The sequence below is a fragment of the Chenopodium quinoa genome, unplaced genomic scaffold, assembly GCF_001683475.1.
Source record: "Chenopodium quinoa cultivar QQ74 unplaced genomic scaffold, ASM168347v1, whole genome shotgun sequence".
Classification (NCBI taxonomy): domain Eukaryota; kingdom Viridiplantae; phylum Streptophyta; class Magnoliopsida; order Caryophyllales; family Amaranthaceae; genus Chenopodium; species Chenopodium quinoa.
Window position 1 is genome coordinate 3,389,239 of NW_018742879.1, and position 57,766 is coordinate 3,447,004.

The 57,766-nt window shown below is 33.3% G+C and overlaps 7 protein-coding genes, 1 long non-coding RNA gene and 1 pseudogene across 13 annotated transcripts in view; 5 read left to right on the plus strand and 4 right to left on the minus strand.

Annotated features, from left to right (window-relative positions):
* LOC110726578 (glutathione S-transferase T2-like) overlaps positions 1 to 367 on the minus strand; it is a 1,032-nt gene extending 665 nt beyond the window's left edge. The window contains exon 1 of the mRNA XM_021906060.1: positions 1 to 367. This exon is cut by the window's left edge and continues 665 nt beyond it. Within this exon, the coding sequence (XP_021761752.1) occupies positions 1 to 367 (367 nt within the window).
* Positions 368 to 2,187: 1,820 nt separating this feature from the next.
* LOC110726579 (LOB domain-containing protein 27-like) lies at positions 2,188 to 3,679 on the plus strand. The gene has a single exon (XM_021906061.1). The coding sequence runs from the start codon at positions 2,945 to 2,947 to the stop codon at positions 3,677 to 3,679; it is 735 nt and encodes a 244-aa protein (XP_021761753.1). The 5' UTR covers positions 2,188 to 2,944.
* A 600-nt stretch (positions 3,680 to 4,279) lies between these two features.
* Positions 4,280 to 17,383, minus strand: LOC110726523 (zinc finger protein BRUTUS-like At1g18910). Of its 3 annotated transcripts, XM_021906003.1 has the most exons (12): positions 16,331 to 17,038; positions 14,995 to 15,213; positions 12,035 to 12,229; positions 11,633 to 11,961; positions 11,308 to 11,539; positions 9,613 to 11,183; positions 8,542 to 8,757; positions 8,330 to 8,467; positions 8,009 to 8,246; positions 7,224 to 7,283; positions 4,843 to 4,914; positions 4,280 to 4,769 (listed from the first exon to the last, which is right to left on the minus strand). In XM_021906003.1, exons 1-12 carry the CDS (start codon positions 16,601 to 16,603, stop codon positions 4,668 to 4,670), a joined length of 3,645 nt encoding a protein of 1,214 aa, XP_021761695.1. In that variant the 5' UTR covers positions 16,604 to 17,038; the 3' UTR covers positions 4,280 to 4,667. The 3 variants fall into 3 exon arrangements, with proteins under 3 accessions (XP_021761695.1, XP_021761697.1, XP_021761696.1); XM_021906005.1 differs by lacking the exons at positions 14,995 to 15,213; positions 16,331 to 17,038 and having other exon boundaries at positions 12,123 to 12,212; XM_021906004.1 differs by lacking the exons at positions 4,280 to 4,769; positions 4,843 to 4,914; positions 7,224 to 7,283 and having other exon boundaries at positions 8,105 to 8,250; positions 16,331 to 17,383.
* Positions 17,384 to 21,474: 4,091 nt separating this feature from the next.
* LOC110726524 (protein NUCLEAR FUSION DEFECTIVE 4-like) lies at positions 21,475 to 25,642 on the minus strand. Its single transcript, XM_021906006.1, has 2 exons — positions 24,916 to 25,642; positions 21,475 to 23,212 (listed from the first exon to the last, which is right to left on the minus strand). The coding sequence occupies exons 1-2, from the start codon at positions 25,378 to 25,380 to the stop codon at positions 22,061 to 22,063; spliced, it is 1,617 nt and encodes a 538-aa protein (XP_021761698.1). The 5' UTR covers positions 25,381 to 25,642; the 3' UTR covers positions 21,475 to 22,060.
* Positions 25,643 to 32,614: 6,972 nt separating this feature from the next.
* LOC110726525 (protein NUCLEAR FUSION DEFECTIVE 4-like) lies at positions 32,615 to 39,613 on the plus strand. Of its 2 annotated transcripts, none has more exons than XM_021906009.1 (2): positions 32,615 to 33,147; positions 38,245 to 39,613. In XM_021906009.1, exons 1-2 carry the CDS (start codon positions 32,689 to 32,691, stop codon positions 39,367 to 39,369), a joined length of 1,584 nt encoding a protein of 527 aa, XP_021761701.1. In that variant the 5' UTR covers positions 32,615 to 32,688; the 3' UTR covers positions 39,370 to 39,613. The 2 variants fall into 2 exon arrangements, with proteins under 2 accessions (XP_021761701.1, XP_021761700.1); XM_021906008.1 differs by lacking the exon at positions 32,615 to 33,147 and adding an exon at positions 33,530 to 37,019.
* Positions 39,614 to 40,625: 1,012 nt separating this feature from the next.
* On the plus strand, positions 40,626 to 43,293 carry LOC110726528 (protein NUCLEAR FUSION DEFECTIVE 4-like). Its single transcript, XM_021906011.1, has 2 exons — positions 40,626 to 41,218; positions 41,853 to 43,293. The coding sequence occupies exons 1-2, from the start codon at positions 40,760 to 40,762 to the stop codon at positions 42,981 to 42,983; spliced, it is 1,590 nt and encodes a 529-aa protein (XP_021761703.1). The 5' UTR covers positions 40,626 to 40,759; the 3' UTR covers positions 42,984 to 43,293.
* A 74-nt stretch (positions 43,294 to 43,367) lies between these two features.
* Positions 43,368 to 45,914, plus strand: LOC110726527 (protein NUCLEAR FUSION DEFECTIVE 4-like). Its single transcript, XM_021906010.1, has 2 exons — positions 43,368 to 44,040; positions 44,780 to 45,914. Exons 1-2 carry the CDS (start codon positions 43,570 to 43,572, stop codon positions 45,896 to 45,898), a joined length of 1,590 nt encoding a protein of 529 aa, XP_021761702.1. The 5' UTR covers positions 43,368 to 43,569; the 3' UTR covers positions 45,899 to 45,914.
* On the minus strand, positions 44,034 to 53,064 carry LOC110726529. 3 transcript variants are annotated; one of them, XR_002512387.1, is made up of 5 exons: positions 52,976 to 53,064; positions 52,025 to 52,548; positions 51,759 to 51,880; positions 49,124 to 49,221; positions 44,034 to 44,248 (listed from the first exon to the last, which is right to left on the minus strand). It is a non-coding gene; the product is annotated as an uncharacterized LOC110726529 (long non-coding RNA). The 3 variants fall into 3 exon arrangements; XR_002512386.1 differs by lacking the exon at positions 44,034 to 44,248 and having other exon boundaries at positions 48,799 to 49,221; XR_002512385.1 differs by lacking the exons at positions 44,034 to 44,248; positions 49,124 to 49,221 and having other exon boundaries at positions 51,550 to 51,880.
* Positions 46,867 to 51,449, plus strand: LOC110726526 (annotated as a pseudogene).
* Positions 53,065 to 57,766: the final 4,702 nt, after the last annotated feature.

The window sequence follows — 57,766 nt, forward strand, 5'->3', positions numbered from 1 at the left end:
TACCCCTCATTTTCAACAAATCTTCTCGTGTTACCCGATCAGTACCTTCTTCGAAACACCTTTGTTTGTATAGTCTAACATTATTATACATTTCTTCAATTTTCCTCCAAAAAACATCCCCCTTTTGGTTAGTGTTAGTTTTTTTATTTTGACTAACCTCAAGCCAAGCCTTCACAAGAACCACTTCTTCAGCTTTTGACCAAAAAATTTTCCTTCCATCTTGATTGCCTCCTTCATTACCTCTTTCATTACCTTCGCCTTCTTCAACTTCTGGTTCATTTTCGTCATCTGATGTATTCGATGTGTATGAACAATCGAAACTCGGAAATGCACCATCACCTTGTGACATAGAAAAATGTTGAGACATGGAAAATGTTGAATCAATTTGAGAGATTTGAATATTTTCAAAAGATGGGATAACATTTGGAGAATTTGAATAATTAGGATTTTGTGGTGGTTGAAAAGGAAACGGAGTGAAAGTACTTGGATTTGAGAAATTGAGATTTTGTGAACCGTAATTCGGAAAATTTTGAAAATTTGTATCTAAATCTGAGTTGAAATCAATTGGAAGATTAGAATAGTAAGGTTGAGGATTTGGATTATTTTGGGGCTGTGATGAGTTATGAGATTTTGTGGATTTTTTTTTTCTGTTAGATTTTGGAATGTTCATCTTAACACAATTTGCCAATAAGAAGAGTAATTTTCACTTAAAAAAAAGTTGTTTCAAAATACTTCAATATTGGGCTCATTTTATAGAGAAAAATAAAATAGAGCCGTTGGTGTATTTTTTTTTTTTCAGAATTGTATTTTAAAAATTATGGCCGTTACAAAAATTACAACGGTTATAAATTCAGAGCAAATCTCAACCATTGATATTTGTATTACGTGTCAAAATCTTAGCCATCCATGTCAACCAAAAAGCAAAAAAAAAATTGCATGACCATATACATAACCGGTTATTTGAATAACCTGGTTATTCAATTGATACCCCAATAATTTCTCTCTCCTCAATATTTTATTAATATTTTCATTTTCTCTCTCTTAATAACCACCCAAATAGTTAATGGCTGTGGGTACTCTTACAACGTTAAAAATTTATCCTTATTTTTTCTTAAAACAAAAAAGGTATGTTGTTGTAATGTTATTTACTTATCTCCCACAACTTCTTTTGTATTGTTTTTTTTTTTGTTTTAAATATATCTTCTTCTTTTTAGAGGGATATTTTTAAATATATCTCCCACAAGTTAATCTACAGCTTTTAATTGACGTTTGGTGATTTTGTTTATTTTAAATTAATTATGAAAAAAATACTTATTTTGTAAAGTTGATACATTAACAAATAAAATATTAAATGTTCCATACTGAACAATTTGATAGATATATAATGATTGAGAGTGTATAGCTTAGTCCAAACATTTTTATCCTTGTTATGTAAGAAACACTAATGTGACAACAATATTAAATAAAATTTACTATCAAAAACATTAAAAGAAAATTTAATGCATGCTTTGAAAATCGATAGCCAGGCAAATTACACCTCTACATTGAGAAAGGAAGGATTTGCCAAATTGGTATTAATTAATAAAGAAATTACTAAAATAGTGTTCACTTGAAAATATTTCTCAAAGTGGCGTTCACGTAGGTTTGGAAATTACAAAGCTAGGAGTTAAAACATGATAGCTAAAAGCCTTGAAACATAATTGAAGAGACAATTTCTTTATAATAAAATCCTAATAAATATGTATACCATCAAATTCTTTATCTTTAATGTTTACAATATCTTAATCTGTGTAGCCTTGAGCCTTAATCAATAATGCTTCTGTATTTTAATAGCAAAATGGATACAATAAGCACTAACGAAAGTATGAATTATGAATACCAAGTAATATATATACGTGTTAAAAAAATTTCTAGCATTTTTGGTATGGATATACCTTTTAAAAAAAAATCTATGTAACATGATACATAATGCATTATTTAGTCGGACGTAAATCATCAAAGGGCACTTATTAATCACCATAGTGTTCTTGAAACCTAGTAACCTACTATATCTAGTTCTACATTGTAATATCAATTTGGAGACTATATTACACTATATTACTAAATAGCTCAAAACATGTCATACTAAGTCAAAAACTCAATCTCTAAACACGACTAATTTTTTAGCACCATTTTTTAATAGGGAGATGATGAACAACCTTCAGGTACGGATGTTTTTTTAAATTAGACTTTAAAATGAATCGATAAAAAAAATTATAGGTTTGAGTTTTCCGAACCTACATGGACACTACTTTGAGAAATATTTTCAAGTGAATACTATTTTAGTAATTTCTTTATTTTTGAACACTAATTCGGCAAATCGTTCTTGAGAAAGAAGAAAAGATATTCATTTTTTTTTTTTTTGAACGGGAAGAAAAGATGATCATGGAAAACAATTTAATCACAATTTTTTTCTTGAAAGATTTTAAAACACGATTTAATGATGATTAAAATGTGACAAAAGTAATGGACTAAGTCAATATTTTCATAAATCTCAACAATAAAGATTGCTTCATATCATTCCTCAAACAAGATAAGAAAACAAGCTACATTTAGAAATAAAAAAGGAAAGAAAAAAAAAAAAGACAAGTTGGACCGAACTAGTAGTACTAGGTTAAACTATTCCTAAAATTTAATCTGTCAACGGTTAAACTTCAAAAATAACCGTGTAGCAAAAAACCGTGATAACTTTAACTAAGTCATTTTATCTCCATCTACTTCGGTTATATAAAGACTGTTTCATATCACACAAAAAATAAAAAATAAATAAACAACAACAAAAAAAAGCAAACATATTATCATTGATTTTGTTTCCAGAAACTCTGTTCCTTGTATTTTTAAACTTTTGTAAGGCCTCAAAAATTCTGTTCAATATCAGAGTTCGTGGAAGAGGGGGTTTGGTGAAATGACCCTTAAGGGTGGCACCAACCAAGCATGCGCTGCGTGCAAATACCAGCGGCGGAAGTGTGCACCGACGTGTGTTCTTGCCCCCTACTTCCCTGCTGATCAACATAAGATGTTTCTGAATGTTCACAAACTCTTCGGAGTTATGAAAATTCAGAAACTACTACATGTGCTACCCCCAAGCACACATGGTGAAGCAATGGCATCCATCATTCACCACGCAGATATACGGGATCGTTATCCGGTGCATGGATGTCTTGGGGTGATTCATGCTTTGCTAAATCAAATTTGGCAGTGTCAGGCAGAGCTTTTTGATGTTCAGTCCATGCTAAAGGTATTCCGCCAGCAACATGAACAGCAGCAACAGGTGCCATCAGATGGTGTTCCGAAGGAAGACTTTAATGGGGCGTCACAATTACAAATGGAGATGGCGAATATGGTGCCAGTTTCCCAGAGTCACTCGTACTCCAGCAGTAGTAGTCCCTGTAATCCTACTTATCTTGACGTCAAAGTTACTTCGGTGAACTCCTTGTGGAACCAACAAGGAGAAGGTAATGATAGTAACAACAGTGAGAATGAGAAAATAATGCCTGCACAGTCAAAGATGGTGGTCACTCCAGAACCACTGGCTGTTCAGAAGGAATCCTTTCAAAATTACGACATGCATCCGTATTTTGACACCATTGATGACAGACAATCATATGTTGATACTAAGGATGCATATGAATCAAGGTAACAACACTCATAGGTTTGGTTATATAACAAATTACATACTGTATAATATATTACGTATAACATTCATCATGTTAATGAGAAAAAATGCTAGAAACATTGCATATAGATTAGGAAAGAACAAATGTATGACAAAATCTATGCCAGCAGATGACAGAACTCTTTTCATTCATACTTTTCCATTCGAAGCTAATATTCTTTGTTGAATGTGTATATGCAGTTCAAAATCAATCAATCAATCATATGCAGTTCAAAATCATCGGCAAAAAAAAACAACGAAGTGCAGCTCGCGTTTTGCTAAGAATGAATTCATAAGAGCTGCTAGAACGAGATTTCAGTCCTACTAATGTCATCTAATGACATTGATAAGCCCAATTTTGATCTGAGAATATTTTTTCAGTCTTTTTCTTCTCTAGTCGGGTGAAATTTTGCAATTCTTTATTCAGTTCACACTTGAGTTATGTTGTGTATGATAAAACTATACTCATTACATTAGCAATAAATTAAATGAAATGAAAGAGTTTATGCTGTTATGAGTCATCTTCCTCCTCCTCATCTAGCATATTAACATATGGTCGCTATTTGTAAGGATATAACGACACAATAGTCATAAATTTTTTGGTAGTCAGCATATAGTAAACCATTCTACATTACTGTCATTCATACAGAAAGAATTTCGTTATTATAGTCGTTGAAGATGATATTATTCATTGGGGATCATCCTAATATCTGATGTCCCATGAACTCTCAATGTACTAAGGAACATAAGAAGTGTACTTACGACGTGTAACTAGATACTTCAAAGAAGCATGACCTATCATTATTTAAACAAGATGTCGCCTATTCTATTTCTTCAAAACTAGACGGCTAGACATATACTCTAATTGTCTAACCAACTGAATGTGTCAAAATTGGTTGAATCATACATAACATACTATTTACAAGGTTATTTATGCATTTACCCATTTTCCGTCTTGTATTTAGGGTAAATGTCATAGAAGCCGAGTGTTGTAAGATCCACAAAATGGACACTTGTGATGAAGCCAGTGGTAGGCAGCAGTTCCTTTCTTCTCACAATCATTGCATAATATGGCCTGGAGATTTTTTAAATCAATTATAATTACAGAAAGTATTAATCCAGATGGATAAGTCAAAGATTGCACCAACCTGAGTCCGGCCTACATACTCCTCTGGTATGTTCTCTTCACCTAAAAGTGCATCCAACATTCCAAATAACACCTGCATAACACCCCCCATTTTTTTAAAAAATGAAAAGAATTTGTACCCTTACATCTTCAAAATCCACTTACATCTTCAGCAAACTTAACTAAATTTTTGACAAATTCAAGTTCCTCAGAAGAGAGAAAAAAAAAAAAAAAATATATTGCTTAGGAGAGATATATACAAAGTGAAATGTTGAGTGTGGCCCAATGTGTTGGTAAAGTGTATGTGCACACACATTCTAAAAGCTTCCAAATAAATCTAGCAAGAAAGGTTAATGCTTGTTCATGATATATTTGAATTAATCTCTCCTCTTTGTTCTTTTGTTATCGTCTACTTTCCGTTTTGATTTTTTTTAGGCCAAAATTGAACTCAGCAGCACCAACTACTATAACTTGGGTGCACCTAATAGCACGACTTTTAGTGGGTATAGCCTACATCATGAACTATAAACTTGGGTGCATGAAATAACATAAATGGCACTGGAGGTGAAATAAAATACAAAAGTATATCGTCTAATCTAAATTATTTCTCCAACCTAAGCCCATATAGTTCATGAAATGACATAGGTCATCAAATGAGAAATAATATAGTAGATTATGTCATTTCATCTATGTCATCTATTGCAACAAATCTATAATTTGTGTTGTGGCTACACCCAAGCACATAGTTCATGGTGTGGGTTGCACCTGCTTAAATCATGTTGTAGGGTAGAACCAAGCTATCGTTGGTGTTGTTAAGACCACTTTTGCATTTTTTTATCTTCCTAATTTTGCTTTTATTCTTTTTATTTATTTATTTATTTTTAAACAGTAAGATACCGGGAGGAGGGGGGGGGGGATCCCCCTCCTATCACAGGAGGGGGGGATGAGGAGTCGGGGAGATGGAGGGACTAACCAAACCTCCACTCCTCACTCCTCGCTTTTATTCTTTTTATAGTAAAGAGAATACTCACTTTTAAATCTCCTTAACCCACCAAATGATCCACATTTTATTATATAATAATACTGATGTCTCTAAAATTTCTCTTCCCTACCCAAAAAGTCAAAAGAAGGACCCATTTTCCACCAATATTTTCAAATTGCTATAGTAAATGAGAAGAAGGGAATACAGGGTTGTATCATGCAAGAGATTACTTGAAGTTGGAAGCAGCTAGAGAAATGACTCTGTGAGCTTTTTAGAACATTATAGCTAGAATAAAGATAAAGGAATTTCCATAATCTTCCAATCATTTCTTCCATCCACTATCTTCAACTAGGGCATTCATTCGCAAGCATGGACATAAGAAGCCATACTCAAACTACAAGTTTTTGAACATAATATTCCTCTTTTGTATACCATCCACCATTCCACCCAATTTACTAATCCACTTTGCACAACTCCTTTATGAGGTTTTATCTTTTAGATAGTGAGTGCTATTATTGTATGATTTAACCCCTAATATTTTAGGGTTCTTGTACTCTCATGTACTATCATATAATGGATTTCCGGGTGCTTGTCATCCATGGGTTTTTTTGCCTCTATTTGAGGAATTTTTAAACGTTAAACAGTGCATAGCCATCAACTTTTTATAAAATCAACTAACAAGGCGTCAAGGCGTTCTTGTGTCCTGATTTTCACAAGGGTATGTTAGCTATATGTTACAATTAAAATATTGATTATACCCCGCATCATACACCAGTGTTATGTTTGTCAACATCGTTGCAAGTCCTTGACAGATCACGAAGCTTATTGAGGGTAAAAATATTGAAGATTTTTTTTTTACCCTTATGTTTTCTCTAGTCTAACTAGCCTGATTTCACTTTTGCACTTTACTTTACCTTCTTAACTGATTTTTGTGCACAACTTTTACAAACAGTTTTGAATGATGGTTCTTGTTAGCCAAATCCTCCTGGGATTGTGGCTTTGTTGGTGTTGTTGAAATTAAGCCCCTCGAAAGCTTCAGTAACCCCATCTTGCAATTATTCCAATTTATTAATCAGAATCATCTTCCTTTTCCCTAATTTCAGTGTTTCTAAGCTATGTTATCGCATAGCAATTACTAGTTTGAGTTGATGCGGACATTAGTTTCCTAACAATTACCTTTTACTCCAAAAGAGAACAAATTTGAAACTAAGATGTGCAGATTAATCATAAATAGCAACAAAAAAACAAAAGATTTATTAAGCATTAAAGCATATCTCAATCAACAAACTGACAGAAATTTCTAGGCTATGATGTTGCAGAAGTGATTAGAAGATTTAGGTTAAAAAAAAAGGTGGAAGTAATCTACTTAAGTTTAAAAGCTAAACAACTAAAGCTATTAATTGTTAAAGAAAATTACAAACCTGCATGTCACCGAGCGACTTGCTGCATACTGGACATGTGTAGCGTGTGCAAGTGTACTCCTGCACACCAGGTGAAATAATTCAGAATTTGTAACGTTGTTTTGGACAAATAAAAGGGTCATGGCGAGTTAACAGATTTTGGTGCCTCACATGAAATATTGAAAAAGTTTACAACTTAGAGGAATGAAAGTGTATAGAAATATGTCACTCTTGCATTTTAACGAAACTCTATAGTGGGGGTTCAACACTTAAACATAACCAGTTCTGTTATAATTATACTGTACCATTAATTTACCAACTTATATGCAAAAATGCAAAAGTTATTCTACATATATTATGCAAATAAAAGAACAAACACTTTATATGTTTTGCGTGAAAAAACAGGTTTTGGCTATTTTACTATGATTTAATTTTTATTCTAACAGACTAAAGGGCAGGCATATTATGTTAATAATGAAAATTCTAAAAACTACTATTCTTTTGTTCAGCTTGAATGTACGAATGAACAATGTGTTTTGTCACTCTCCACTAACCTTTTTGACTTTTCGTTTTTCTTATACACTGGCTAGAGTAGCTACATCAAAATTTTAATCCCGTTTTTTACTTTTGATATGTGCGACTGTGCGTAAGTCTAATAAGAAGTTTATATGAGGAAAAGAGAGTATCAATTTATCATAAATTTGATAAATTTATTGTTGGCATTCAAATTAAAGTATTCTTAATGAGTGTCCTTTTAAAAAATCATCTAAAATGTCAAAAGGAGCACAAAGGAGGCTTTTCAATACCTCAAAGCATGACGAGTGCATCAAATGACCACACGCAAGGGCTTTTACTGGATCACTTGAAGTAAACATGTCCTCATGGCATATAGGACACTTATCCTCGATACACTTCTCCCTGCATACATGTGAGGACGAAAGAGACCGGTTCATGCATGCATTACATTTCATGCAATGGAAGTAATCAATCCCCAATCCTTTTCCAAGTCGGCATAAGTTACAATAGGGGCAGTGATAGATCTCCCTGTCTAATAAATTTTGTTAGAGACATCAGAGACCACAGGTTTCATAATAATAAAGTTATAGAGTTCTCCCCGGTAAATTAACCTGTTGTCGTCAAATAATCGACAAATCTTGCAATAGTGTCTTGCCATAGAAAACTTGTTGCAGGAAGGAGTCTGGCAAGTGGGTCCAATCGGTTGAATTTCTAAGCACATCATGCACATCATTTGGGTTGTGGATTCCCTGCAGACGAGCTCAATAATTGAGGAAAGGACATTTTCATAAACAAGTGAAGGGCAAAAAATATTACAAATTACCTATCCATCAGGTGATCAGAAACCTCATCATGGCAGCGTCTGCAAGTGAAAATCTGGTTGCAACAAGCTGCGACAAGCTTGCAATTCTGCTTGTAGTGTTTGCAACCAAATATAGAGCCTCCTGTGTCTCTATATGAGGGAAATTGACCTGGAAGCCTTCCAGACTCGCTTGTAATCAAGCCATTTGAATCAGGCAGTGATTGCGCAACCCAATGGCTAAAGAATGACAGAGAACAAGCATGAATTAGATGCCACTAACATATATAATTTAGATTTTGAGATGCAATGAGGTCAATAACTTAAGAAAGCCTACTATGAGAATGCAAGAAAAATACTCTGTTCGCTTAAAGAGAAGTCAAAAGAGTAGATTCCAATTAACACAAAATATCAGCCCTATATATCTTTATTGTCACTATACAGGTCTTCATTTTAACCCTCTTTATCCTTCAAACAACCACACTTGGGTTAGGAACGGAGATTATGAACAGTAGATACAAAGACAAATGGCAAGAAAATGTGCGGGGAGGGAGACTGAGAAAGTTCAAAAGGAAAGGGTGAAGTTTTTGGGACAATTTGTTATGAAAGAATGAAATCTATTTAACAAAACCAAGCCATGCCATAGAAATATAATTTGTGCGGGATACGTTAAAAATGGCTCCAAGTAAGATTTTTGAGGATACCAAAAATCTAATATGTCCTTCCTATGGGTGTGAGTACTGGATCACTGGAATACTCATAATCCAAGTAAAGGTACAAATTAAACCTGACTATAATAGAAGGTTCTTTTCAGATATTGAAGTTTGTACAATCTAAGATAAGTGTTCATTGATCAGCAACGTAGGTATCACATACAAGGGCCATGATATTAAGAATTCAGAACCAGGGCCCAATAGGATACGAGGATCATACATAATTTACCACCAAAAGAGGATAAAGGTGACTAATTGAAACCAGATAAAGTTGTATTAAATATCTCACTGCATGGTTTAGATAAATTCTTGTGAGCTCGTCCCTTGAAAAAGCATAAGAGGGAATAAAAAGAGAAAAGTGAAGGGATGAAATAAAACCAACCTTGTCCTCAAGTCCTGCATTATTCGTGTTTTTTCTTGCAGATCCAAAGAAGAGTCCTGTGACACCTTTCTTATTGCCGCCTCTAGTTCACTCACTGAATTATTGAGATTTCCTTCTCTCTTGTGTTTCTCTGTTTCACCAAAGAGCACTATATTTTCAGAAGATTTGTGCTTCTTGTTTTCCTTATCAAGACCTTCCATTTTCTTAACCATGTTGATGGTGCTGGCCTCGTCGTAAGGAAACTTCACATTTCCAATTTTCGAGTTTTTCCCTCGGTCAGAAACACCCATAGATGAATGCTTCGCGACAAGATCTATGGAGCCCATTGCTGATGAACCAGGAATTTCTGGTTTCTCTACCTCAGCACAAACATAGCTCTCCATTCCTTCCCACCATTCTCCTAACCACTCATCAAACTTTGTATATTTTGTAGCTTTGCGCCAGTAGTTCATCATAGCCTGTTGCTCTTCTGATGTTAAACAGGCCATAAGCCATACTATCATTTTTTGCAAAATCTCTGCCCGTGTTCTTCCAAGCATGTACCCTACAATTTTTTCCTGTTCTTCAGTGGAGAAATACTCTCTAAATAAAGGCCAAAGTTCAATCTCTTCCCGATGAATGTGATCATTTAATATCCTCTCCAGCAATTTGCAGCTATCTTGGAGTTTTAAACACAATTGACGATACTCTACACACGCTGGACCTACTTCATTATTAGAACCAGAAAGTGTATCATACAATTCAGACATCTGATCCAAAATTCCTGAAACTCTATTAAAGCAATCATCTTCCAGTTTGTGGTCAAGTGAATAAGACTGTGTAAGATTTTGGACCTTTTGCTTAGCCTCCAGAGCTGGAAATGCAACCTGATCCTCGGTTTCACTATGAAGCTCATACAAAGATCGTACTAGACGGAAGTGTCGATTAAACTCCACAAAAAATTCTAGGTTTTTATATAGCTTATTCGAGTCAAGAACTAGGGACTCAAGGTCTTTTTTTATAGCTTTGTGGAAATAATAGATGTGGTCCATTGGCCGTGGTTCCCGGTGATTAACAGAAACTGCTTCAAGGGGAGATCCAGAAATGTTATACACCTGATTTAAAGCTCGTGAAGAAAACACGAGCAAATTAATGCCACTAGAGTACAATGTCCCATGCTTCTCAGTTTGCTGGAAAGACTTGCTTAAAGAATGGGGAAAAAAGTTGGAGCTGTTAACAGAGATATGATTGGTTGTGGCATGCTGTAATTTGTTTTCGGGATCTTCACTCTGTCTAAACTGCTCAAACATGTAAGATACTCTACTACTGAACATCTCCTGTAAATCTTTTATAGTAAATTTGGCTGAGTAACCTATGCAGATCCACCTATGTAAAAGGGATGCAAAAGGTTCAGCAAAAAAACCAGATTGCTTAATTCCATGTAAAATACAATTCAACTTATCCTTGGGCAAATGAGAAGAAAACCAAGTAGTCACACACTTTAACAGGCCAAGGGGCAGCATACAAAGACTTCTGAAGATTAATTTCTGTTGGGTTTCATAGTCATAGTTCTTGCTGATGACAGGAAAAACCTGAACAAGCAGTGAGACAGGAACGATCATTGTTTAGTTTCTATTTTCAACTGCTGAAATTCTAAAAATATTAGTCAGTATAACTTAACAATTTCAGGCATACATGAAGTGCATAAATATATACCTTTGTTTCTTGGAAAGACAAGTGCTTACTAGTCACCAACACTAGATCCTCCATCTTATTACACATCATCTCAAAAAATCTTGGATTGGCAAAATTAATCTGAGTAGCATTGAATATGATCTTCTGAAATCCTTCAATTTCATTTTTGCAAGGAAATGCTTTATATGAGGACGATGTAGGATGTACAGAGATGTCTTCTAGCAAAGGATAAAAGATTCTTTCCAATGCATCACTGCAGATATAAATTATGTTTTCATGAAATAATTACCAGAAAAAAGGTCTAATAAGAACTCAATTGGTTCCAAATATATTTGAAAGTAGTTACCTATAAAAAATCAGCACATCTGTTAGGAAGTTGATCCGAACAAGCAATGACGACAATCTTGAGGATTCCTCCGATCCAATTTTATATAATTTGTCCAGAATTTCTTTGAAGTCAGATCTAATGGCAGCATGCCAAAGAGGAAGGCCATCAAATGGGCTATCCTTAAGAACTGACAGCAACTCCGACTGACAACTTTTATCAAAAGAGGTTTTGAGCAAGCTGTCCCTCAAATCATCCACTTCATCAGGACAGTCCTGAGATGATGCGTCATAATTTATGCAACCTCCTGAAGATGGTTGAGTAGTCTTATCAATCCAGGAAATCATTACCTTCAGAGAATGATTTCTATCATTAGAGTCAGAAAGTATTTAAATAGGAGGTACAGTTCAGTGAGAAATATACTTCTTGTAGCATTTTATCTTGGGGCACAATTTTTTTCATGGTATGTTTCAGATCGAATTGTTCTTCTGGAGCAAGAAAACAAGCTAACCACGGAAAAAGGTCCTCCATGAGCACCACAGGGACGCTACACATTAGTTGCCAAAGGAGGAAACCTTGCTCTTCATCAGAAAATTGGCTTACTAGTAGAGGGAACACCTGCCGTAAGAGTGGTGAGTTACGGTATACAGGTATAGTGGTAAACGTAAGCTGAGAAACATCATTATGCAATGTACATGAGTGAATGCAAGCATGCAACTTGAAAAAAATGTTATTTTTATCCATTCACATGATTGGTCTCTCTTCAGGATGAATTTTTTTATGGCATCTCATCAAACCATTTATGACATCAATTCTAAAATCAACAGGAACTTAAAGAGAGAGGAGGCAGGGGAGAATGGTCCATTCCAGTACTTAGTGTCCATATAAAATCTAATATATATTGGAATGCCATAGTTAATATTTCCTCCATTCCTTTAATACTACGACATTGTCATAGTGCACAAGAGAGGGAAAGACAATATTACAAACTTGTCTATGTGGTTGCAAACATTAACTAAAGAAACAAGTAATAAAAAATAAGAGTATATTGGTATTTGCAGTGTGAAAAGACATACTTATTTTCTTTGAAAGAGTACGTTGCAATATTTGTAAAAATTCCTAAAGAGGTAAATGTAGTAATATTAAAGTATCTGTTGGATCCATGGCCCAAACCTTGGCCCTTTGTGCTCTAGAAGTTTCCGAAAAAATCAAGGTTAGGATTTTGTATCATGCAAACTATTTGAACATTCTAGAGATCAAACTTGAAATTGGAAAATAAAAGCAATCATGGTTTATGAAATTTCTAGAGCATTATAGCTCCAAGAATGATGAAGGAAGATCTTCAACCTTTTAGCCATTGCTTTTAACCACCATTTGGGTATTTGTTCAATGTTTTTATAGTGGTCGTTTGAAATATGACTACCATAGTATTCTAATAATAAAACAATATGATCGGTTCATTTTTTCACACTATAATATGAACACAATTAGTCTTTTAATATTCACAATGCAAATATATTCTTTGAAAATTTTAATCCAACATATATATATATATATATATATATATATATATATATATATAATTCGAGAAATAAAAAATTACATAAATGAAACTAAAAATAACATAAAAAAAAATGTTGATGATACTATTTTTTTACCAAAAATAAAGAAATATACTCTATTACTTGAATAAAAATAAGTCAGTCATATTCCAATCGACCACTATAAAATATTCAGTATTTTGTCGGGAAAGTGTATTTTTGTATTGGGTTGTGAAATTTCGTGAGGATACTCTTCATTGTATCAAGAGAGTGCAAATGGTTCTAGAGTGCGAGTGAGATTACTACAGGGAATCTGAATTTGGGATTCAAATTGGAAAAATTACTAGTGCTTGCTAGGTTATGGTAGACAGGTCCAATGGTAATAGGTTGTAACTATAAGTTAGAAGTTTTGGCCTTTGTAATGAAAATGTTTATTTAAGAAAATCCCTAGGGGATTAGAAGGGTCGAAAGGTTCCTCGTGAAATCCACTTTGACTGTTTAAGTTCCTTTCAACCCTTTCTGTTTTGTTTTGTTTTTTTTTTTTTTTTTTTTTTTCCCCGCAAAAATTAGGCACTACGGAACATCCTACAATTCACCCCTCATGTATTGTATCATGCAAATAACAATATTTCTTTCGGTATCCACACATATAATACAAGTCTAACATAATCTGCAAATCCTCCTTATACAACCTCATCTTCTTATCCTTTATTTCCTTTTGTATTACCCAAGTTTGTGTGTGGCCACCTTAGTTCATAATAGCACATTTATTCATTGATGTGTGTAACCTCTGATATAAACTATTCATTATACCAGTAACATTAATTAATTAAATTAAAAACTTTAGTTATGGTTTAACTATTTAAAAAACTAATGCCTCTCATTTATAAGAGTACCCATTTCTTCATTGGAGTAACCCATCCATCTCCATAATCCCATTTGATCATCATTATAATCTTATTACTCAATTCATTGTCTTATGTGAAGTGGTCCCTAGAAAAGAAAAGATGGATCCACGAATACGTTATTAAAGAAAAGAATAAAGAATTAGAGAAATTGGGGAAGATGAAAGAGAAAAAATGGAACATGATGCGCATTTTGGGAAATAGAGAAAACAAATTCACAACTTAAAAGCATGATGAGATGATTCATGATGTTTTTATTTTTAGATTTTTCTATAATCGTCGTTTATGGTTTTTTTTTTAATCTATATAGAGGTTATTTCTCACTCTTTGTCCAAAGTAATTATCTTATCAAATATTTTGGGAATTAGAACTAGATAAAATTTTGAAAAGATGACATGCAATAAATATAGACTTTTAAAATTGTGTGTTATGAGTTCAGATAGTTATTGACATCATATTATCCATGTAATTGTGCAATTATATAGAATGCTTAGGTAAATTTAACAACATAAATGAATTACTAATACTACCCCCGTTAATAAAAAAACCCCTTTGTTGCAACTAAAAGTAGGTAGTAGTTAAGATTACTGCATGTATGAAAATATAATAAATGTTTTTTTTTTTTTGGTGTTTAGAGAGCCACAAGGGCAGGAGTGAAAATCGATTCCAGAATCTCCTGAACTGGGAGGGATGCTCTAACCACTTGAGTTATCCCTCACTCTCATAATAAATGTTAATATATAGTTAGTTCTAAAATAGTTGAAATGTATAAAAGTGAAAAATTGAAAGTATCTAAATCATAATCCAATAGACTTTTAACAATATAGAATAATATAGAAAGATGAAAGAGGTTAAAGTAATGAAAACGTGCTATTTTAGATGCAATAGGTTAAAAATGAAAGTTTTCTTTTACAATGGATACTGTCAAATTTTATACCTGTTGTTCTTCTTTCAACATATGCTGACAAATTGACCCTTGTAGAGTGCTAATGTGAAAGGTAAGTTCTTGGAATTCTTGACATGAATTCTCATGGTTCTCCAAAATGCCATTTAGACGGGAAAAAATTGATTCAAAAATAGAATCAATTATATGGTGTTCTAAGTAATATGTACAAGCAATGTTTTTCACACGTGCATCCAAAGCAAAAAATATAACCTGTTGGAAAATAGTAAAGATCAATAATATTTTGAGCTCAAAGACATTTTAAGTACAAAACACAAACAAAATCTTTACAAAATTTTAATAGCATATTCTCGGTAACAAAATCTTTACACAAACAAAACCATATAATTGATTCTATTTTTGAATCAATACATTAGTATATTATGTATTCATTTAATCCAATTTAATAGATGGATTCATCCTTCATCATTTAAATAGACAAAGTTCCCACCAATAAGATGTTCTTGTAAATTAAATCTTCTTATCAATAAGAAGCCAATAGGTCAAATTCAGTATTAACAAGCACATTACTTGGCCTAAAAAATCATTTATCAAACCCACCTAACATATTCTCCTAATGACTTGGAATTTATTTAAGTCTTTTCAAGTTAAACTGTTTAAAAAATAATTGCAACAAATAATCTTAGCATTACAAATTTTTTAGGGCATACAAAACAATTTTGGGATACATGGCAACTAAGTTCACGGTTATGCCACACCGAGGCAATATTTTCCACCTTAATTTTCATGCCAAATGAAAATACAACAATTAACAAGAAACAAGGGAAAATCTGATTTTACTACATACACCTTAATCTACTTATTAGATTTTTATTTTTTATTTTTTTGGGGGGAAATCTACTTATTAGATGGCAGGATAGAATTTTGGGATATAATAAATGCATCATTATACTTGTAAATTGCATTACTACTACACCTTGAAAAAAATATGATTTTGTGTGGGTAAATGGAGATATCAATTACAATCACTCCTTAAAATAGTGTGTATTTATACACACCTCTTACCTATGTTTAAGTTATTGAGATTAATTGGTTCGTTACCTACTGAAATCCCTCTCTCAAATTTTGCTCCAAGCTTGATATTACGAAACAGATGAAGTATCATGAAATTATTGAAATCTAATACGAAGTAGCTATACACACTTTCTCTATCGAAAAAATTTGATTTCAATCAAACAACTTACTCTCCCACTCTCCCCACAATTCAATCAAATTAAACAATTCTACCCCTATTTCATCCCAAATTGCATTGCTAACAAAATCGAGCTAAAATTAGGAATAAGAGAGAAAATTAAAAGGTGAATTATACCTCATCTTCAGCAGCACAGTGATACCAAAACACAGTCCTGAAGAACTCAAGCCGCCGCCTAAGTTCAACCGCCGCCGTTTTCCGGCGACGCTTATCACACTCGTCGCCGTCGCCGGCGGGGGAGACGGCGTCTTCAGCGATACGCACAAGCTCGCCAAGCTCACCTCTAAACGCTTTATGAAAGAACACCAGAACTCGTATCGGAGAACCGGAGCTCCGGTCGCCGGAGAAATTTTCCGGCGACGGCGAAGAGGAGGATTCTTCACCTCCCATGCGCTGTGAAAGAAGAAAGAGAAAGGCATGAAATAGGGAAGGAAGATGTTCATATACTAGTAGCTAGCTACTTTGGAGAGAGAAAATAATAACCTCTACTAAAGTTTTTTAATTTTTGATTTTTGATTTTTGATTTTTTTGAATATTAAATTTGTTTTGTTTGTCTCGTTTCTGTTACAGATTTTGCAGATTAATTAAGTTTAAGTCGTAATGAATTAATTAAATTGGGGGTTGTAATTAAAGAGAGAATGAAGACATTAGATGTCGTTTAGTGTTATAATTGTAGGTGATGATGAATGATTAAGACGTGGCTTTATATGACTGCCCGCTGCCCGGAAGTCTACGGTTGACTAATTGTGGCTTTGACACTTTGTTGCGTTGGCGAGGTGGCATTGTGTTATTTAAGTAACTACCGAATTTTCTTTTGGTAATGGAGTTAGTTACAAGTGTAATACGAGTACTTGTTAGGCGTCTGTCACTCCACCTTATTTTTGTTCACAAAATTTTATTGTGGCTGGTCACATCATGTGGTCGGCTTTATTTTGTCAGGAGTTACTTGGTCGGTCAGGTGTTACTCGATCAGGAGTTACTTGGTTAGGAGTTATTCGATCAATTAGGGGTTACACGGTCGGTTAGGGGTTACTCAATTAGTCAGGGATTACTCGATTGGCCAGGGTTTATCCGGTCAGTGTTTTGATGTGTGTCAACCGGTCATACAGTGTGGCCAGCCATACAGATAATGAGCTGATTTTTGTTGAATTGAAATTATTTTTGCTGAATTAAAATTATTTTTGTTGAATTAAAATTATTTTTGTCGAACTAAAATTAATTTTACTGATTTCCTATAATATTTCCTCTTTAAAGTACTAATTTTTACTGGACTGAACTTATTTTTACTAAACTAAAATTAATTTACTAAGCTAAACTTATTTTTATTGAATTGAAATTATTTTTATATTTTACTTTATTTTTTTAAGGTGAATTGAAGTGAACCAGGCCTTATCTCAAAAACATATTATCATTGTTCAAATTTGACCATATTTTTTTTTTAATTTTTTTTATTATTATTTTTTTTTTGATAAAACAAATTTGACCAAATTGTTTAAAGGTTATGCTCCCAATTTGTGTAAAATAATTGCCTTAGTTTTTAACCGACATATGTGTTAATGCGGTTCATATTATTTGCAACTATTGGGTAATATATATTTGTGAGGTATAAAATATTCAGAAGTTGCAAATAATATGAAACGGGGTAGTACAAAAAAGCCAGTATTAAAAAACGGGGTTAAGCATAGTAAAACTTAATTTCTAATAAGTGAAACACATTCATTTACCAAAAAAAATGTTGAAGAAAAAACCCATATACTATGTATATATTATATATAATTTATTTATTTATTTTTATTTTTATTTTTTTAAATGATATATATGTGGTCAAAATAAAATTTGAAAGAAGTATAGAGGAAGGTACGGACTGATATCATCCTGTATTAATTGACATACAAAAATTAGACTTTGAGCAATAAATATAAGGTTAAAATTTATAAATTGCTCATTTAATTTATTTTTCTCCTCTAAAACATCACGTATGTAAGAAGAAAATTCCTGGTTTCACGCTACTTATTTAATTTTCATGTACACAATCGGAAGTGGACACATTATTTTGATAAAATAGTTGGCAATTTTCATCATAAAATCTCTAAGGCAGGCATCCAACAACTTATGATTTATAGTTTTTAGTATTGCACATGAGCACATCTTACGTAAACGTAGTCTTACATGATGTGGAATTCACTACATATATACCATTATAATATATAGAATAATTTTAATCAATTTATTTAGTTTATCCACACCGATGAGATCTTAGCTTAGGAGTTAAGGCTGAAAGTCGTAAATTAAGTTGTGTTTAAAACTTTAAATCCCCGCCCTATTTGTAATGTGTATTATTATCTCTATAAGATTGTGACTCATTTAGACAAAAAATAAATTATAATTAAGCTGCGCTATTAAGCTACTAAACTATAACTTTACGAAAAACTCAATGACTTCATTTATTCATTCATGTAACCCCTCTTTATTTCGTTTTGCATGACTATTACAAATATAATTCTACTTATTATAAGAGCAATTCCAATTTCCATTTTTTTGAGGGAAGCTAAGGGGCATCCCATTCCATATGAGTTGCACGGTCTTATACCCATCCATTAGGTGAAACTCATTTTATCATCGTTGTAAACCCTGATACTCAATTAATTATCTTATATGTGAAGTGATCATAACATCAATCAATGATCTATGTAACTGACCATATAAAAATTTATGTAGGTGAAATTAAACTAATTGTTTTTCCTTTTAGTCATTATATATATTAATAGTAGTCATGAAAAATTGTGTTAGGCAGGAGCTAGACACGTGCTATACTCATGCCTACACGTTCCAAGCTAAACTAACTTCATCTCTACACTAAGCATGATTTATTAATAATTAATTAAACATCCACCTTTCAACATCATAAAGAGTTGCCTCCAATCATCCATCATGGGTTGTTTGATTATAAGAATAAAAGTTTAATTATATCACTATCAGTAGATTTTATTTTATTAATTTATAGTAATACTTTAGTTTATTTTGAAGAAGTACGGATTATTTGGCACTCGTAAGAAATTAGAGTGGCTGCACTAAAAATGTGTTTGTAAGTGACTCATAAACAGTATATTCGAAGTTTAGAAATTGAACCATGGAATATTTCAGTAATTAAGATTATTTTGTGTATATGAAATTATTTGGACTGTAAAAAATTGTAATAGGGTTGCCAACTTTCCTAGGATCTATGGCTTATTATATGTCTACTTGTTGATTCAATGTATTTCTATATGCTAGTGTACTGCTAGCAATATAAGCATGTTAGGTTATTCAACTTGCACCTCGTCGGAGTGGTCGTGGACTCGTGGTTTGCTTGTGCTGAGGAATGCTAATATTCCCTTCGTCGAATTAGAGGTGATCAAAATGAGTCTGATTTGATTTTGAGCGAGCTATGGAGTATGGACATTAAAATTTGGCCCGAAAATATTTATTTTTGGGTGGGGCCATGAACAAGCATTTTTTTTTACCCGGTTATAATTTATGGGTTTGGGCATTTCGGCCTAAACCTTAGCCAGACTTATCGGGTTGGTTTTTTGGCCTTTTACCCAGCCCATGGTCACATCTAATCTTGGATATAATATAGCTTAGAGCTGATTGTCAACAACCCTAGCCTACAGTATACGAAGTATAAAGTAGTAAGAACTAGGAAGTGTGGGTTTGCACAGCTCAACAATGCATTTTCATGCCAAAATCTTAACTTGAAACAAAAATTTCTACAATGGCCGAAAAAACCTAAACCTATTACATATTAGGAATTTGAGCATAAATTTTATTTACCAAAGCTGGACCCAATGTTTGGTCAGGTCTTTTTTTCTTAAACAAAGATTGATTCATAAATAAAAGTCATACGACATCTACAAAGAGATTAATTTTTAATAATTACATGATAATTGAATCAAATAAAAACACTCTTTCACCAAATTTACGATCGTTGTTGCAAATTGTACATTCTTCATATCCTCTTTCACATCGCTATGATTTACAGCCTTTTTCAACGAGGGGGTCTATCGATCTGTTGTAGCCATGAAGAAAATTTTCGTCTGATTCGTCTTGTTGTAATAGAATGATTAACCTCTTTTTCGATCCCGCACAAATCTTTACCCATGAAACAACTTTACAGCAATCCATCAAATTAAAAAGCAAATCTTCCCTCAAAAGAGAGAAGAAAAACCTTGTCTTTCAAAGGAGAAAAATCCTCCTAAAGAAGAAGAAAAACCCTTTCTTTCGAGGGAGAAACGTTTCTCCTAGAATAGGAAGAATTATTATAAACCTAAAACAAATAAAATAAAGAGAAAAGGAACACAAAAACAAAGAGTTGGGGCTTTCCACCGGTAAAAATCGATGAAAGCCCCTCCAAAATTTAACAATGGAGGCTAGGGTTTTTAGAGAGAGAAGAGAGGAAAAGTGGTGATTATATTTATCTGTTTGGTCAGGTCTAGTATCCTTTTATATTAATATATTTGCTTAATTTATAATAATTACGAAATATTATTTTGAAAAACGCATGCTTAATCAACAGAATTACAAAGTAATGTTCAATTAAAAAAATACTAAAGGTATTGTTTGGTTGACAAAGGAATTAATTTCCTATGGACATTTGTATTTCATGGGAATTAAAATCCCACATCAAATTTCCTAAGAATTAACTAAACTTGTTTGGTTGTTATACGGAACTATCAAATCATGAGAATTTTGAGTGATCAAGGAGGAGTTTGGTTATTAAATTCCCATGTTTTGTGGGAATTGAAAATTCTCATAATTTTACACTTCCCAGTTTCCACATTCTCATTTTTTATGGTTTATCAAACAAGCCCCTTGTTTTCAAATTGAGAATTTTTAATTTCTCCATTTTTTATGTGCAACCAAACAACACCTTATAAAGTTATACGTAGTATTTGTTCTTATATAATACTCTGTACATCTACTTCCTACAAATCAATTCAGAAAGCTATATATATTGGAGCAAATTGCTACACTGAATTTTAAATTACAGCGAAAATCTGAAAGAAAGCCAATTCAGAGGAAAATAATCATACCTTGCATCAAGGATATACGAAGTAAGATGCAATAAGGCCTATAACAGTATATACGGCAAGTCGGCAATACTTTTACATCAAAGGTTAATAAGTAACATTATACATTTACTGGTAAATTAGCCAGTAACAAGCAAAAGTCAAAAAACAAAGTAAAGTTAGTGTGTATGTTAAGTGTAAAGTAGAGCATAATACCACAAATTTCACTTGTCTTTTGTATTTATTAGCAAATTCTTCCACTAAAATGTTATCGTATTAGTACTCAGCACGACGATGCTAGAGAGCACCCTCATAAAAGTGCAGACAATCTTTTGAGAGCGGATCTTTTCAACCCTGTCAGAACACAAAAAGAGTTTCTACCCTAGGCCAGTATGAAGCAATAAGCTTCGCATGAACAACTATACACAAACAAAAGCATACCTACAAGGCCGACCCTTAACCAGTGCAACCTGTGCCACTGCACAAGGCCCATAAACTGATAGGGTATAGTAATTTAGAGAATCAAGGGTAGTAGTGATGAAAGCTTGAAGCTTATGCATTTAATCGATGTTCTAAATTTTAGCCCTGCCCTGTTGCCTAAGAAATTCCACAGCAAAAGGCAATCTGCACTTATCAGCACCGCTTCCTGAGGTTTGAAGGATCAATCATTAGCAGTTAAAGGAAAAGGCAACCTTGCCCTGATTGACGGATGGTACAAAGAGAAGCCCTTGTAAAAACTTGTAACATGATGGAAAAGAGAACCAGATCCAAAGTATATTACTGTATAATTTAATTAGCTTCACACAGAACGGTGTAAATTTTTTATCACAACAGACTGATAAAATGCTCTTGTTCGGAAGAACAATGTCAGAGCAACAAGAAACCCAAGAAAGCTAACAAATGCCAATATAACGAAGGATTCCATGAAGCAGTGAACCCCATAGCACGAACGGCCTCCCCCTGCTTCTTTGTCATATATATGTCCAATCACCCAGACGGAGAGAATGTAAGTTCCTACAGGACTTGCTATTGCAATGGTATTAAAAATGGTACCCATATGCAGAATGCCGAATATCTCTGAAGTAATCGTGGGCATTAAACTCCATTGGGCTCCATAACAAATCCCAACCAAGACAGTTCCTATGTACAAATTACCACTAAAACCAGAACCAATTGTGATGTGCCCGGCAGTCATAGTTGCTAGAGTGATTGCCATCAGTAATGGCCTTGGCCATCCTTTTCCGCGTAATAAGATATCAGATACGTAACCTCCTCCAAAACGGCCAAGGAAATTCCATATAGACCACAATGAAACCAATGAATTGATCTTTACTGTATCATAACCAAGAGATTGTCCTATTTGGCTCATGTTATTTATAGTGGCAAGCCCTGATCCCATTCCACATGACATAGCAACGAATAATAACCAGAAATTCAAGCTTTTCATTGCCGCCCACAGATTCATGCTTTCTGCAGCTGGAGGAACTTCATTGGAAGTACCAGGTAATTCATCATAACCTCCATATTTCTGGCCCAAAATTTTCTCGGGTTCATTTGGATCAATTCCATAGACTAGTGGGTCCCTTTCTGCTGGTAGTGCATCAGCATTTTCCTTGCCAAAAGCTTCTACAGAAATTTTAAGAGGCGAAGAAAGCAAAATCAAGAGACCAACAAGAGTAACAATGTGTGCCCATTTTGGGAACACGAAAATGTTCTCCAATATGATGATGAACATCAGGTAAGCAGCTAGAGTGAGGGCAACTATAGAATAATTATTCAAGTATTTCTTGTCATCAACTTTGCTTCCCGGGCAAATTCTGACCAAAAACATTAGTGAGAGAGAGACTATACTCGGCAAGAATGCAAGCAGTAGGATGAATGTGCTTGGACTTCCTTTGAAAAATGTTTGATAAACTTGTATTAGAATTGCTCCACTCAGTCCAAGAAAACCCTGACAATAAGAATCAAGAAAGGACAGAATTACAGTCACATTACATTTAAAGGTTTTCAAACATCAGGTACATGCTTTTCACTGCTTTGGGTCATATACAAGCATTCCATATTAATCTTCAGAGAGGTACTAAGTTTTCCACAGATATGCCAAGATATTGACAAACAGACAGAGAAACTAACGGTATCAAAACACAATAAAGTGTACCAATAAGACGGGGTCTCGAACTGAGTAATAACATAGCTTCATGAGGCATACTCAGTTCCCCAGATGCCAGAAACGATATTATGATCTACATAACTATGCTGGACAGAAACCCCAAAGAGTGAATTGTTTATAAAAAAAGTGAAGAATGCTTGCATTGGTAACATGTCCACAAAACTATGCTGGACAGAATTCCCAAGGAATGAAATGCTTATTACACATAAAGAATGCTTGCATTTGATATGCATATCTCATGGACACACAAACACACACACACACAGCAATCTAGTTTTCCAACCTGAGCTAGAAGACCTAGAACTGTAGGCCATTTTTTGGTTCTCCAGGGTTAAATTACCCAATAAATTCTCAGAATAGTGGAGCGACATATATCTTTGATGCATATTGCATTATTGACAATTTGACATATTCATTCCTAGTTTCTTTTTCAATCATCACAGGAAATTATAATTATAATTCATAAGTCCCAACATGCCTCAAAAAACACCTAAAATAAGCCATAAGAAAGAAAGTATAGAGCATAAAGCCCCGAAAACACAATGCTGAGGTTCACACTGCTTTCATATAATTGCAACATTCATTTGCAGTCACGAGATTTATGACCAACCTCTAAATCAACAAATTAAAAGTAAATGAACTTTTCGATTGAAGTCCCACTAAACCAATATAACATGTCCAAGCGTTAAGATTTCCACTCCCAAAAGCTTGGTCTACCCATGTACATCTACTCCCTAAATTGAGTAATTTAGAACTTAGCTTAACTAAACATGTCCAAACTCAACAAACTTACAAAACCTATTCAAAGCAAAATTAGAGAACCTAAATTGACCTTACACTTAACAACAAACCCCGGCCCTTCAGATATACACAATTAATTAACATGATATTCAACAATCAATTAATACATAATGAAAACTTTGATCAAAGGCCAATCAAGCTAAAATTAAACAATGTCATCTACTTCCAACCTTCCATGTTAAAAATGACTACATCCATAAGCCACACAAAAATTCAAAGCATTACTAATAAAAATGTGAACTTCACTTAGCTAAATAAAACTCCAAAGCCTTAGCTACTCAATAAATTTAAGACAATTGATTCAAACACATTTAAGTTGTAGTTGCCATCTATTTAACGATTTGCCAAACAACCAATTCAACTCCAAACTCATAGATACCAAATACATTAGTTAGTTCAAGTATTAAGAGCTCTACTTAGACTCAACACAACCCACCTCCGTTTCACATTTTGACTTTTTGTAATACTCCACTCAAACTATATTGTCTATATATACTTTTCAAAATGCCAACATTTTATAACGTACTAGTCCATTATTAATTAAAGGATCAAATCAACTAAAAGCAACAAATAGTTAAAACCCAAGATTGGCAGATAATATAGTCAAAAATCCGCAAATGACAAGTGTAAAAGTCGAAATTCCGCATAAAAAAAAGTGAAATGAGCAGTAAGAAAGTACAAACCTTCATAATGCCAACAATGGTGCCTTTATAATCATGAAAATTCTCAACACCAGTGACAACATTAGCCGTATTAAAGAAAGTCTGAGCATGAGCAGCCAAAAACATAAACCCACACATAACCGGTACAGGAGGCGGCGCAATGAACCCAACAACGGCGAGCCACATAAACAAATACCCAACAAAACACTGCGCCGCCCCGACAGCGTGGACCACCCATGGCCCACCAAGACAGCACCGTCGACGGCGGGTTAAGACGGCGGCGTAGAGTAATCCGGAGAGAACGCCGGCGTTAGCGCCGATGTCTTTGAAAACGGAGATGGTGTCGAGTGTTGATTGGTCATAAGATTGGGAGGATTTGAGTGCGGGTGAGTATATGCTAAATGCGTAGGACCCACCTGTTGTTGCTTGTATCCATATGCTTGATGCTGTTGATGTCCATCTGTTGTTCATCAAAGTGGTTGCCATGGAAATTGATTTTGATTATTATGAATTTATGATTATGATGATGTTTTTTTTTTTGGGTCTTGATTTTCGGGAGAGGAATAATTATAGTTGATCGACTATTAGGTGGATGGATAATGGTTTGTATAGTTGGACTGAGGATAGTTGGATAATAAACACGTAGGTTTCTTGCCTTCTTGCCTCTTTAATCTTAAGCACAATTTATTACTTCTTCCGTTTCTTTTTAGTTGACACTTTTCTTTAGTCACGTTTGCCAACGCATAAATTCAATCGTTAATATCTTTAATTATCGATGACCAAAAATTATTATATTTTGAAAATATACATCGTGATGAATCTAACAAGACCCCACATGACTATATTTTTCATTATGTATAAATCACAAAACACGGTCAAAGTGAAGTGTGTGAATGGTGCTAAAGTCAAAATGTGTCAACTAAAAAAAACGGAGGTCATATTTACTCCCTCTGTCCCATAATACATGACACAGTCAAACATTGCATACATGTCAATGCATTAGTTTGACTTAATTTTATATAATTAAATATTAATGAAAATTATTTTAAAAATTATACTATATATTAAAACCTATCTAACAACATATTTTATGATAATATATATTTTTATTATGTTAATAAAAAATTATGGTTAAACCTAATGCATGAATAGTGAAAAAAAAGTCCAACGTCTCATGTATTATGAGACGGGAGGAGTACTACAAAGTACTTCCTTGCCCGAGTGCGCTCGAATGTGTATTCACAAGAGAAAAAAAATATTTTTATAAATTATTGTAAGTTTGTGTTCACCATTTTTTTTATCATGTTATTTTTTAAAAGAAAAAAAATAAAAAGTTATTTGGCGGAAAATTTTTGTCATGATACAATACGTGTATTTTCAGGATAACTATAGTGATTATCTTAATATATAGTATATTGATTTTAATTTTATTATTTATCATTTTTTTTCTTGAGTTTGAGCCCTAGGGATCTAATAAGATGTTACCTATCTTAGATGATATTAATATTGGTATTGGTATTGATATTAATATCACCCAAGATAGGCATGGGGGTGTTTGACAATTGGCTCTTTGCCTAGCTTTTGGCTTTTAGCTTTTTAGTTTGGTCAAACAATAAAAAAAGATGTTTGGTAGTTGGTTTTTTTGTTGGCTTTTAAGCTGGCTTTTCCGCCAAAAGCCAAAAGCTAATAGGAGTAGCTTTTTTATTGGCTTTTGGCTTGTTGGCCCACTTCGTCACGAATAAACAGCTAACAACCATTAATAATTTTACCAAATACTTTTGTAAACAACCAGCTTAAATAACTAAATTAAAAAGTCAATCCATACAGCTAATACTTCCAGCTAGTCAAACAAGCTAACAGCTAACAGCCAACAGCCAATCGCCGATTGCCAACAACCCCATGATATTGATATATGTTATGATATTCTTCGAATTATAGTTACATTAAAAAAAAAAGAGTAAAAGATGAAATGAATATGCATAATTGACCATTATGAGTTTCTGGCCAACTTAATAATCATAGATTCATCCCTGTTGAGTCTTATTTTGAATATCATCAATCAATAACTTAATACTAAAACAAATATCGGAAGTGACACATGTTACATCATGGTGTTGTTTTTCCCCTCCAAAACTTCCCTTTTCTTTTTTAACTTTTTATTTTTTTATTTTTACTTTTTTTTTTGTAACATTGTGAATATTTGATACAACTATAAAAAATATTATTTCAAATCTTTTATATTATAAAAAATTTATTCCTTTTTATTTGGTGCTCATAATTCTTCCATACACATTTATCTAAAAATATTATTCAAACTCCTTTTTATTTATCTTGTAAATAGAATATTATTAGATTTTGCCAAAAATAAAATAAAATAGTAATAATAAAATTGATTCATATAATTGATAATAAAGTAATTACTTTAAAACATCACTTAATTTATTATTTTTTTCAAATAGCTCTAATATTTTATTTCAATTTAAATATTAACTCTACACTAAAATTAATGACAATTTTGTTCCTAAGAATTTACGTATTTATTATCACAAATTTAGGACTTACGGAGTATTAGAATGACTATAAAATAAATGTTGTGTTTGACAACTGCACTATATCATATGTATAATTCTAGGGAAATGTAAAATATCAATCAATTTTTTGTAAATTACTTAATTAAAAAAAAAAGAACAATATCTTAGTAAATACAAAAAAATTATTATCTTTTGCACACTTTATTGAGGTGATAAATTTATTACATTCGACATTCATAAATAATTTGCATATTAAAAGACACGTCGGTCATAGTGACAAATGACATCTCATTCTGTATCTTTGTTTTTTTGGATAAATATTTATTATATGCAAATAAACTTTTGAGGCACCAAAAATGATCAAACTACAATTATTGGAAAGCTTCAAACATATTTTTATATAATAACAAAGAACGGCGAACGTTTTAATTTGACAAACGTTTTTTATTTTACTTTAATTTTAAAACATGAGATTATATATTAAACTTTTGCATTGCCTTTTAATATAGATTATGACAATATAATTTCTATATATTTGATGTCTATGTTTTATCAAATTCTATTTGTTAGATATAATTAAATGTTTTTTTTAAAAAAATTAGACTTACCGTGTATGGCACGGGGTCTAAGCTAGTATAAGTTTAAAAGGAAGTTTATTTGGGCCAAATTATTCATTTGTGATTCAACCATTGTTGAATATGTAAGTTTAAAAGGAAGTTTATTTTGGCCAAATTAGTCATTTTGTGATTCAACCATTGTTGTTTTTATTTGTTTTAATATGAATTAATAGCTTCAAATGGCATTGTTCCTCCATTTTTAAGCTCTGATTATGTTTTCAGTTAACAAGTTTCTTTTTGTCACACTCATCAATGCATACCATCAACTATTAATATCTTTAACCCATTAATTAAAAAAATAAACATTAAAAAGGTAGTATGATTTTTAGCTCCATTCGTTGTTGGATGATTTGGAGTTGTTTCGCTCGTGATGTTAAACTTTTAAAAACAGTTGTACTATATAAGCAATAAACACATTTTCTAAACTAAAACTATGAAAAAATCACATGTTGATCAACGTTTTTGTAATACCATCCTAAATTAATTCCAATGGTGTGAAGCCCTTGAAATGCATGGCCTTGTGTTTGTAAAATTTTGTAATTATTATAATATTAATAATAATAATAATTATTATTGTCATTATTATCATTATTTTCAATAAACTATTTTTCAAGGACACTAATTATTTTTTTAAAAAAAATTAAAAAGTAACAATTATTAGCACTTGAATGCCATTGTAAATTTGTAATTAATAAAATATTCTTTAAATTAATAATATAATAAGAAATCAATTTGTAAGCTTCAGACATACTATGCGTCTTTAATTCTCTCTCTTTTATTTTTTTTATATATTTTTTTATTTTATTTTCTCTCTCTTCACCTCTATGTAGTTTTGGTACAACCTCAGCACTACACTTGCTGTTTAGCCACAGCCAAAGAGCTTCAAAAGATGAACCCGGTGCCTCCACCAAATTCTCACTAAGCTCACTATGAACCCAGATATCTTTTGCTGCATTACAATCCAGCACAAAGTGCAAAATTGTCTCGTTAGAACAGCCACAAATCTGACAAGACGAATCTCGTGCTACATGTCTATATACCAGTCTGTCCATCACAGCTAAGTTGCCCTTCACAGCACTCCATATAAAGTGTTGAAGCTTAGGAAGGCCTCGAACTCTCCATACAAAGCGCCATACCTCCTCATCATGCACTGGATTCAGTTGCTTCAGACTACCCATTTTAGCTAGCCAGTAGCCCGATCTTACAGTGTATACTCCCAGCTTTGTACAACGCTAAAATAAGGAGTCCTCCCTGCATCTGTTTGATAACGGAGTAGAAAGCACAATAGTGCAAATGTCAGGTGGAAATAAAGTCTCAACCAAGTCCACATCCTATTCCAGGTAACCATCTCTACACAGCTCACAGACCATCATATTCACATCCCCTCCCTCGGGTCTCTCCGGGTAAACAGTTTTGCCATCATTAATCAACCAAGCATCATCCCATACTCTAATGCTTCAACCATTCCCAACACGCCAATTTAGCCCATCCCTTAACATACCTTTCGCTCCCCACATGAATCACCACGCATAACTCAGGTCATACCCTCTAAATGCTTCAAGAACCGTTGAGTTCTTGAAGTATCTTGCTTTGAGGATCTTATGGAGCAAAGACGCCTCATTATTGTGCAACCTCCAAATCTGTTTTGCTAGGATTGCTTGGTTAAAGCATTTGAGATCACGAAACCCCATACACCCTTTCGATTTCGGAAGGCACAACTTCTCCCAACTTTGCCAATGTAGCTTTTTAGCATCCTCCCTCGACCCCCACCAAAAACGGCATAAAAGATTATGAAATTCATCGATAAGACCTTCCGGGATTTTAAATATACAAATCATATACGTCAGGATGGCTTGCGCTATTGCTTTAATCAAAACTTCTTTCCCCTGCCGAGACAACAATCTCTCCTTTCACCCATTCAATTTCTTCCATATTCTCTCCTTTAAGTGAGCAAAAATGGCTTTCTTTGACCTTCCGATCATCTACTTATACATTACTTCCTAAAAATTTGTTAAAATAACAAAATAGTATAAAATAGATTGGAATTTTTGAACACTCAAAATTGTTGTCCAACAAAAGTCACAAAAAATAAACCAAGAGCAAAACATGGACCTTTACATTCCAAAGCCCACTAATCAATAACAAAGTGGCTTTACCATAAACTTGACATCTTAAAAGCAACCCAAAGCTACTTCATAAACTTGGTGGCTTTACCATAAACACCATCTTAAAATTAGTCCAAACTAACCACTCATTGAATCTCACAAAGTTACAAATATTGGCTCGGCTAAGCTCGGCTGATCCCACATGCGAACCACATAGTCCAAAAACTCTTTCGTTCTATTTTGTCTACTTATTTTGTGCAATATCCTAAACGTATACACTGTATGATCAATAATTTAATACTAAAAGCAAAATCAGTAATGACACGTGTCATCTATTGGTTGAAAAATTTTCCTCCACTTTTTTTCATTTTTTTAAAATTCATTTTTTTTTGTCTATTCTTACTAAAAAGTATTTATAGCCTATAATATTCACTTCCAATAATTTGGCAGTAACCTTTTTTCCACACACTCAAACGATATATTTCTATATGTATATATTTACATTAAGTAATTTTGTTATAAAAATGAGCATAAATAAGTAGTATATTAGGATATTATAATTCTTCTTTTTTAGTGGTTAAATTAATGTTGAACTTCAATATATAATTTAGTAAAATCCGTGCATTACACGGAATTTAAATTAGCTAGTAATTACTATATAATTACAAACTATAGTTCAAAGTAAGTTTAAATTTAATAATGAAAACTTAATATTTGAATACTATATAATAAAACGAATATAATAAAATCTCAAATGATATTTTAGTTATGTATAAATAATTAAAAATCACAAAATACAGTATTTTTTTCATAATTAGTTTAAGGTAGTACTCCTTAAGTGAGTTGAAGGTAGTACGTAGCATCATCGATCATCATGATGAAATATATTTAATTAGTTGATTATATGTTCTGTATCTAATTAGATTGTAGCTTAAAAGCCAAGCAAATCAAATTAAAAAATATATAATTGTTGTACTTTTTTTTCTGAAGAAATATAATTGTTGTACTTAGACGTAGTTGAATTGTGTTTCCCAGGATTCTTGTACGCGACAATTACGTATGGTTTTTTTTTTTCACCAGTAAAGGTCTTTGCTTGTTGACACAAATCATGCTTTAGTGTTGCATTACGTGCCATTTATTGATGGAAAAATGGCATAAAAACATCATTTCTATTACGAATTAACGTTAGTTAGATGATCCATTCCATGTTTCCTGATATAGTGATTCTGATGTAAGACTAAGACTACTTAGTTTTGTCTTGTTTCCATTTCCACTCTGCTGGCTGGTCTCGGACGTTACTACTACCTTGCATATTTTTTTGTCTTTTGGAACACCATATGAATTATGAATTGAATATGGAGTAGTTGATAGTCCATTTTACACGTACAAAGTACTATTTTAAAATTGAGAAAGCCAAACTTATTAATTAGCAAGCTAGTAGTCAACCATTGGGGCATAAATATAGCTACAAACAGAATTAGCTTGAAATCATATATGGCATGACAAGCTAATGTAACAATTAGCTTACCATTGGAGATGCTTAGTCTTATAACATTAGTAATAGTGAAAGGTCGTTCAATGAGACAATTTTAGAATTGAAGGACTTAAGTAGACCATGCATGTTGCCTTTCCTTTGCATTTATGCCCTAGGTAAAAGATCCTTAGCTTATTGCTTGATGAGCCTAGCTAATAGCTAAATTGTTTAAGTGATTGATAATAGGGTTATTTTTTGTACCCGAATGATTATTTTGGTTGATGACAATAATTGACTAAGTGTATGGGAGTGTAACATCGTGTTTAACTAATAGACTTAATTAATTGTAGTAACCAATGCATTCAATTTTTTTTCATTGTCATCAAATATGCTTATCGTAAGTATATATGATACCCATCACTTTTGTTATAAGAAAAATCTTCTTCTTATAATCCTACAATAATCCTACCACATCTACACATTAATTGTCGATAGCCTAGAGTACTACCAAATTCTAGTGAACAATGCAAGACAAAGTGTCACATACAATTACTAAATGTTATTGTACTTGTACTCCTTAAGTCTTTAGTGCCACCAACTCTTAACCAACTATTGAAGAACCTAAGCTAAAAATCATTCATATATTTTAAGAGTACAAGTTATATTGCAAATAGCTAGATTGCATGCACCACCATATTAACCCAAAATTAAGAATTTATATTGAGATTAACACAAAAATTCTCCCAGCAATTAAGGAAGAACAAGATTTGATCAACTAATTATAAAACTTAGTCATGCATCATATAGTCAATTATATCTGGTTCCTTTGTCTTCTTGATAGATAATGACTAAACATAAGAGAAAATCGATCTTTTACTCCACTTAACAATTATAATACTCCACTTAATTAATTATTTAACCAATCAATATCATAAATAGTACCATAAACATACCACAACTTATACGACATCCTTAATAAATATACACATTTTAATGTAACATAAATCTCTATTTAATCCATTCCAAATTTCCTGCCTCATAAACAGAAATTAAAACTTGTACATGCAATGGAAAATTCTATGATTAGTAATAAGAGTAGTAGTAGATGGGCAGCAACAGCAGCTAGCATATGGATACAAGCAATAATTGGTGGGACGTACACATTTAGCATATATTCACCTATCCTTAAATCATCCCAATCCTATGATCAATTCACCCTTAACACCGTGTCGGTCTTCAAAGACATTGGTTCAAATGCCGGAGTTCTATCTGGCCTTCTATACTCCGCCATATCCCCAGGAGGTATGCCCTGGGTGGTACATACGGTGGGGGCGGCCGAGGGGTTCTTGGGTTATTTCTTCATGTGGTTAGCTGTTGTTGGGGTGATCCCTCGGCCACCCGTGCCTATAATGTGTGTGTTCATGTTTTTTGCTGCACATTCACAAACTTTCTTTAATACTTGGAATGTTGTTACGTCTGTTCAGAATTTTCCTGATTATAGTGGGACCGCTGTTGGGCTTATGAAGGTACGTCAATCTCTCATTAATTTTGTTGAAGTATACCTTAAGAATCATTAGATGTTTACTTCTGCTACTCTGTTTATATTTTTTTTGAGAGACCAGTTGAAAAAAAAAATTATTTTAATGTTTAGAGAACCATGTAGGAAGTGATGTCGGCTAAATTCAATTCAAAACCTTGACTACCAAAGTACGAGTATATACATATAAAGATTTTACCAACTAAACTAGTTTGTTTGCATTAAATTTTATCTCTCTTCATTAAAAATTATTGACACATTTAACTTTTTTCACTACTTATATACTAATTTTGACCAAAGTTTTATAGTAATGTATTGAAAACTAATTTTATCATGAATTGAAGTTGTTAAATAGGCCAAGTATTAATACGTACTCCATGTCTTTATCTGTTTTATAATGATGTTTCTAGTTACATAAATCGATGCAAATTAAATACTTGATCGCAAATATCTTTAATCTCACACTAGCAAAAATTATCAAAGTTAGATATTAATCATTTACTCACCAACAAGATGAAACAAAGTAGAACTCATTTGATTATATTTGTTCTTATAGATTGAGAAAAATTAAGAGTATTCCCTCTCATTTTTAATAGTCAAAACTCTCAAAAGATTTCAAATAAGAACATGATCATTGTGAAATGGATGGAGTATATAATGTTTCACAATATCAACTTTTTTTTTTATAATTTTTTTTACTAACATTTAATTATTTTTATCTAAGGTTAAACTTGTGCATTGACATGTGTATCAATTTGACTGTGTCACTTATTATAGGACGGAGGGAGAACTATTTTGTTTTTGTAGACTACTTGAAGGAGATTAGAATCGTGTTGTTTGTGTAGTTCTCATTGCAGAACATGGAATGATGGAATTTTCTTAAGACTACTTGAAGGAGATTAGAGTCTCACGATTCGATTGAATATTTGAGTATCACTCTTTACACGTTTAGATAATACCTTTGACCTTGTTTGTTTACTAATAGTCTAATAATTTAGAAATAAATGTTATTTTCTTAATTATTGTTGAGCTAATCGCAATATGTATTGTCAAACTATAATTTTGTAAAAGCATGGTTAAAGATATTAATTAATGGGAATAATAAAAGTACATTTAAAAATAATGGAGGTAGTAGGTTTTAAGCCTAAGCATTGAAAGCTTGAGGAGAGACGCTCTGCAAGACTTATGTTGTAACCATTAGAAAATGTAAAAATACAATATGAGGAAAATAATCATGGTTTTGACTTTAACTAAACTCTTTTAGATCGATCTCTTTGGATGAAATCATATATGCACAAGAGAAACAAAGAGTGAGAAATATTATACCTCTAGTTTCTCCTATATCTAAAGATTAATAAACTTTGTTGATTACATGTTAATCAAAATCAATGTACAAAAGTTGATATTATGAATAAACACAATAATATAAATTAAATAAGAATCCACAAAATAATATAGAGTATTCTGTTAGTTTATCTTACACAACGTAATAGTAAAAAATTTCTTCAAGTATTAGTATACCCCCCCCCCCCCCCACCCTCCAAAAAAAAAAAAGTAATAGTAAAAAAAAGGTTTGGTGTAGTTGGTGAGCATTTCGCCTTGTAACTTTAAGGTTACAAGGTTGAATCCTTCCGGCTGTGGTACTTAGCGGTGAATATTCTTTATCCTATCCCTTTATTTTTAAGTGTTTGACTTGTAAATATGTCTAGTCAATATGAACTTAAAAACTAAACTCGGAAGAATTAATAGTTTGCGATTTTCCAAAATAAATCCTATAATTAGGGAATAATCAAACCATTATAGAGGACAATAAAGATGCTATGTTTTCCAAAGGAAGTACATGTATTGTTTAATTTGTATTGGCCGAACACCAAAAACCAATAGTAGATTGAAAAATAGTGTACCAATCAATTATATAGTTATTTTTAGTGCTATAACCTTGGCAAAGGAAAAAAATGTATAGGTGATATTTTGTACTGCATTTGTCCCACAATAGAAAATGGTGAATGTTGATAGGCTATATGAAAGTACACATGGCCAAATTTGAACCAATATAAGTATTAGTAGTTGTAAAATAAATTCAAACATTATTGGAGTATGAAATTGTGTAGCTCAAAAGAGAAGCAAAGCAAAAATTTCAATTTCTTGTACATGCACCAGTTGTAATTTTCACCAGTTGACGCCTATGTTTATGTATGTTTTTATTGCTACAAATCACGCCTTACGTGCCTATCCTTCTTGATGGATCGACCTCTAAAATTGCATGTTTCAATTTCTAATACGCGTTTGTTTGGCGGTATTTTGACAAGTGACCACTTTGTCTTGTTTTTGGATAAGGTGAAGGTGTAGAGTGGTGAGTTGAACAACTTTAACGGCCTTTCCAAGGTTGATTTGCCTCTTGCAATAGGGTACTTGTACTTCTCTTATAGAGTTGTCAATTCGAGTATTTGAGTCTGGTTTGATGAGGTTGGGCCAGGTTAGATCCATTTTATATATGAGTCAAGCTAAATTTATTGTCCACACAAGTCGAAATCTGAACTTGATTTTTTCGAATCATCCATTTTTGACACCTCTATAATCTCTAAGGCACTAATCTCTCCATATCTTGATGATTGTCTTGTAAGAAGTATAGAGTATAATATTTTGGGATGTTACTTTGAGTTTGTCCTATAATTCTTTTAATATAGTGAAATTGGAGTGTGTGGACAATCTTTAAATGATAGATGGAGGGGATACAATACATACGTGCTTTTCGAAAGTTATACTAACATTTTACAGGGTGAGTAAATCGTTGAAAAATAGTTTGCTCTCATATATATAGTAAGTGGTGTCAAATTAATCAATTTTTGGAGCGGGAAATTTAATCTTGTGAAATTCCCATACTCTGTTAATCAACATCAAACCTAAAAGATTGGTAGTAACTGTAATTAATAGACGGACGAGGTGTGTTAATTTGAAGATTTCACATGAGATTATAACTTCTACACCAAGGGATCGGATCCGTTTATTTTTGCTGTCATACTCTCAAAGAACTAAATTTTAACGTAGAAAAGAATAATAAGACTTGACACCACAAGGGTAGATATGGTCCATATAAATTATCTCATAGGAATGAAATTATCTAAGATAGAGAAGGGAAATTCTTTTACACCTCTTTACAATAAAAAATAATTAATAATATTCACATGTAGGCCATGCACAAATTTCTTTTTTTTTTTTTTTTTTTTTTTTTTTTTTTTTTGACAACTTAAATTTCATATCATAGCTTATACAGTTATACGTTGTCTTTATTTCAATTCTCATACCATACGACACTATAATATAAGCTCCTACCATTTCTCTCAAATCATAACTAAAACCAGAAATCTATCAACATTTAGTTAATGAAGTACCATGGAAAACTCCATAATTAGTAGAAGCAGTAGTAGATGGATAGCAACGGCTGCAAGTATATGGATACAAGCAATACTAGGTGGTACGTACACTTTTAGCATATATTCTCCTATACTTAAATCCTCACAATCCTATGATCAGTCCACCCTCGACACCGTCTCGGTGTTTAAAGATATAGGTGCAAACGCCGGGGTCTTAGCCGGTCTCTTATATACCACGGCTACCTCAGGGCACAACCGTTATGGCGTGCCCTGGATGGTTCATGTGGTGGGGGCGGTCGAGGGGTTCTTGGGTTACTTTCTTATGTGGTTAGCTGTTGTTGGAGTCATCCCACGCCCACCTGTGCCTTTGATGTGTGTTTTTATGTTCCTTGCTGCTCATTCTCAAACATTCTTCAATACTTGGAATGTTGTTACGTCTGTCCAGAATTTCCCTGATTGTAGCGGAACCGTTGTAGGTCTTATGAAGGTATGTCTTGTTCGTTTACGGGTTTGAAAGGGTCATTTTATAAGCATAGGGCATGTTTGACAAAAATAGTTGTCATAATAATTGTTCATTATTTTAGTAATTAATCTATACAACGTTAACTATTAGTGATTAGTGGCGGCCAAGGTATCTTATTAATATACAAGTGTTAGATACAACTAATAATTGTTGGACTTGCAAAATGACAAGAATAAAGACTTAAGTATGGTAAATTACACTTAAAATCTTGAATACTACTTTCAATACTTTAACCAGTTAAGTTGCCAGTTAAGTTGATATGATACAAGCTGCTTAATTTCATTAGGTGATATTGTGTAGAATTTTCTTAGAATATAATTGACGAAAATTTGAAGTAAAAGCTCGAGAGAATATATAAAAGATGCTTTTGGATAAATAATGTCAAATGCTAAACAAAAATATGCTTTTGTAAAAGGTAACGTTTAATTTATTCCCTCACATTTTCACAATAAAAAGAAGACAAGTTGAACAATAGTAAAAAGGCCAGGTGCTGTTGGGGGAAATTATCAAACGCTACCCCTTTCTGCAAAACGTTGGGTCTTAACACCAATCGTATGTTTAATTAATGTTTGAAAAAAAAAACAAAAAACAAAAAACGTTACTTTTCCTTTTCTTTTTTTTTTCACGAAAAAAAAAACAGAATCGTATGTTACTCTTTATGTATAGGATAGGTGAACAGTAATATAGGGCCTAGTAAACAAATAGTGTTTCGATTAATCCAAAAGCTACTATCAATATTAATACACCCTTAAGCGAGTTTTGACTTGATCAACTTCAATACTCGTACTTCTTTGGATATGTATTTAAAGTTTCAACATATCCAATCTCCAAAAAAAATTAATTTCTTGACACAATCCAATGGAAAAGACAATAATTAGCTATGCAATTTTTTTGAAAAGATGAGACCATATGTCTAATATTCAAAATAAGAAAATGTTTTAAATTATGTTTTTAATTCTGCAATAAAATATACTTTTTGCTTTAATGTTTCTAATTTTGCAATAATTACTTTTTGCTTATTGTTTGTTGGATTCGTCATAATTAAAAAACCCTATAAGATATTAATATAACTGTGGGTACGAGTTAACATTTGATACGAGAATTTTGAGTGTTAAATAAGTCGTTTTACAATCTCAATACAAAAAAATTGTCCCAATTAAGTGCTCCTCTAATTCTAGATTTTGAACAGGGTTTCCTAGGACTAAGTGGAGCAATCTTAATCCAAGTATACAAAGCATTTTTCAAGGGAAATCCAAGCACATACATACTAATGCTTGCATTGCTACCAAGTATAGTCTCATTATCTCTCATATATTTGGTGAAATTATGTCCAAATAAAACATCAGAAGACAAAAACCACCTAAATTCTATGTCCTTAGTCTCAATGCTTCTTGCTGCATATCTTATGATCATCCTCATCTTGGAAGACATTCTAGTGTTTCCCCATTGGGCACGCCTTCTAAACTTTCTAGTCCTTATATTATTCCTCTCATTGCCTCTAAAAATCGCGACTGAGGCAAACAAGAAGGAGAAATCTCAACCACTTCTCCTAAAAACAGAACCATTACTCTATGACTCAAATGATTCAAATGAGCCAGAGAAGAGCCTAGTGGGTGAAGAAGATGTCGAGTTGTGTCAAGAAAGCATGAACATCTTGGAAGCTATGGGAAGCATCAATTTTTGGCTATTGTTTCTTGCTATATTATGTGGAATGGGTTCGGGTCTTGCCACTATAAACAATATGAGCCAATTAGGTCAGTCACTTGGATATAACACAAGCAAGATTAATACATTGGTTTCACTATGGTCGATATGGAACTTCTTTGGTCGATTTGGAGCAGGCTATATATCTGATATCCTACTACGTCGAAGGGGATGGGCTAGGCCATTAGTGATGGTGGTCGCGCTAGGAGCAATGACTGTAGGACATGTGATCATTGGCTCAGGATTTTTTGGAAATTTGTACATAGGTACAATCTTGGTGGGAATTTGTTATGGTGCATTGTGGAGTTTAATGCCTACTATAACTTCGGAAATCTTCGGTGTTTTGCATATGGGAACTATATACAATGCCATTGCTATAGCAAATCCTTTGGGAACTTATGTTCTGTCTGTTTGGGTGATTGGTCATATTTACGACGAAGAAGCAGGGGAGCATAGTTCTTGCCTTGGTGTACACTGCTTCATGGTATCCTTCTTTGTATTGGCATTTGTTAGCTTCTTGGGCTTTATTGTTGCTCTTACGTTGTTCTTCCGAACAAGGGTGTTTTATAGGTCGGTTGTGCTAAGAAGACTACGTTATTCTCTGAGATGATAAAGAAGGATTGATGGTTCAACTCAAAAGTCATAAGGTAGCGCATTGGCAAACATCTTTAGATAGAGATTTGTACCGAGTCTAATACAGATAGGGTACATTTAAGTATACTATGAACTTGTTTATTCAATTTCATGAAAGTATATATTGTTCTTTGCTTATTTATATGTAAATTATTTGAACAAAAAGGATGGACTTTGATATTTTGTGAGTATCTATGCAAATAATTTTTCCTTATTATTAATCCATAGTATGCTAGTATTGTTCTAGTTTTTTTTTTTTTTTGTTTGTTTGGTTGTCCTTGTTCTATTTGTATGTAGTTTCTCTCTCTCTCTTTTTTTTTTTTTTTTTTTTTTTTTTTTTTTTTTTTTTTTTGTCAAACTATTTGTATGTAGTTTCTATTTCAGAGATAAGTGCTCTAAAACCATCACATAATCAAACAAAAGCAGCACCACCATCCACATCACTGTAATGGATATATTTCAATTCTTGCATTACTGGCTAGTTATTGTTTTCACCAGATGATGCCTTTGTTTAGTGTAACAAATCACGCATGTACGACGTCCCCTTCCATAAACAGATATGATTTGACCTCGAAAACTATATGACATTGCATCTCAAATTACCAATTCCGAATGAGATCTCGTCTCAAGATTACTTAACATTGAAATAACGAGTTAAAACTCATTAGAGTAGTCATTTTATATCCGTTACTCGAACATAAAACTCACCCAACTAGTATGATAAAAAATTCAAAATAGTTCTTGACAAAAGACCAATCTTATTTATCCATAGTTATGTGGTCTCGTCTTATAATTTAGATTGATACTCCCTTCGTTTCACAACGATATTTCTGTTTGAAATCTTTTGACTTTTAAAAATAAGAGAAAATATTCTAATTTCTCTCAATATATAGGAACAAATATAGCCATATAAGATCTAGTATGATTCAGTCTTGGTGAGTATATTAGTGTGAGATTTAAGATATTTACGGTTAAAGATTTGCAAAATTTTCATCGACTTACATAAATAGAATAGGAACATGATATTACTTTAGTATATTTATGATTTAAGTGACCTAAAAAGAAGGGAATTTATATCTATGATCGCTTTAATTTCTCCACTCATAGAAAATGACTAAAGCAAAGGGAAATTATTTCACTCCTCCCAACCAAATTATTTGATTCTTTACGTAGGCCATGCATAAGATTTGTATCAAATTAATTTACATCCACAAACCACAATAGCATAAAGTTTCTCAACATTATTGCACAACGTCCATAAATATTGATTATATTCCATGCAGCATACTTACCAAAATAAGTATTTTCCATTTTCATCCATCATATCCTAAACATAAATTAATCTAAGTAGAAATTAATTAATTGCCATGGAAAGCTCTGGGATTAGTAGGTACAACAGTAGATGGATAGCATTAGTTTCAAGCATATGGATAGAAGCATTACTAGGTGGTATATACACATTTAGCATATATTCCCCTGTACTAAAATCCTCCCAATCCTATGATCAGTCCACCCTCAACACCGTCTCGGTCTTCAAAGACATCGGCTCTACTTCCGGAGTTCTCTCCGGCCTCCTCTACACTGCAGCGTCCTCAAGGTATAGCATACCATGGGTGGTACACGTGTTGGGGGCGGCCGAGGGGTTCTTGGGTTACTTCTTCATGTGGTTAGCTGTGGTTGGAGTCATCCCTCGGCCACCCGTGCCTCTTATGTGTTTATTTATGTTTGTCGCTGCTCATTTTTTAACATTCTTTAATACTTGGAATGTTATTACGTCTATCCAGAATTTCCCTGAATGTAGTAGTACAGTTATAGGGCTTATGAAGGTAAATATATACTTCGTAATTCGTATCAATATATCGTAATATGTCTACTTTGTTTGTGGATTGGTTGTTTTATATTTGTAGGTTGGTTTATTCGTGACATGAACATAGTTACCAATTTAGGTAGTGTACTAGTGTTTGTAAATACTTTAAAATTTCTAATTTTAGCTTATTTTCATGAATTTTTTTTGTGTTTTCTAGCTTTTGGAAAAAAATAAATAAATTAAAAAAAAAAAATCTGTCAAAAACAGTAGATTGTTAGGCTTAGCCATGTGATTATTGTTTTAAAAAAGTAATGATATAGTTTTATGTATTTATAATAGGAGTATTTTAAGACAACAAATACTTTTACGTACAGTTCATCTACTCAATATGAACTAACCCCCTTGTGACATGCTTGAATGACCTTTGAATTTTATTTTCTATTATCATATACTTGTTCACATTATATTCGATGTCAAAGTTTTTCTAGATTATTTTTTCTTTTTTTACAAATTGTCATACTTAAAATAAATGTTCAGATTTTCATCATTAAATATAGTATCAAACTTTCACTATGAAATCCTTGAATATTCTTGTGTTTCAAGGTTGAATGAATATTGTTGAATGTTTTTTCTGATAAGTGATTCGTTTACAGGGTTTTCTAGGACTAAGTGGAGCAATTTTAATCCAAATATATAAAGCATTTTTCAATGGCAATCCAAGTACATACATACTAATGCTTGCATTATTGCCAAGTATAGTCTCATTATCACTCATATATTTTGTGAGACAATGCCCTGACAAAACAGTTCAGAACAAGAACCCCCTGAATGCTATGTCCATAGTCTCTATACTTCTTGCTACATATCTAATGATCATCATTGTAATGGAAGCCATTTTCGTGTTCCCACATTGGGCGCGCTTTCTTTCGTTTGTATTCCTTTTATCATTTCTCTCTATGCCTCTAAAAGTCGCTACAGAAGCTAACAACGAGGAGAATTCACACCCACTGCTCGTAGAAGACGATGCATTTTCACCCTGTGATGATGCTGATCCTAATGAACCTGAGAAGAGCCTTGTGGGTGAAGAAGTTGTCGAGTTGTGTCATGAAAACATGAACCTCTTGGAAGCTATGGGAAGCTTCAACTTCTGGCTTTTGTTTCTTGTTACGTTATGTGGAATGGGGTCGGGACTTGCCACCATAAACAATATGAGTCAGTTAGGAGAATCTCTTGGTTATGATACAACCAAGACTAATACTTTGGTTTCCCTATGGTCGATATGGAACTTCTTTGGTCGTTTAGGAGCAGGTTATACATCTGATATCCTGCTACGTCAAAGGGGATGGGCTAGGCCGTTAGTCATGGCAATCGCGCTAGGAGCCATGACTGCAGGACATTTGATCATCAGTTCTGGTTTTGTTGGAAATTTGTACATAGGAACAATCTTGGTGGGGATATGTTATGGTGCATTGTGGAGTTTGATGCCTACTATAGCTTCAGAAATATTCGGTGTTTTGCATCTGGGAACCATTTACAATGCCATTGGTATAGCAAATCCTTTGGGAACTTATGTTCTCTCTGTTTGGGTGATTGGGCATATTTACGACAAAGAAGCAGCAGAGCAAAATACTTGTCTTGGTGTTCATTGCTTCATGGTATCATTCTTTGCATTGGCATTTGTAAGCTTATTGGGATTTCTTGTTGCTCTCACGTTGTTCTTTCGAACAAGGGTGTTTTATAGGTCTGTTGTGCTAAGAAAACTAAACCGTTCTCTAAATAGATAACAAAAGGCAACCACCATTGCTTTTGCCAAGAATCGACTCCTCCATTTCATAAGTTGTGCATTAACAAGTACGGACATTTTTAGAAAGAGATGACTATGAAGAACAATTCTCAAGTATACCTCAAGCTTGTGTGGACACGTACACATTCAATCATAAGCACTTCGTATTTTTGTAAATTACTATTGCTTATTGTTCTCTTGAGAAATAATCAATTATGAGTACAATTAAATATAATTATGTATGCTTCACGATAGCTAATTTATAGATTAAGTGTACAGCTAGCAGATCTAAAAGCATGACTCTAAATAGTATAAGCTATGCTTTAATTATGTGAAAAGGGATATTTTTCCAAATCTTCCTGCTAATACGATTAAGTCTTTGAAATTATTTATAGTACTAATAATACCAAGCAACGTGGAAACAGCAACCAAAGACCTAATCAATGAGTGCATCAACTAAAACAAGTCCCTTAAATTTATTGTCAAACAAAGAAAAGAAATACATAAGAACAACACAAGTCCCTCAAATTAATCTCAAACAGAGAAAAGAAACACATTAGAATTTCATTGAACACAAAATAGATGCAATGGACAACATCATTGGCAACCGATGGGTAGCAACTGTGGCTAGCATATGGATACAAGCAACCATGGGCGGTTCCTACGTCTTTGGCGTATACTCCCCTGTACTAAAATCCTCCCAATCCTATGATCAGTCCACCCTTGACACTGTCTCTGTCTTCAAAGACATTGGCGCTAATGCCGGTGTCCTCTCTGGTCTCCTGTATGCAGCCACTGCTGCCTCATCTGGACCTCGTCGTTGGCGCTGCTTCCATGGACCATGGGTAGTCCTAGCTGCAGGTGCAGTCCAGTGCTTCTTGGGATACTTCTTCATGTGGCTCGCGGTTGTTGGGCTTATTCCTCGGCCACCTATGCCCCTCATGTGCTTCTTCATGTTCCTAGCTGCCCATGCTCAAACATTCTTCAGTACGGCTAATGTCGTTACAGGTGTTCTGAATTTCCCAGAATATAATGGGACTATTGTGGGGATATTGAAGGTCAGTTCATTCAAATTTGGATTTACAGTTTTTTTTACCCTTTGAATATTGTGTGCTTTTCTTATATAAAAAATGTTCCTAACATAAGGGACAACAAATCCATCCAATGTTGCTAGCATGACTACACAGACGACCTTAGATCACCATCCATCCAACAGATTGTCGCGATTGAAAGAGCCATAGAATATATCCTGTAGAACGAATCTCTCTAAACACATAAAGAACTCAAAATTAGATATAGAGCAAGTATTTCCATGCAACTCCAAGCAATGTCTAATATAAATTTGTCTAGGATCCATGGTGGTGAACTATACTACAGAAAACACCATCCTTGCAACAGATTGCGGCGAATGAGCTATAGGTCTGCTCTAGAGAGTCCCTTCAAATACAAAGAAAATCTTAACAGATATTATTGAACAAGTCTTCCCAACTCCAACCAATCTCTTAAAATTTGACAGCACCCAGGTCAGTCCACAACACCATTGATAACACATGATCCTAAGTCATCCAGATAATAAAGACCATTCCAAAGACTACACAAAAGATCTTTACAACGAAACTACATAAAAGTATTCTTGGGTTGCCTATTTCAACTTTAAAAATAATTGAACACAAACTTCATACTAGTCATCTAGACCTTATCTCAACAAATATCAGAAGTTACAGCTAATGCTTACAAAAAATAATCTTCTATTGTTAGTTGAATGTTATTGAGTGATTTCGTAATTTATATGGTCAGGGCTTTCTTGGACTTACCGGAGCAATGACAATCCAAGTTTATCAAGCATTTTTCAAGGGCAATCAAAGCACATTCATACTAATGCTAGCTTTGTTGCCAACTACAGTCACTTTCACAGTGATGTGTTTGGTGAGAATCAGCCCGGGAAGCAGACCAGATGACAAAAAGTACCTCAACCGTTTCTCCGTGGTTGCTTTGGCCCTAGCTGCCTTTATAATGACCATTATCATATTGGAAAATGTTATCGAATTCCAACGGTGGGCATGTCTTGTTACAGTTGCAGTTCTTATAGTACTGCTTTCATTACCTCTTAAAATCGCCATTGAAGCTACTAGAAACGAAAACACGTACCGAGTGCTTCTGGAAGGCGAATCACCAGCTGAGAGTGTTGCTGCAACTGAGGAATATAAAGTACTACCTAGTGCTTCAGATGAGATACAACCCGTCGAAGAAAGCATGGATATAATAGATGCCACATGTAGCTTAAACTTTTGGTTATTGTTTATTGCTATGTCATGTGGAATGGGTTCCGGACTTGCTACTATAAACAATATGAGTCAGATAGGACAGTCACTTGGCTACGACATAGTGAAGACCAATACATTGATTTCGCTATGGTCAATATGGAATTTCCTAGGCCGTTTTGGAGCAGGCTACATATCAGATATCTTATTACGACAAAAAGGATTGGCTAGACCGTTAATGATAGCAATCAGTCTAGCAACCATGACTGCAGGACATCTTGTTATCTCACTAGGATTTCCGGGAAATTTGTACATTGGAACTATCTTGGTTGGGATATGCTATGGTGCACAGTGGAGTCTAATGCCTACAATCACTGCAGAGATATTTGGGGTGAAACATATGGGTACTATCTTCAACACCATTGGTATCGCAAGCCCTATAGGAACTTACTTCCTCTCAGTTTGGGTGATCGGAAATATATATGACAGACAAGCAAGGAATACCAATACTTGCTACGGAGTTCACTGTTTCATGTCATCCTTCTTTATCTTGGCTTTTGTTAGCTTTTTGGGGTTTCTTGTTGCTTTGACATTGTTCTTCCGAACAAGGGCATTTTATAAGTATGTTGTCTTAAGAAGATTACATATTCTTTGAAACTGTAAAGCTTGAATTTATGTATCAATTCTTTTTCCCCTCAAGGAAGGGGTTTCAATGTGGCTTCTTGTTTGTATTGTTGGTCCTATATTTACTATCGATTACTCCATTTGTCCCTTGCTTTTTCATCATTTGACCCAAAAACTCTCATAAAAAGGCCCTTGGTGCAAAAAAAAGAGGGACACGGGGAGCACTTAGTAATTAATCGTGTGGTAGCATATAGGAAGTAACAAACTAACACTTTTCACAAAGTTAGTAGTTCACAAGGACTTCCATTGTATAGGAACGGCGAAAATTGTTTGTTTGAATAGCCCCTTCCATATTTTCCTCAGAAAGGAAAAAAAAAAAAAACAAATGCAGAAACCTACTATCCAAACAAATTACTACGTACAATTATCTTAAAATCTAGTGGAACTTTGGAAGTTAAGAGGGAATAGGAAAAATTGATTTTAAAGCCATTGCTTTCATATGAAAAAGATGTCAAGTTCCTATCTTGGCTTTTCCTTTTTTAACCACTAACACTTATCTAAGACAAAATGAGCCTTCAACAATCACCCCATCCTCACCCTCACCACAACTCTGCTATCTAACTTATCTCTTTTCCTCCTTTGCTATTTACCCTTTCTCACTTCACCTCCCTTCTCTCTACAATAATTGTTCTGTTACGGTTTTTAAGGGCTCGAATATCATAATTAGTACAATGCCTTAAAAATGTTTAAGTCAGCCCAGCTTTCTTTCTTTCTCCCTTTCCTCCAACTCCAACCATTGTTATCAAAACACACTATTAGTAGTCTCATATGCTGGCCAGTCGCGCTCCCTAGTAACGGCAATATAGGCATGCAAAAATAATTTCAACAAATGTATTTATCACCCTCCCCCTGCTTTCCCTCATCTTAGTCATCTAGTGTTATTTAAGCAAGAAAATACTCTTCCCCTCAGCTTCCTAAACTCGATCCTATTCAAACGAGTTGTAAGACTATCACCTATATCAATATGAGCAGTAGTGAGAGATGGATGGCAACAGTGGCCAGCATATGGATACAAGCAATCGTAGGAGGTTCTTATGCCTTTGGGGTATATTCACCTGCAATCAAATCCTCCCAATCCTACGACCAATCAACCCTGAACTGTGTCCGTGTTCAAAGACATAGGTAGTAATATAGGTGTCCTTTCTGGCCTCCTATACGCGGCTGTCACCGCCTCCTCCAGACCTCACCCCTGGCATTGCTTCCACGGGCCTGGGTGGTCCTCGCAGTAGGAAACATACAATGCTTCTTAGGCTACTTCTTAATGTGGCTCGCAGTTGTAGGGTTCATCCCTCGGCCTCCTGTACCCCTCATGTGCATCTTCATGTTCCTAGCCGCCCATGGTCCAACATTCTTCAGCACTGCCACTGTTGTCACTGGTGTACTGAATTTTCCAGATTATAGCGGGACCATTGTGGGCATCATGAAGGTGATTTGAATTCAATTGTTTTAATTTTTAAACTTATGTTTAAATTGTTTATGTTTCATGTGTCTGCAAATATCCTATAGTAGTACATTACAATCAATGCAATGTCAAAAATAGAAGACCTATATCGTCAGACATTACTACTAAGTTAAAAATAGAAGACTAATATCCATAGGTTCCATAAGGTGTAAGGTATAGTAATAGAGCAATTTGTCCAAATGGGTAAAATGAAAATGTTAAATTAGTTAAATCGACGAAAACAAAAGGTCATAAAAACTTAGATTAAAAAAGTTGTACAATTGATACAAGTACTTTATAGTTTACGAAAAAGTATTTCTAACTTTGTGAATCTTTCGTAATTAAAATATATATATATATATATATATATATATATATATATATATATATATATATATATATATATATATATATATATATATATATATATATATATATATATATACAGTACTTTAACCCATCAACATTGTGAAAATTATCAAGATTTAGATTTTTGTTTTGATTAGTTCTCTATTAAGATTTAAAGGATATATTTTGGATATAATCTAGCTATACACTAACTAGTCAAGTGGGACCAATTTGTCCCATATTAAAATCAACAATTCTCAAAATTAGGACCCCTGGACCATTTAGGAGATTGATGGTCCAATTGTCTTGCTTCATGCACTTAGATTTTTTTGTTACTAATAAATCTTATAGCTATATCCCATATGACTTCCTTAAAAAAACATTCATTCAAATTTTCATTCTACAAAAATCACATTTCTTGAGGGCATACTCAATTTGTTCTGCAGATTATATTCCATCTTTCGGCTATTCTACTCCGACCCATCAAGACATCGATCCTTTTATGAAATACAAATTTTCTCTTTTTTTTACTCCTACATAGATTAGGGCACAGTTTTTACTCCTAATCTTTACATTGTATCTTACTTTTTAAAAAATAAAAATATACAAAGATGCCTAGTTAGGCTAAAACCATTAAATCTTACAAATTGCTGAGTTTGAAATTTATTGAATGTCCCTTAATTAGAGGTGTTAATTCGAGTAATTGGGACAAGTTCGGTGAGGTCAAGTTAGGTTAGGTTTATTTCAAATTTGAGTTATGCTAAATTATTGTATCTATATAAGTCGAAATCTGAATCGAATTTTCTTTGGATTGGGTCAATCAAGTCAGTTTTTAACACCTCTACCCCTAATTAAACAATCTCTCTCCAGATAAGAAACCCACAGAGTCATCGTGTGTTCTCTTTTTCTTCTGACTAAAAATATCATAAATACTTATTTGATTGGTTTTAAAATTTCGAAGATACAAAAGTATACTTCTTACTATTAATTGTTGGTCGTTAAGTTAAAATATTAGGGACTCCCACCTCACATCGAGATCAATAACCTTAGACCCTCGTCGATTAGTCCGGATAAACCATAGGTAAGCCACCCAAATAGGCCAGCAATTTCGAAAGTGATATTACTTAATAATACAATTTTGAAGGCTACTTATAACTTCCTCAATGGACATGTAATGTAAATATTCTTGGAATAGCCTGTTCTCTACAACTCCACAAGATTGGCAGGACCACAAACCCACAATCTAAACCAAAATAAACTTTATTTATACTAAAAGCAGGAAGCTCAAGCAGACATCAAGTCATCAACACATCGTCAAGTGACACCTACTCATAATTCACCTTTTTTTATATTCAGCAATAACTTGAAAGAAGAGTTGCAATTAAAAGTGAACAGAGGAAGTATTACTTGTTTTCCATGGTTTCAAACCTCTTCTATGTCATTCTAATCTAAGCCTTCCAAGCTTCGAATCAACCTCACCAGAGATCAACAGTCTTATTAGTCAGCTGTATCACAAAAAACAGAGAATAAAGGATTATCGGCCCTTTAGCAGTCAATACAAACTTTGAACTAAAATTACAGGCAAACACCCGGCATCCTGTGTCCATACTGCAAAAAAAGCCACAAAGATCATTGACAATATAACAGTACTAGACAAAGGTCATAAATCATGCCCGGAAGACCTGTGACAAACATTAGCAGGAATCATCAAAAGAAATTCGTTCTAAGTGCTGATGGTCAAAGAATCATCCCTTTATGAGTGTAAGGTCTAATAATACTAGTTTATTTTTTTAAGAAACAAACTACAGTACAGATGCATAGTAGATCAAATATAAAAGCATACTAAAAGACAGCAATGGTAACAAAAGGGAAAATTTAGAAAGTGATGTGCTACTGCCAACATTCTACGAGTATATACAGTAAAAGACACTTAATCAGAGATTAACTGCATTAACAATGGTAATAAGCAATGCCCGAGACTCTTTTAAGACTCTAGAGTCTAGAATCTAGAATTTCTCAGGTAGATAACAAATTAACAACTTTCCTGCTTAAAACTTTGATTTGTTATAAGTTGTGCACATGCATGGCTTTTCTTAACTTCCAATGTTCAATGAAAGTTACGGAGTAGTATTTTTTTTCCCCTCGTTAAAATGGTCAGGGATTTCTTGGACTAACTGGAGCAATTTTAATCCAAATATATCAAGCATTTTTCAAGGGAAACCAGAGCAACTTCATTCTAATGCTGGCTTTGTTGCCAACTACAGTCACTTTCTCACTGATGTGCTTGGTGAAAATCTGCCCAGCAAGTGGATGCGATGACAAAAGGCACCTAAATCGCTTCTCACTAATTGCCCTGATTCTGGCTGTGTTTCTTATGATCATCATCATACTGGAAAATGTACTTGAGTTTCCAAAGTGGGCACGCCTTTTTGCACTGGTAGTTCTATTATTGTTGCTTGGTTCACCTCTTAGAATTGCCCTAGAAGCTATTGGCAAGGGAAAATGTCAGACACTGCTTCCAGAAAAGGAGCCACTGTCTGACAGTATTTATTTACATGAATCTGACGAGTTTGTGGGTGAAAAAGCTTACAATGAATTATCCAGTACTTTGAATAATATACCACCACCAGCTGAAGAAAACATAGATATTATGAAGGCCATGCAGAGCTTTAACTTTTGGTTGTTGTTTGTTTCCATGTCATGCGGAATGGGTTCAGGGCTTGCTACCATAAACAATCTAAGCCAGATAGGGCAAACACTGGGTTATGATACAGTAAAGATAAATACATTGGTTTCGCTTTGGTCAATATGGAATTTCCTAGGTCGTTTTGGAGCAGGGTACATATCTGATATATTACTGCGGCAAAAAGGATGGACACGACCGCTGATGGTTGCAATCACTCAAGCAACCATGATTGCCGGGCATCTCGTTATTTCTTCGGGCTTCTCAGGAAATTTGTACATAGGAACTACCCTGGTTGGGATATGTTATGGTGCTCAGTGGAGCCTAATGCCCACTATTACTGCAGAGATATTTGGTGTTCAGCATATGGGTACGATATTCAATACCATTGGTATAGCAAGTCCGGTTGGAACTTACATCCTCTCAGTTTGGGTGATTGGACATATTTATGACAAACAAGCAGGGGAAGACAATACTTGCTACGGGGTTCAGTGTTTCATGGTATCCTTCTTTATCTTGGCATTCATAAGCCTATTGGGATTTCTTATTGCTCTAACATTGTTCTTCCGAACAAAGGCATTTTACCAGTCCGTTGTGCTAAGAAGATTGCGTTTCCTTTGAAAAAGTAAAGCTTTTGATGTAAGGGTTCTTGTTTATCATATGTTGTTTGGTCCGCTTTGTTCTATGAGATATTGAGATGTCATCCATAGGGGCATAAGAAAGGAAATAAGGCAATGATTTTAATAATTATTGATAGAGTCTCGGCCTCTTGTAAGTTGTAAGAAAAGTACAGTATGCATAGCAGGTTTAATCTAAAGCAAGGAAGTACTCCCTGCTTATAACAGTTTCGTACCACAATCTCCTTTTCCTCAGGCACTAGGATGTGTGAATGTGAAGCCTATCATATGTGGAGGCAACTGGGATAGAAAAAATGGATGTCACTATTAAGATCAAAAGAATTGGATACACTTCCAATGGTGCTCAATGGTCTCCCTCCTGGCTGCCTAAAGTTGGTGTAAATGATATACAGTATTGCCTGATGCTAGATGAAATTTGATCGGCTGTTCCATTTGGATTATTGTACAAGTCACATATCAGAATGCAGAAATTATTAAATTCCAAAACTGGTTGTACAAGATTCTACAGCAAGTAAAAGAATAATGCCATCTTCACAAATGAGCATATAACAACAAACTACAAATTATCCACTAATCTATTGATGCTTGTGTCAATGATAGCATGATTACAAATTAGCAAAATGACACTCTTAAGAAATATATCACTAACAATACAAAAGCAGGGCTTTCAACAGGTAAGGGGCAGAAACAATTCCAGTTAGCATAAACACATAAAGCTAACCTTAAACTCTAAGTAGTTAATATTTTAGCACCACTTGCCACAGATCTTCTAAGTTTCCACCGCATCCTCCAATATATGGTACTTCGGTCAAGCTTAAGATGCATATCAGACATTTTGTGCTCCTAGACAAGAAATACACAAGAAGAGAACTTTTAGCAAAAGAATTCTAGTTCGCGATCCAATTTCATAAAACAGCCTTACAAGAATCTTGTAAAAAATCCTATTGACATCCAACAAGAATCATTGAAGAGAATGCAAAAACTTACATGATTGGAACATTCCAATATGGCAATATGCTAGGGAATTTCAAGCCATTGACAACATCAATTGATCCGATTCTTCTCCAAAATGCACAAAACACCACCAAGATATGCATATAGATCATAGCTTCTTTTCCAAACCTCTAAAGGATAATGATGGTGAGATAAGCTTGCAGTGTGATCAATTAGAGGCGGAACAAAATAACATAAAATAAGACAACAATGCTGCAAATCTTTATGTCCATTTTACACTTCCATTCAAGTAAACAATAACCAACAATCATCAAAGGTTATTTGATGACTATTTCAACATTGGTTGATGTTTATTATCCCTTTTAGAAAGCAAGCCATCAGTGGCAGGCCAAGCATAAACAGCATAGCCAGATTGATTTCGGACGAGACTCTGCAGCAACCGGAATCCACTCTACTCGGAAATGAAACAATTTTATCTCCTTCAATTTTGTATGAAAATACATAATATGAAAGTCTTACAGCCTGTAATTACATCATTTTTTTGGCAAATCTGGCAACTGCAACAAAGACCAATAAATGTCAGCATAATTACCTATAAAGAGTACTATTTCCATTAGTAAGGGCGCTATTTCCATGAAAAAATTGCCCATATTTTGATAATCCTTGGTCAAAATTATAAGAAGATAGTTTAATCTGAGCGCATTCAATTGTAAGTGCATGAAAAAAACATTGAGAATTCAAAGTGACATGAATAATGGCACCTCAAATTATGTAATTATATTGCTTTTCAGCAAATAAATACAAGTACTGTAAAACAATTAATAATATGATCATAAAACCTTAAATTAGTGCTGGGACTTCGGATATTCAATTGGAATAATAGAATTACGAATTCAAACTTTACCCAAAAAATAATACACAGTTGAATCGAAATACATACTGCTCATCCATTACAATTAACGATAAACCCTAAAAAAAACTTACCTCAAGAGCTGCTTCAATGGAGATTTCAGAGTGCGCGCTCCAGTTTCTCTTAGAAATTGTTTATCACATACATTTTCATAAATAAATCAACAATTTTGTTTAAACAATAACGGTGGAGCCCACATGAAGAACCTTTTTTTTTTTATTTTTTAAACAAAAACTTGTTGATTTATATACGAAAACATCATGCGATAAATAGTTATTCTTTTTTTTTTTTGAAAAAATTGTCCGGGAATAATCCAATTTTTGGGGCGTCCGCTAAAAATAATCTCATCTTTGTGTTATTTTAAAATAATCCGACCTTTGAGAGCAGATTGGGTATAAAGTTAGCGAACGCCCCAAAGGTCGGATTATTCCACGCAATTTTTCCTTTTTTTTTTTAGACAAAATAGTTATTCTTTATTACTAAAAGAAACTTGTATTTTCTGATAAATAAGGGTGTAAAGGTTAGGGTGGTACACAGTTTGGTCTGAACTGTAATCAAACTGTATTTTAGCGGTTTCGTTTGATTTACAGCTAATAAAAATACGGTTTGATTTATGATTTTTTGTAAATACGGTTTACTGTTTGGTTTTTCAAAAATTATAAACCAAATTAAACTGTAAACTTGTAAACCGTATTTTAATATTTATATAATTTTTAAATAAATTAAAATAATTAATATATATTAAAATAATAATAATAATAATAATAATAATACTCCCTCCGTCCCATAATACTTGGGACATTGGGGTGTACACGTAGTTTACGAAAATTACAAGTGAGTCCATTTAAACATTTGTTTATTATATAAAGTATTCTCTTTTGTATTTTTATATTGTAAGAAAATAAAAAGTGGGGGAGGTGGGGGTAGTGAGGAGAGAAAAAATGTAGGATTAGTTGGGTTTTGGGGTTTGTGGTCCCAAATTAAAGAGAGTATAGGAAAGTATTTATTTATTAGTGGTCTCATTCCATATTTAGTAACATGTCAAGTATTTTGGGACGAATGAAAATGGTAACTGTGTCAAGTATTATGGGATGCAGGGATTTTCACTGGTATTTTTAATTGCTTTAAATAAATTGATCCCATCTTTAAGATGGTGATTATTCTATTAGATTTAATTTCTTTATTTGTTCCTTTGGCGAGGATTGAACATTTAGGGTTTCAAAATCTCCGAAATCTAGAAGACCATATGATTATTATCACTCAAACAACTATGCATCGGTAGATTTCAAGTCGAATTAGTGCTAATGATGAGTCTATTTTATATATATTTTTATTCCCCGTCCCACGGTCATATTTGTGCTTATTTGAGCTCTGCGGAGCTATTTTTATTATTAATATTCGTTTTCTAGTGTTTTTGTAGAGTTGGTATTATTTTTGTAGGAATTTACAAATTTATAATAATTTCGGAGCTTATTGAGCCACTACGAAAATATTAGAGTCGGATCGCATTTTATAAACGAGTATTTAAAGCTCCAGACCGTACTAAATAAATTTATTTCGATGATTAAGGGTTTGATACATGAGAAGGTCCAAGATTACAAGTTATATATTATTACGAACCAAACAATAAGGCCACGGATTACAAGACAAAGGTTAAGTTATTGGCGGTCCAAGTGAAAAAGGCCCGAAATCAAAAGTCAGCTGGGCGTGAATTAGCAGGCCCGATCGAGCGAGTATGCTGCAAGTATAGTTAGGGCATCTTTAAGGGTGAACTATTTAATTGTTCACAATGAATAAACAAATAAAGTGATGGCTTAATGGCAAACCTTTAATGGTTCATGTTGAGTGGTCATGGGTTCGATTGCAGGAGCAAGCATTTCCATGAATTAATTCGTTGTGGGCCCCACCAATATTTTGGACTGGTATTATAGCAAAACGACGTCGTTTTGCTGTTGAAGCTCAGAAAAAAAAATAGAAATCAGCGGCTGGGAGCGCGCCACTTGGCCCAGCCGCTGCTTGACACGTGTGCACTGTTTTAAATATATCCGTTGTAATTTTGCAACGGATATATTTTACAAAATACAAATCAAAAAAAAAAAATTACCAACGACTCTATTTTTGTCCCCTCTATAAATAGACACCCATATTGATATATTTTTTTCAACTTTCAAAATTCATTTTTTTCTACTATATTTTTCTCTTCAAAAATCCCCTCTATAATTACCAATATTATTATTATTATTTATACGAATATTAATATTATTATTGTTATTATTATTTTTAATTATTATCATTAATATTATTATTAATATTATTATTATTATTATTATTATTGTTTTTATTATTATCGTTATTATTATTATTATTATTTTTATTATTATCGTTATTATTATTATTATTATCGTTATTATTATTATTATTATCGTTGTTATTATTATTATTATTATCATCGTTGTTATTATTATTATTATTATAGTTATTATTATCGTTATTATTATCGTTATTATTATTATTTCTATTATTATTATTGTTATTATTATTATTATTATTAAATTTTTATTTTTTCCAAATATAAATTATAATTATGGATGCTAATACCAACCCCAAAACAAATAGAAAGCAAAAAAAAAAAATTGGGTCAAAATATGATCCCGAATCAAGCTAATTTTCCTCCAATTCACCCAAATTTTTCACAAACATCCACAAATATTCCCCATAATTTTTCTGGAGTTTATCCTCAAATACCCCAGTCAAGTTTCCCATATAATCCACCAAATTTCCCTCAAAATTTTAATTTTTCTCAAAGCAGTTCAAATTTCCCACATCCATCCATGATACCAATGGGTTACGGTGAATATGGTGCTGCATCTGGTTATTTTCCGTCACAACAACCGAATCCCAATATTTGGGAATCGAGCAATGTCTTATCTGAAGAAGATGAGGCAAATGAAGAATGTGAGGATGATGGTGAGGGAAATGAAACTCCTTCTCCCCATCAAAACTTCAGTCAAATGTTACAGCAACCACTCCAATCAACTCCTGAATATCGTGTTGGTGGTTCAAACAATAGAGGTTGGTCGCGATCAGAAACTGCGGCTCTTATATCCGGCTACATGAACACCAGCACCGACATAATTATCGGCACAAACGTTAATACCAATGAGTTTATGAATGCTGGAGGGAACGCTAATGAGGACACTACCGAGTACCGTACTGATCGTATTGTGGATATCGGCTTATACTTGTCTCGTAGAACAGAGATTGAGGATCAACAGACTCATTTGCAGCTAAAAAACGACTTGGTCGAACATATATGGAATAAATTTGGTAACAACGAAAACTTAGGCAACTAGGTTTACAACAAATGGTTATCCCTAAGGACATCTTACAAAACGATGTGTAGTTGTGTTTTTTTTTTAAATAAAATGTACTAGATTATAGTTGTAGAACTGTAATCACGATTAGTACCTCCTTTTTTTTTATGTTAATTAAAATTAGCTGCGTTGTTGTTTAAAAAATATTAATCACAAGAATTAATTTTTTAAAAAGCTGATAAAAAAACGCGATAATTTCTTAATTAGTAATCACGATTAAAATATTAAATACGTCAATTAATTACATTGACATCGGTTAATAAATTATAATTATGAAACAAAAAGATTATATTTACAAAAATAAAATAAGGTGGGGTAGGGAATATTGATGATGAACCATTGTTTAGTGTTTATTGTTAAGAGTGAATATTGTAAATGATTTGTTGGGTTGATGTGGATGAGAGAGAAATGGTGATAGTGACCCATGAATCATTTTTTTTTGTTCACCAATAATGGTGCTCTTAAGTCTGTCTTCAAATGTTGGAAGAATGATGAGATAGCAGGAGCAAAAAATTAACTTCTTGTATTAGCTTTTAGGATAGGTTTTGTCAGCTTTTGATTGTTTTATAATAGTTTTAGTTTGAGTGGGATTGGGTGGATTTGACTTTTCTTATATAAGGGAGGTAGTAGTAGTTTTACGAGAGAGTGATAAGATTAGTTTTAGTTTGTTAATTTTCTTTTAGTTTAGCTTTTACGTAGTTTAGTTTTAGTTTCGTTTTGTTTTCTTTCCTACGTTTCTTTGTTCACATCAAGATTTATTATTTTATTTTCTTATTACTTTAATATTATTATTCTCTTTATTTTAATTATTGTTTTTATTATGTTTTCTTTAATTGCTTTGGTTAGTTTAGATTTAATTATGTGTGAATAGTTTAATTTCTAGGGTTGTGGGAATCCATAAATAATATGAAGGGGTAGTTTATTATTGTTGATTGTCAATGCTTGTTTGATTTTCTATTGATTGATTTAATGCTATGCAATTAGATTTGGCCAGGTTTAATTGTATGAGTTATGCAATATTGATTCGAGATTCGAGAGATAAGAATTGATGTTTAGACTTAGTTTCAATAGGCAGGTTAATCTATAAATGGTTAAGTCAAGATTCGAGAGATGCGATTTAATATCAATAGATTAATTCCATGATTGTAATACGTAGCGAAATCCCTTTATAATCTGATTAATTGATGTATTGATAATTGATTGTTGTGTTTTACCCTGAAATATTATTTATTGGTGAACCTATACCCTAGGCTTTGATTTATTGATTTCTCCCTTATTTAATTTGCTTTACTTTAATTATTCTTCTTAGTTTAATTCCCATAAAAATAATCTGGTTACTTGATAATCTAGATTATATTAATTATTTAGGAATAGATAGATTTGTTTCCCGTAAATTCGACCCTACTTCCCTATCTGCTTTAGCTAGAGGACTTAGGTAATTATTTTGATTATGTGATACGACTTTAGCCTGCCAGCTAACTCATAGATTGT

Excerpts from the sequence above, each read along its gene's own strand:
- LOC110726579 (XM_021906061.1), top strand. The coding sequence starts at position 2,945 with ATGACCCTTAAGGGTGGCACCAACCAAGCATGCGCTGCGTGCAAATAC.
- LOC110726523 (XM_021906003.1), bottom strand. The coding sequence starts at position 16,603 with ATGGGAGGTGAAGAATCCTCCTCTTCGCCGTCGCCGGAAAATTTCTCC. Across the intron at positions 8,758-9,612 it reads ATGCAGGACTTGAGGACAAG|CCATTGGGTTGCGCAATCAC; the intron begins GTTGGTTTTATT and ends GTCATTCTTTAG. Across the intron at positions 8,247-8,329 it reads CGATTATTTGACGACAACAG|GGAGATCTATCACTGCCCCT; the intron begins GTTAATTTACCG and ends TTTATTAGACAG.
- LOC110726524 (XM_021906006.1), bottom strand. The coding sequence starts at position 25,380 with ATGGCAACCACTTTGATGAACAACAGATGGACATCAACAGCATCAAGC. Across the intron at positions 23,213-24,915 it reads CCATTGTTGGCATTATGAAG|GGTTTTCTTGGACTGAGTGG; the intron begins GTTTGTACTTTC and ends TCTTATTGTCAG.
- LOC110726525 (XM_021906008.1), top strand. The coding sequence starts at position 36,552 with ATGGAAAACTCCATAATTAGTAGAAGCAGTAGTAGATGGATAGCAACG. Across the intron at positions 37,020-38,244 it reads CCGTTGTAGGTCTTATGAAG|GGTTTCCTAGGACTAAGTGG; the intron begins GTATGTCTTGTT and ends GATTTTGAACAG.
- LOC110726528 (XM_021906011.1), top strand. The coding sequence starts at position 40,760 with ATGGAAAGCTCTGGGATTAGTAGGTACAACAGTAGATGGATAGCATTA. Across the intron at positions 41,219-41,852 it reads CAGTTATAGGGCTTATGAAG|GGTTTTCTAGGACTAAGTGG; the intron begins GTAAATATATAC and ends ATTCGTTTACAG.
- LOC110726527 (XM_021906010.1), top strand. The coding sequence starts at position 43,570 with ATGGACAACATCATTGGCAACCGATGGGTAGCAACTGTGGCTAGCATA. Across the intron at positions 44,041-44,779 it reads CTATTGTGGGGATATTGAAG|GGCTTTCTTGGACTTACCGG; the intron begins GTCAGTTCATTC and ends TTATATGGTCAG.